Source organism: Scyliorhinus torazame, chromosome 22 (genome assembly GCF_047496885.1).
Source record: "Scyliorhinus torazame isolate Kashiwa2021f chromosome 22, sScyTor2.1, whole genome shotgun sequence".
In the NCBI taxonomy this organism is placed as follows: domain Eukaryota; kingdom Metazoa; phylum Chordata; class Chondrichthyes; order Carcharhiniformes; family Scyliorhinidae; genus Scyliorhinus; species Scyliorhinus torazame.
In genome coordinates this window covers 38,334,491-38,386,747 of record NC_092728.1, presented here as the reverse complement: position 1 = coordinate 38,386,747, position 52,257 = coordinate 38,334,491, and the positions used below count along the sequence as shown (strand labels likewise).

Here is a 52,257-nt window from a genome sequence, read left to right as displayed (position 1 = left end):
GTCCTGTCTGAATGTGAACGAGGTGAAAAATGTCTACCTGACATTAGGTCACAAAGAAAGAGGAACAAATAAATTCTCAGCACCTGTTATAGAATTGGTGAGTAAGATTCCTGTGGGGATTGAAATGCATTTATTTAATAAATATTTTAGTTTGCAAGTTTAATAGGAATTCCAAACATGATTAAGGCAGCTATCAGTTTTTCCGAAAGTCATTCCAATTAATTTTACTAATGAATGAGTCCGGGAGTCGAATATCAGCAACTTTATTTGAAAATAAGATTTATCTTCTGACCAATCGTACGGACACATCAATCATAGAAAATGTGAAAATCCAGTGTTCAAAATAACTTACATGAGGTTAGCCCAACAAAGTGAAGGATGCCCTGAGCTTAATCTCCAATATCTTAAATTCAGGCTGCACCATCCTTACACTGGTGCACTCTCACCTTTTCATCACATTATATGATATAACTACAGCACGTGTTATTCTCTTTGTTTGAAACATGGCTCAGATATTATCTGGTTTGTACTTTTGATTGTAGGTTGCATCCTTTAACTCTCCATGATTGCTCTGGTCAGCACTTTGCTGTGATATTTCTGTGTCCAGAAAAACATCACTTAAAGTAATTTGATACAATTCTCATTTACTGATGATCTACTGTCCACAGGAAACAATTCCCATGGGGGTGGTCTTGTCTGTGACCCTACACAGTGGTCGGGAGGTCGTACCCCCAGACCCTACAATCTCAGTGGTAGGGGCAGCCCGGTGGCACAGTGGTTGGTACTGCTGCCTCAGCGGCAGGGACCCAGGTTTGATTTCGACCTCAGGTGACTGCCTGTGTGGAGTTTTCACATTCTTCCCTTGTCGGTGTGGGTTTCCTCTGGGTGCTCCAGTTTCCTCCCACAGTCTAAAGAGGTGCAGATTAGGTGGATTGGCCACGCTAAATTACCCCTTAGTATCCAGGGATGCCAGGGTTAGGTAGGGTTACGGGATTAGGGCGGGGGTAAGAGAGCCTAACTGGGGTGTTCTTTCAGAGGGTCGGTGCAGACTCGATAGGCCGAATGGTCTCCTTATGCACTGTGGGGATTCTATGATAGGGAAGTCCTACCGCCTGATCCTACAGTCATGGTGGAAAAGAGGTCATAACCCCTGACCGTACAGTCATAGTGGAAAAGAGATCAGAACTACTGACCGGCACGGTGGCGCAGTGGTTAGCACTGCTGCCTCACAGCACCGAGGTCCCGGGTTCGATCCCGGCCCCGGTTAACTGTTCGTGTGGAGTTTTCACATTCTCCCAGTGTCTGCGTGGGTCTCACCCCCACAACCCAAAGATGTGCAAGGTAGGTGAATTGGCCACGCAATTTAGCGTGGCCAATTCCCTTAATTGGAAAAAAAAAGAATTGGATACTCTAAATTTATTTTTTAAAAACCCTGACCCGACAGTCACAGTAGAAAAGAGGTCATACGCCTTGACCCTATAGTTACTGGTCAGGAGGTCATACCCCCTGACCCTACAGTCAGAGGGTTAGAGAGGTCATACCCCATTTGGAATAGTGTGTTGTCTTGGACCTTGCAGCTCAGGAAGGTTTTGGAGCAGGCACAGTCCATATTCAACAAAATGATACCAGGACTCATGGGCAGGTTGCACTGATTTGGAGTTTAAAGGTGATCTAATGGGCATGCTTAAGCAGATTAAAATATTTAGTAGGTTAGACATTGATAAACTACTTTTCCAGTGAGGGCATGAGGAGATATGATCTTAAAATTAGAGCTAAGTAGTTTTGAATCATAGAAGCAGAGAGAGGCCATTTTGCCCACCATGTCCATGCTAGCTCTCTCTGCTAGTACCGTTTACTTTGTCCCATTTCCCCACATTTCCCCGTAGCCCTACGAACTGTTTCTCGTCACATGATCCAATTCTGTTTTGCAATCTACAATTGAATCTGTCTCCTCCAAACTCTCTGGCAGTGCATTCCAGATCGTAACCAGTCCGTGTTAAATAGTTTTTTTCTCAGGTCACTGTTGATTCTGCTGCCAATTACGTTAAAACTGTGCCCCTCTGGTTCTCAATCCTTCCACTGTAATTGCTTTCGTCATTGAACTTTCCAGGTTTTTGGGGGATGGGGGGATTTGCTAGGGCCTTTGTGTATTTTGAACCTTGACTAGTTAATGTATCAAAATACGAGTCAACACCTTCGGGAAGGGACAAATAGAACAGGACCGAAAGAGAGATGAAAACTGGTGCAGCACAGGGAACAGTTTCTGCTCTTGCCGTTGCTTGAATAAACTGAAATACAACAGACTCGACACAGCGTTTAATCCATGGCATCTCCATATTGAGTTTTCTTCCCTCCAGTATCAGTGTTTCCCGCCGAGTCCACCTTCTCATTCTTTGTATCTGCAAACAGAATAGAATTACAGAACTATACAGCAATGGTTCACAACCTTCTCAGTAACACGGCACACTCAATTCCACGGCACACCCACATTTTATCAGCTGAATCGATTGCCCCACAATGTAGAAGCAACCCGACAATAGCCAATCACAGACAAGGAAAAGACACAGCACGCGCCACAATCCGGAACAAACTCATCCTGTGTTTAGTTTAAATCAGCAATCGGACTGAACTTCAGTTTAATTCAAAGCCATTATATTCAGTGCAACAATAGACTCAGATCTACAGCACAGAAAAGGCCCTTCAGCCCATCGCATCTGCACCGACCAAAAACAACAACATTTTAATCCCACTTTCCAGCACTTGGCCCATAACCTTGTAAGCCCTGGGATCACAAGTGCACATCTAAATACTTAAATGTTATGAGGGTCTCTGTCTCCAACACCCTTTCAGGCAGCGAGTTCCAGACTCCGATCACCCTCTGGGTAAAGTTATTGCTCAAATCCCCTCTAAACCTCCTGCCCCTTACCTTAAATCTATGCCTCGTGGTCATTGACTCCTCCACCAAGGGGAGTTTCTTCCTGTCTACTCTATCTATGCCCCTCATGTTATACATCTCAATCATGTCCCCCTCAGTCTCATGTGCTCCAAGGAAAACAATCCAAGTCGATCCAATCTCTCTTCATAACCAAAACCCTCCAGCCCAGACAATATCCTGGTAAATCTCCACTGCACCCTTTCCAATGCTATCATATCCCTCCGATAGTGTGGATTTCAAAACTGCACATAGAGTCCTAGCTGTGACCTAACCAATGTTTCATACAGTTTCAGCATAACCTCCCTGCTCTTAAACTCTGTGCCTCGGCGAATAAAGGCAAATATATCCAAAAATAAGGAAAAAAGTGGCCCGCGGGTGAGGGTGCTTAATTGGGCAAGGGCCAATTACATCCAAATTAGACAGGAACGAGGGAATGTGGATTGGGAGCGGCTATTTGAGGACAAATCCACTTTTGACACGTGGGAGGCTTTTAAAGACCAGTTAATCGTCAGTTGGTAGTACAGTGGTTAGCACTGTTGCTTTACAGCGCCAGGGACTCAGGTTTGATTCCCGCCTTGGGTCACTGTCTGTGCGGAATCAGCACATTCTCCCCGTGTCTGCGTGGGTTTCCTCCGGGTGCTCCGGTTTCCTCCCACAAGTCCCGAAAGACGTGCTGTTAGGTGAATTGGACATTCTGAATTCTCCCTCGGTGTATCCGAACAGGCACTGGTATGTGGCAACTAGGGGCTTTACACAGTAACTTCATTGCTTGCTTGTGACAATAAAAATTATTCATAGATATTCATGTTCATATTAGTAAATAATAATAATATAGTCCAATGCTGTGCAGGTTAGGTGGATTGGCCATGCTAAATTGCCCTTAGTGTCCAAAAAGGTTAGGTGGGATTACTGGGTTACAGGGATAGGGTGCAGGTATGGGCTTAAGTAGGTTGCTCTTTCCAAGGGCCAGTGCAGACTCGATGGGCCGAATGGCCTCCTTCGGCACTGTAAATTCTATGATTGAAGTGTAAGAGGCATGTCCCCGCAAAAATTTAGGATAGAAAAGGCAGGATTCGGGAACCATGGATGACAAGGAAAATTGTAAGCTTAGTCAAAGGAAGCTTACGGTAGGTATAGGCATCTAAAAACTGACGAAGCCCTTGAGGAGTACAGTGAAGTATGAAGAAACTTAAACATGGAATCCCAAGGATTTGCATATATTAGGAGCAAGATGGTAGCAAGAGAAAGAGTAGGCCCACTTAAGGACAAAGGAGGGAAGTGATGCGTGGAACCGCAGGAAGTGGGAAAAATCCTTAATGAGTACTTCAGAACATAGAACAGTACAGCACAGTACAGGCCCTTCATAGATACATACATAGAAGATAGGAGCATGAGGAAGCCTTTTAGCCCTTCGAGCCTGCTCCGCCATTCATCACGATCATGGCTGGTCACCCAACTCAATAGCCTAATCCTGCTTTCTCCCCATAGCCTTTGTCAGCATGGATTTAGTAAGGGGAGGTCGTGCCTGACAAACCTGTTAGAGTTCTTTGAAGAGATAACAAATAGGTTAGACCAAGGAGAGCCAATGGATGTTATCTATCTTGACTTCCAAAAGGCCTTTGATAAGGTGCCTCACGGGAGACTGCTGAGTAAAATAAGGGTCCATGGTATTCGAGGCAAGGTACTAACATGGATTGACGATTCGCTGTCAGGCAGAAGGCAGAGAGTTGGGATAAAAGGTTCTTTTTCGGAATGGCAACCAGTGGCGAGTGGTGTCCCGCAGGATTCAGTGTTGGGGCCACAGCTGTTCTCTTTATATATTAACGATCTAGATGACGGGACTGGGGGCATTCTGGCTAAGTTTGCCGATGATACAAAGATAGGTGGAGGGGCAGGTAGTATGGAGGAGGTGGGGAGGCTGCAGAAAGATTTAGACAGTTTAGGAGAGTGGTCCAAGAAATGGCTGATGAAATTCAACGTGGGCAAGTGCGAGGTCTTGCACTTTGGAAAAAAGAATAGAGGCATGGACTATTTTCTAAACGGTGACAAAATTCATAATGCTGAAGTGCAAAGGGACTTGGGAGTCCTAGTCCAGGATTCTCTAAAGGTAAACTTGCAGGTTGAGTCCGTAATTAAGAAAGCAAATGCAACGCTGTCATTTATCTCAAGAGGCTTGGAATATAAAAGCAGGGATGTACTTCTGAAGCTTTATAAAGTATTAGTTAGGCCCCATTTAGAATACTGCGAGCAATTTTGGGCCCCATACCTCAGGAAGGACATACTGGCACTGGAGCGGGTCCAGCGGAGATTCACACGGATGATCCCAGGAATGGTAGGCCTAACATACGATGAACGTCTGAGGATCCTGGGATTATATTCATTGGAGTTTAGGAGGTTGAGGGGAGATCTAATAGAAACTTACAAGATAATGAATGGCTTAGATAGGGTGGACGTAGGGAAGTTGTTTCCATTAGCAGAGGAGACTAGGACCCGTGGGCACAGCCTTAGAATAAAAGGGAGTCACTTTAGAACAGAGATGAGGAGAAATTTCTTCAGCCAGAGAGTGGTGGGTCTGTGGAATTCATTGCCACAGAGCGCGGTGGAGGCCGGGACGTTGAGTGTCTTTAAGACAGTTGATAAATTCTTGATTTCTCGAGGAATTAAGGGCTATGGAGAGAGAGCGGGTAAATGGAGTTGAAATCAGCCATGATTGAATGGTGGAGTGGACTCGATGGGCCGAATGGCCTTACTTCCGCTCCTATGTCTTATGGTCTTAAAGAGACATTGATGGGATGCAGAGCTGGGCTGAAAAATGGCAGATGGAGTTTAACTCTGATAAATGCGAGGTGATTCATTTTGGTAGAAAAAATTTGAATGCAGATTACAGGGTCAACGGCAGGGTTCTGAGGAATGCGGAGGAACAGAGAGATCCACATGTCCACAGATCTCTGAAGGTTGCCACTCAAGTGGATAGAGCCGTGAAGAAGGCCTATAGTGTGTTAGCGTTTATTAACAGGGGGCTTGAGTTTAAGAGCTGTAGGGTTATGCTGCAACTGTACAGGACCCTGGTGAGACCACATTTGGAGTATTGTGTGCAGTTCTGGTCACCTCATTATAGGAAGGATGTGGAAGCATTGGAAAGGGTGCAAAGGAGATTTACCAGGATGCTGCCTGGATTGGAGGGTAGGTCTTATGAGGAAAGGTTGAGGGAGCTAGGGCTTTTCTCATTGTAGCGAAGGAGGATGAAAGGTGACTTAATAGAGGTTTCTCAGATGATGAGGGGGATAGATAGAGTGGACGTTCAGAGACTATTTCCTCGGGTGGATGTAGCTGTTACAAGGGGGCATAACTATAAGGTTCAGGGTGGGAGATAGAGGAGGGATGTCCGAGGTAGGTTCTTTACTCAGAGAGTGGTTAGGGTGTGGAATGGACTGCCTGCTGTGAGAGTGGAGTCAGGCACTTTAGGAACTTTCAAGCGGGTACTGGATAGGTACATGGAGCACACCAGAATGACAGGGAGTGGGATAGCTTGATCTTGGTTTCGGACAAGGTTCGGCACAACATCGAGGGCCGAAGGGCCTGTTCTGTGCTGTACTGTTCTATGTTCTAAGTGTCTCCTTATCTCTGTCCGAAATGGTTTACCCTGAATCCTCAGACTGTGACCCCTGGTTCTGGACACACCCATCATTGGTAACATCTTCCCTGCATCTACCGTCTAGTCCTGTTAGAATTTTATAAGTCTCGATGAGATCCCCCCTCATTCTTCTCAACTCCAGCGAGAACAATCCAACCGAGTCAATCTCTCCTCAAATGACAGTCCCGCTATCCCTGGAATCAGTCTGGTAAACCTTCGCTGCACTCCCTCGAGAGCAAGGACATCCTTCCTCAGAGAAGGAGACCAAAACTGCACACAATTCTCCAAGTGTGGCCTCATCAAGGCCCTGTACAATTGCAGAAACACATCCCTGCTTCTATACTCGAAACCTCTCGCAATGAAGGCCAACATGCCATTAGATTTCTTTACCGCCTGCTGCACCTGCATGCTTACCTTAAACGAATGGTGCACAAGGACACCCAGGTCCCACTGCACACTCCCCTCTCCCAATTTACAACCATTCAGGTAGTAATCTGCCTTCCTGTTTTTGCTTCCAAAATGAATAACCTCACACTTATCCAAATTATACTGCATCTGCCATTGGTTTGCCCACTCGCCCAACCTGTCTGGATCTTGCTGTAGGATCCCTGCATCCTCGTCACAATTCACCCTCCCACCTAATTTGGTATCATCTGCAAGCTTTGAGATGTTACATTTTGTTCCAACATCCAAATCATTAATATATATTGTGAATAGCTGGGGTCCCAGCACCAATCCCTGTGGTACCCCACTGGTACTGCCAATTTGAAAAGCACTCATTAATCCCTACTCTTTGTTTCCTCTCTGCCAACCAGTTTTCCATCCATCTCAATACATTTCCCCCAATCCCATGCGCTTTAATTTTGCACAATAATCTCTTATGCGGGACTTTGTCAAACGCCTTCTGAAAGTCTAAATATACCACATCAACTGGCTCCCCCTTGTCTACTGTATTGGTTACCTCTTCAAAGAATTCCAACAGATTTGTCAAGCATGATTTTCCTTTCATAAATCCATGCTGATTCTGACTGATCCTGCCACTGCTTTCTAAATGTTCCACTATAAAGTCCTTGATAATGGATTCAAGCATTTTCCCCACTAGGCTTACTAGTCTATTAGGCTTACTGGTCTATAATTCCCTGCTTTCTCTCTACCTCCCTTTTTGAATATCGGAGTGACGTGAGCTGCCCTCCAATCTGCAGGGACAGTTCCAGAGTCTATAGAATCCCAGAAGATGACCACCAATGCATCCACTATTTCCAGAGCCACCTCCTTAAGCATTCTGGGATGCAGATTCTCAGGCCCTGGGGATTTATCCACCTTCAATCCCATCAGTTTTCCCAGCACCATTTCTCTACTAATGTTGATCTCCCTCAGTTCTTCCCTCTCACTAAACCTTTAATTCTCCAACATTTCTGGGATCTGATTTGTGTCCTCATTTGTGAAGACAGAACCAAAGTATGTATTCAATTGCTCAGCAATTTCTTTGTCCCTTATTATGCATTCCCCTGTTTCTGTCTGCAGTGGGCCTACATTTCTCTTTACCAATCTCTTTCTCTTCACATATCTGTAGAAACTCTTAGTGTCAGTCTTTATGTTCCCTGCATGCTTCCTTTCGTACTGTACTTTCCCCTATTATTTTTCTTGGCCAATCTGTATGCTTCTTCCTTGGATCGGATACTATTTCTACTTTCCTTTGTAAGCCATGGATTGGCACTCTTACCCCCTTTGCTTTTGTGCCAGACAGGAATGAACAGTTGCTGTAGTTCCCCCATGCGCTCCTTGAATATTTGCCATTGTCTATCCACTGTCATCCCTTTAAGTAACTCTCCCCAATCTATCAAGACCAACTCACGCCTCATATCCTCATAGTTTCCTTTATTAAGATTCAGCACCCTAGTTTCCGAATCAACTACTTCACTCTCCATCTTGATAAAAAAATTCTATCATGTTATGGTCGCTCATCCCCAAGGGGTCTCGAACAGCCAGATTGGCAATAATTCCCCTCTCATTGCACAGTACCCAGTCTAAGATGGCCTGCTCTCTAGTTGGTTCCTCCACATATTGGTCAAGAAAACCATCCCGTATACACTCCAGGAATTCCTCCTCTACGGCATTGTGGCTAATTTGATTTGCCCAATCTATGTGAAGATTAAAATTACCCATGATCATCGATATTCCCTTATTATATACATCATTAATTTCTTGTTTAATGCCATTTCCAACCTCACCAGTGCAGTTTGGGGGTCTATATATGACACCCAATAATGTTTTTTGTCCCTTGGTATTTCTCAACTCTACCCATACAGATTCCACATTGTCAGAGCTAATATCCTTTCTCACTCTTGTGTTAATTTCCTCTTTAACCAGCAGTGCCACGCCACCACCTTTTCTTTTATGCCTGTCCTTCCTAAATACTGAGAACCCTGGCACATTCAGTTCCCATCCCTGTTCACCCTGAAGCCATGTCTCCGTAATCCCAATTATACCATACCCATTTTTATCTATAAAACATGGAACATAGAGCATTACAGCGCAGTACAGGCCCTTCGGCCCTCGATGTTGCGCCGACCTGTGAAACCACTCTAAAGCCCATCTACACTATTCCCATATACACTATCTGCTCGATTAGTTCATCCACTTTATTGCAAATACTCCGTGCATTAAGGCACAGAGCCTTTAAGTTTGTCTTTTTCACAATGCTTATTTTGCTCCCAATGTTTTTCTCTACTGCCCTGTTTGAATTTTGTCCTCTGACTCCTTGCGTAGGTTCCCATCCCCTGGCATATTAGTTTAAACCGTACCCAACCGCTCTAGCAAATAGCCCCCCTAGGACATCAGTTCCAGTCCTGCCCAGGTGTAATCCATCCAGTTTGTACAGGTCCCACCTCCCCCAGAACCAGTCCCAATGCCCAGGAATCTGAAACTCTCCGCCTGACACCATCTCTTAAGCCACGTATTCATCCTATATATCCTGACATTTCTACTCTGACAGCACGTGGCACCGGTAGTAATCCTGAGATCACTACCTTCGAGGTCCGATTTCTTAACTTCCTTCCTAGCTCCCTTATTCTGCTTTTAGGACCTCATCCCTTTTTTTACCTATGTCGTTTGTACTGATGTGTACCACGACCACTGGCTGTTCACCCTCCCCATCCAGAATAACCTGTACCCGCTCCGAGACATCCTTGACCCTAGCACCAGGGAGGCAACAAAAAATCCTGGAGTGTCGTTTGCGGCCACAGAAACGCCTGTCTATTCCCCTTACAATTGAATCCCCTATAACTATTGCACTGTCACACTTATCACCCCTCCCCTCTGCAGCAGAACCAACCGTGGTGCCACGAGTTTGGCTGTTGCTGTTTTCCCCTGAGAGGCCATTCCCCTCAACAGTATCCAAAACGGTATATCTGTTCTGCAGGGGAATGGCCACAGGAGATTCTTGCACTACCTGCCTCGCTCTCTTGCTCCGACTGGTGGTCACCCATTTCCTTCCTGCCTGCGGAGTCTGAGCCTGCGGTGTGACCACCTCTCCATGTGTGCTATCCACAATACTCTCCGACTCGCGGATGCTCCACAGTGTCTCCAGCCACCGCTCCAGCTCTGAAACTCGAGCTTCCAGGAGCTGTAACTGGAGACACTTCCTGCACACATGCTGATCCTGGGGACTGGAACTGTCCCCAGCCTGCCACATGGAGCAAGAGGAGCAGACCTGGAGCTGTCCTGCCATGAATTATTCCTTTAAATTAAACCTTTGAAATTAAACTTTAGAAAGATGTTTTTGTGTCAGATTGAATCCAATCCCCGTGTATTATTTAAGTAGATTTTTTTTAAAAAACTGAGTATTTATCCGTCTTGATCTGACAACAAATTAAAAAGTTATTTAACTGAAATATTAATTTAAATCAACCCAAAATAGTTATTTAAGTCAAATTAAAAAATGTAAAAATAGTAATTCAAATCAACTTAAAAATGATAATCTAAATCAAATCAAAACTAGTACTTAAATCAGTAACTCCCGATATTCAAACTTAACCCAGCCTGACTTTCAGCCAATCAGGCTACAGTCTCCTGTGACGTCACTTTACCGTTTTATTTTCAATTTTGAAACAAACAAACAGCTGTCTCACCCGATAGCAGTGTCCCCACCGCTGTCTCTCCGCACTCTACTGAAGTCTCGCCCTCTCTCCGTGCTCTTTACTGAAGTCTCGCCCTCTCTCTCTCTGCACTCTTTACTGAAGTCTCACCCTCTCTCTCTGCGCGCTTTACTGAAGTCTCACCCTCTCTCTCTGCGCTCTCTACTGAAGTCTCGCCCTCTCACTCTCTACGCTCTTTACTGAAGTCTCACCCTCTCTCTCTGCGCACTTTACTGAAGTCTCACCCTCTCTCTCTCTGCGCTCTTTACTGAAGTCTCACCCTCTCTCTCTGCGCACTTTACTGAAGTCTCACCCTCTCTCTCCGCACTCTTTACTGAAGTCTCACCCTCTCTCTCTGCGCACTTTACTGAAGTCTCACCCTCTCTCTCCGCGCTCTTTACTGAAGTCTCGCCCTCTCTAGCTCCACGCTCTTTACTGAAGCCTCGCCCCACTCTTTCTCCACGCTCTTTATTGAAATCTCGCCCTCTCTCTCTCCAAGCTCTTTAATTTCCCACGATGTTGTGCCGACCATTTATCCTAATCTAAGATCAACCTAACCTACGCCCCTTCAATTTACTGCTGTACATGTGACTGTCTAAGAGTCGCTTAAATGTCCCGAATGACTCTGACTCCACCACCTCTGCTGGCAGTGCATTCCCCACACCCACGACTCTCGGTGTAAAGAACCTATCTCTGACATCACCCCATATCTTCCTCCAAAAACCTTTAAATTATGTCCCCTCGTAACAGCCATTTCCATCCTGGGGAAAAGTCTCTGGCTATCCACTTTATCCATGCCTCTCATCGCCTTGTACATCTCTATCAAGTCACCTATCTTCCTTCTTAGCTCTAGTGAGAAAAGCCCTAGCTCCTTCAACCTTTCTTCATAAGACATGCCCTCCAGTCCAGGCAGCATTCTGGTAAATCTCTGTACCCTCTCCAAAGCATCCACATCCTTCCTATGATAGAACAAAGAACAAAGAAATGTACAGCACAGGAACAGGCCCTTCGGCCCTCCAAGCCTGTGCCGACCATGCTGCCCGACTAAACTACAATCTTCTACACTTCCTGGGTCCGTATCCTTCTATTCCCATCCTATTCATATATTTGTCAAGATGCCCCTTAAATGTCCCTATCGTCCCTGCTTCCACTACCTCCTCCGGTAGCGAGTTCCAGGCACCCACTACCCTCTGCGTAAAAAACTTGCCTCGTACATCTACTCTAAACCTTGCCCCTCTCACCTTAAACCTATGCCCCTAGTAATTGACCCCTCTACCCTGGGGAAAAGCCTCTGACTATCCACTCTGTCTATGCCCCTCATAATTTTGTATACCTCTATCAGGTCGCCCCTCAACCTCCTTCGTTCCAGTGAGAACAAACCGAGTTTATTCAATCGCTCCTCATAGCTTATGCCCTCCATACCAGGCAACATGCTGGTAAATCTCTTCTGCACTCTCTCTAAAGCCTCCACATCCTTCTGGTAGTGTGGCGACCAGAATTGAACACTATACTCCAAGTGTGGCCTAACTAAGGTTCTATACAGCTGCAACATGACTTGCCAATTCTTATACTCAATGCCCCGGCCAATGAAGGCAAGCATGCCGTATGCCTTCTTGACTACCTTCTCCACCTGTGTTGCCCCTTTCAATGACCTGTGGACCTGTACTCCTAGATCTCTTTGACTTTCAATACTCTTGAGGGTTCTACCATTCACTGTATATTCCCTACCTGCATTAGACCTTCCAAAATGCATTACCTCACATTTGTCCGGATTAATCTCCATCTGCCATCTCTCCGCCCAAGTCTCCAGACAATCTAAATCCTGCTGTATCCTCAGACAGTCCTCATCGCTATCCGCAATTCCACCAACCTTTGTGTCGTCTGCAAACTTACTAATCAGACCAGTTACATTTTCCTCCAAATCATTTATATATACTACAAAGAGCAAAGGTCCCAGCACTGATCCCTGTGGAACACCACTGGTCACAGCCCTCCAATTAGAAAAGCATCCCTCCATTGCTACTCTCTGCCTTCTATGGCCTAGCCAGTTCTGTATCCACCTTGCCAGCTCACCCCTGATCCCGTGTGACTTCACCTTTTGTACTAGTTTACCATGAGGGACCTTGTCAAAGGCCTTACTGAAGTCCATATAGACAACATCTACTGCCCTACCTGCATCAATCATCTTAGTGACCTCCTCGAAAAACTCTATCATGTTAGTGAGACACGACCTCCCCTTCACAAAACCGTGCTGCCTCTCACTAATACGTCCATTTGCTTCCAAATGGGAGTAGATCCTGTCTCGAAGAATTCTCTCCAGTAATTTCCCTACCACTGAAGTAAGGCTCACCGGCCTGTAGTTCCCGGGATTATCCTTGCTACCCTTCTTAAACAGAGGAACAACATTGGCTATTCTCCAGTCCTCCGGGACATCCCCTGAAGACAGCGAGGATCCAAAGATTTCTGTCAAGGCCTCAGCAATTTCCTCTCCAGCCTCCTTCAGTATTCTGGGGCAGATCCCATCAGGCCCTGGGGACTTATCTACCTTAATATTTTTTAAGACACCCAACACCTCGTCTTTTTGGATCACAATGTGACCCAGGCTATCTACACCCCCTTCTCCAGACTCAACATCTACCAATTCCTTCTCTTTGGTGAATACTGATGCAAAGTATTCATTTAGTACCTCGCCCATTTCCTCTGGCTCCACACATAGATTCCCTTGCCTATCCTTCAGTGGGCCAACCCTTTCCCTGGCTACCCTCTTGCTTTTTATGTACGTATGATGAGGCAACCAGAACCTGCTGTAACCTGCAACAATCCTCAACACTATCTACAATTCCACCAACCTTTGTGTCATCGGCAAACATACTAACCCACCTTTCCACTTCCTCATCCAAGACATTTATAAAAACCACAAAAAGCAGAGGCCCCAGAACAGATCCCTGCGGGACACCACTGGTCATCGACCTCCAGGCAGAATACTTTCCATCCACTACCACTCGCGGTCTTCTTTCGGCCAGCCAATTCTGTATCCAGACAGCAGATTTCCCTGTATCCCATGCCCCCTAACTTTCTGAATGAGTCTACCATGGGCACCTTATCAAATGACTTACTGAAATCCATATACACCACATCCATTGCCCAACCTTGATCAATGAAGCAGCACGGTAGCACAGTGGTTAGCATAGTTGCTTCACAGCTGCAGGGTCCCAGGTTCGATTCCCAGCTTGGGTCACTGTCTGTGCAGAGTCCGCACGTTCTACCCGTGTCTGCGTGGGTTTCCTCCGGGTGCTCCGGTTTCCTCCCACAGTCTAAAGATGTGCGGGTTAGGTGGATTAGCCATGCTAAATTGCCCTTAGTGTCCAAAAAGGTTAAGTGGGGTTATTGGGATAGGGTGGAGGCATGGGCTTGAGTAGGGTGCTCTTTCCAAGAGCCGGTGCAGACTCGATGGGCTGAATCGCCTCCTTCTGCACTGTAAATTCTATGAGAGAACGTGTCTCATCACATCCTCAAAGAATTCAATGAGGCTTGTGAGGCATGACCTGCCCTTCACAAAGCATGCTGACCTTTAATCAAAGTATTGTTTTCTAAATAATCATAAATCCTTTGTATCAGGGAGAAGAACATGACGGATGTTGATGTCTGGAATAGGTGTGTGAATGCTCTTGAAAACGTCAATATATCAAAGAAGTGTTGAGTATCCTAAATTGCATCAAGGTAGACAAGTCCCTGGGGCCCGATGAGATCTATCCCAGGTTACTGTGGGAGGCAAGGGAAGAAATAGCTGGGACCTTAACAGGTATCTTCACATCCTCTTTGACCACAGGCGAGGTTCCAGGGGACTGGAGAATAGCCAATGTTGTTCCCTTGTTTAAGAAAGGAAGCAGGGATAATCCAGCAAATTATAAGCCGGTGAGCCTGACATCAGTGGTGGAGAAGCTTTTGGAAAAGATATTGAGGGACAGGTTTTGGCGAAAAATGGACGAGTTAGTGACAGGCAGCATGGTTTTGTCTGGGGAAGGTAAAGTCTCACCAACTTCATTGTTTTTTTGAAGAGGTGACAAAGAAAACTGATGTGGGAAGGGATGTGGATGTAGTTTATATGGACTTTAATAAGGCGTTTGACAAGGTCCCACTTGGCAGACTGGTACAAAAACTAAAATCACATGGGATTCGGGGTGGGTTGGCTGGATGGACCCAGAACTAGCTTGATTATAGAAGACAGAGAGTAGAGGTGGAAGGTGTTTTTCAGAATGGAAATCTGTAGCTAGTGGTGTTCCGCAAGAAGCAGTGCTGGGATCTATGTTATTTGTAGTATAACTGATCTGGAGGAAAATGTGGGTGGTCTGATCTGAGAGATAAGTTTGTGGATGGCACAAAGATTGGCAGAGTTACTGATAGTGCCGAAGACAGTCAGAGGGTACAACAGGATATAGACAGATTGGCGACTTGGGCACAGAAAAGGCAGATGGAGTTTAATTCGGACAAATGTGATGTGATGCATTTTGGAGGATCAAATCTAGCTATAAATTATACGGTAAATGGCAGAACCCTTAGGAACATTAATATACAGAGGCATCTGGGTGTGCAGGTCCACAGCTCCCCAAAAGTGGCAAAACAGGCGAAGGTGATTAAGTAGGCATATAGCATGCTTGCCTTCATCAAACGGGGAATTAAGTACAGGAGTTGGGAAATCATGTTGCAGCTATATAAAACATTGGTTGGGCCGCATTTGGAGTTTTGCATTCAGTTATCAGAAGGACGTGGAAGATTTGGAGAAAGTGCAAATAAGGTTCAGCAGGATGTTGCCTGATGTTGGCTATGAGGACAGGTTGAATAAACTAGGATTATTTTAACTGGAAATTCGGAGGCCGAGGGAAGACCTGATAGAGGTCTGCAAAATTGAGAGGCACAGACAGGGTGGATAGTCAGAGGCTTTTTCCAAGGATGGAAATGTCAATTACAAGGGGGCACAGGTTCAAGGTGAGAGGGGAAGGTTTTAGGGAGATTTGCGGGGTACGTTTTTCACCCAGAGAGTGGGGGGTGCCTGGAACGTGCTGCCAGAGGATGTGGTGGAACAGGCGCATTATCAATATTTAACAGGCATCTGGATGGATACATGAATAGGGAGGAAAGAGAGATACGGACCGAGTAAGGGCAGAAGGTTTTTTTTAGTTAGGGCATCATGATCGGCACAGGCTTGGTGGGCCGAAGGGCCTGTTCCTGTGCTGTACTTTTCTTTGTTCTTTAATATTCACTAGCACGTGGCACCAAAGTAATCCAGAGATTACTACCTTCTGGGTCCTGTTTATTAATCTACTTCCTTGCTCCGTAAACTCTGCTTGCAGGACCTCATCCCTTTTTCTTGTACCAATGTGTACCACAATATCTGCCTGTTTGTCCTCCCCTTCAGTATGCCTTGCAGCTGTTCAGCGACATCCCTTACCATGGCACCAGGGAGGCAACATACCATCTTGCAGTCTCTTTTATGGCCACAGAAACACCTGTCTGTTCCCCTTACAATTGAATTCCCTACCCTTCTTCTACAGCAGACCCAGGTGCCCTGAAGTTGGTTGTCACCGGTTTTCCCAACACACTCATCTCCCCCAACAGTATCCAAAATGGTACATCTGTTAGAAAAGGGGATTGGCCACAGGGGACACCTGTCTTCCTCTACTCTGCCTGGTCATCACTCATGCCCTTTCTGCTTGTTAAATCCTCATCTGCGGTGTAACCACCTCACTGAACGTACTATCCACGACACAGTTTATTCAACCTCTCCTCTTGGCAACACCCTCGACCATGCAACACGCTGGTGAACCTTCTTTGCACTCTGTCCAAAGCTTCCACGTCCTTCTGATAATGTGGTGACCAGAACTGCACACATTTCGGAGCTGGAGCTTGAGGGTGGATTCGTTGTGGAGCATCTAGTAGCTGCAGTTGGATACACTTTCTACACACGTAGTCACCGGGGACAACTGAAGATTCCATGATTTGCCACATAGCACAGAAGGAGCCTATCACGGTGCAAGCTCGCCTGCCACAACTGCCCTTAAGCCCCTTATTTACTCCCTTTTTAACAAATATTGAATACTATTTAATTACCTCCATTACAATAACTTTACTTCCCGACCCGACATTGATTACTTGTATCCCATTATATTTTTTTTAAGAAAATATTTTATTGAGGCATTTATAATTTTAACACGTTCCACAACAACATTCAACAGAGACAGAGCTCACAACAAAATAACCATCATCCCCGCCCCAAACACAAACTCCAACCAACATGCCTTATAAAAACACACTTCCCAGCCCTCCTGCCATTGGTTTTCCTACCCTTATTCGTCACTTCTTATATCACATGATTATAATCACCCTGATTTTCATTTATTTGTGTTGTTTCTCAGTTAATCCATGCCTTCAATAATAGGTATTAGACATGGTGTCACAGTGGGCGGTGGCACACGGTGGTACTGCTGCCTCACAGCGCCAGGGACCCAGGTTCAATTCCGGTCCTGGGTGACTATATGGAGCTTGTACGCTCTTTCCGTATCTGCGTGGGTTTCCACCGGGTGCTCCGGTTTCCTCCACAGTCCAAAGATGTGCAGGTTAGGTGGATTGGCCATGATAAATTGCCCCTTGATGCGCAGGTTAGGTAATGGGATAGGGTGAGGAAGTGGACCTGGGTAGAGTTCTCTTTTGCGGGGTCAGTGCCGACTCGATGGGCCGAATGGCCTCTTTCTGCACTGTAGGGATTCTATGGTTCAAGATATACCAATCAACGCCCCCGGAACAAGAACAAGTTGAAAACTTTGATAGGATGTCTCTTTTTCAGCAATAGTAAGGTTCTGCACGACTAAACAATTATTAATATTCCTATTTAACTAGTCTGATTCTCCGGAGTCAGAATGCTCACCCCCACCCTGTTTGGAAACGTGGGATTTCTATCTTTCAGCAATTCCCTTCAACACCAGCCACCCACACCCAACACTAACTGTATTCCAGAGGCTGTTCCCTTGGGACAACCCCAAGCTCCCACCCAAGCTCCTATTCCCGCCTAAGTGTTTCAGTTTCAAGCAGGAGAGGGCCCTGTCAAATGCTGTTGAGACCCGGGAGTTAATACAGCGTGGAGTGGCGGAGAACTGGAGCATTTATTAATTGAACAAGTTCACATCCTGTTTAACTCAACTTCCACACGTTAGTGAAATTTCCCAAAAGAACTGAATTATTCCGAATTGAACCTTAAAGCCAGAAAAGAGAATCCAGTCTGCTTTTCAATGAGGAATAAGGTCTAGGTCTTCCCATGAAAACTCTTCAGGCAGTTTTTTTTACTGACCTGCTTTTTCCCCAACTCATGTTGAATGCTGCAACTCCTGGGAAGGGATTAATTTTTTAAAAGCCTACTGCAGATCGGGGAGTCCAAAACTAGAGGGCATAGGTTTGAGGGGAGAGATACAAAAGGGACGAGAGGGGGCAGTTTTTCAGACAGAGGGTGTGAGTGTCTGGAATGAGTAGAGGCGGGTATAATTTAAAAAAAAAAAATTGAGTGTATCCAATTCATTTTTGCAATTAAGGGGCAATTTAGTGTGGCCAATCCACCTACCTTGCACATCTTTTGGGTTTGTAGCCATCTGGGATGGCCACTTACAACTAGGGACAGAGAAACTCGCAAAGCCTAGTGGGTAAAATGGACAATGCGAGATTCAGGCAGGCTCAGAGCCTGAAAATGTATATTTACAACCAAGGAGTCCAGACGATATCAAAACTCCGAACAATTAGCATTTTGATGGGCCGATTGGCATTGGATGGTCCATCTTCACCAGAACAAAGGACTGGTACTCAAGCAACCGGGACAGTCACAGGCATTTCGGCGCTACTCCCCGTTCAGGGGACGCGTCAACAACGGGGTCAGTGACCGCTTGGGACACGCCCAGCCATCCAGATCCCCGCCCATTTATTGGTTAGGAATCGAACGGAGTGATCAGGGATCACCCAATTAGAGGGGTCCAAACTGAAGGACCGCCCAAAAGGGCGCAAAAACCCCCAAGTATAAGAAGAGTTCGCCATATTTTCATAGAATTTACAGTGCAGAAGGAGGCCATTTGGCCCATCGAGTCTGCACCGGGTCTTGGAAAGAGCACCCCACCCAAGGTCAACACCTCCACCCTATCCCCATAACCCAGTAATCCCACCCAACACTAAACGCAATTTTGGACACTAAGGGCAATTTAGCATGGCCAAATCCACCTAACCTGCACATCTTTGGACTGTGGGAGGAAACCGGAACACCCGGAGGAAACCCACGCACACACGGAGAACATGCAGACTCCACACAGACAGTGACCAAGCTGGGAATTGAACCTGGGACCCTGGAGCTGTGAAGCAATTGTGCTATACACAATGCTACCGTGCTGCCATATGTTCATCCTCTCTTGGACCTGGTGCCCGGTCACGACCATCTCCAAGTGCAGCTACACCAGAAGCAAGTCCAAGTTCAACGCTCGCTACAAGACGGATGAGCCCAGCTGAGCAGCAGTTACTCCTTCGAACTCGATAGATCCAGAATCGAACAGCGGCCACTGTTTCTCTGACCTAAGCCGGGTGCCCGAAGTTAAGTACAGCTTGTCTTAGTCGATAGGTGTAGTTAACTAGTAGTGTTTGTGTTGCATGACTAATTGTGTGTAAATAAAGTACCCTTGACCTTGAACGAACTAACTGGTGTTTGGCTGAAAGCAGTTATCACTCTGAATTCACCAAATGATCAAGAGATATTATTTAGATGGCAGAGAGAACATTACACCTTCTTTAGCTGGCTGCAGCTCCAACACTGAAACAAAACCAAAAAACACAGACACACCCAAGCTTTTCTCAAAGCAAAACTAAAAGCTGACAGACAGTCCAGCTCCAACCCACATTCTGACACCACTGCAGTAAACACCCATTTCTGAACGACCCATTTCTTAAAGGTACTCTCACATGACACATCAAACACTCCCAGGACAGATACAGGACGGGATTAGATGCAGAGTAAAGCTCCCTCTACACTGTCCCCATCAAACACTCCCAGGACAGGTACAGCACGGGGTTAGATACAGAGTAAAGCTCCCTCTACACTGTCCCATCAAACACTCCCAGGACAGGTACAGCACGGGGTTAGATACAGAGTAAAGCTCCCTTTACACTGTCCCCATCAAGCACTCCCAGGACAGGTACAGCACGGGGTTATATACAGAGTAAAGCTCCCTCTACACTGTCCCATCAAACACTCCCAGGACAGGTACAGCACGGGGTTAGATACAGAGTAAAGCTCCCTCTACACTGTCCCATCAAACACTCCCAGGACAGGTACAGCACGGGGTTAGATACAGAGTAAAGCTCCCTCTACACTGTCCCCATCAAACACTCCCAGGACTGGTACAGCACGGGGTTAGATATAGAGTAAAGCTCCCTCTACTCTGTCCCCATCAAACACTCCCAGGCAGATACAGCACAGGGTTAAATAAGAATTAAGCTTTAGCAGCTCTGCCTCAATAATTTGCCACAAACAAAATCTCAAAACACCATCCTTTACTGTAACAGTAGTATTTATCAATTTTTGACAACTTCCATTCTGTAATCAGGTCGACAAAGTCAATGCATCAACTCGTACACAGATTAGGAATGTTATTCATGTGGGCTTTGCTGCAGCTCCAACACTAAAACAACATTAACTAATTACTCTATGCCGGAGAATTGAATGGACGCTATTCTGACATAGTAAATTCCAACGGTTTTGCATTCTGGAAATCTCTTGTGCAAATCCTTATCAAGTGCACTTTCATAGCCCACATGAATAACATTCCTAATCTATCGAATGTGAAATCAAAAACATTCCATCAGATTAGTCAGACATACCGGCCCTTCTTCCCACATCAACACTGACTCTCTGATTAGCTGATACTTCTCCTAATGTTTCCATAAGCTTTGCCAAAACTAATGACATTAAACTGGAAGTCTGTCGTTGCTCGGTTTCTCTCTCCCTTGTCCCCCAAGGTATTGCTCAAGTCTCTTTCAGATTCCCTTTTGGTGAAAACCCCTTTTCTTTTCAAATTCAGCAACCAATTGAATTGCTCTGCTCCTCCTCGCTGCGGGTATATTGCAGAACTTTGCCAATGTTTCACTTTCAAAGACTGAGCACATTTTCATTCACCCACTATCTTTCTCGGTAGCCTCACCTTTATCAGGGTTGTGTGGCATTGCTCCAGTCTCAAGGTAAACCCACAGGTTTGAGCACTTCCGTGTCTCCATACGTGTCACTGCATAACTCATCAAAGATCCTGTCACTGTATCAGAAGGAGCAGACATTTGTTAAATGCTAAATAATATCTCAATGAATAAAGCCCAGACTAGAGATGAAGGAATTGGGTATCACCAACTCAGCAGGGTAACTACGATTGGAGGAAATAATTGGCACTTTAAACTGACAAACGTCAGTCACCTCTAGGTTAAAGTCAATCCTTGTTAATCAAACTTGAGGCAGACTCCAGAATCTTTCCCATCTGCTAATTGGGAAATAATTGCCTGGGTCAGACTCTAAAGTATTAGCTTTAGTGATTTCTGTTCTGATTGGTTGGATGGTCGATACACAACACCTGTGCTTTGTATTCTAACTGTTCACTGTCTGTGCGGAGTCTGCACGTGGGTTTCCTCCAGGCGCACCGGTTTCCTCCCACAAGTCCCGAAAGACGTGCTGTTAGGTTATTTGAACATTCTGAATTCTCCCTCTGTGTACACGAACAGGCGTCGGAATGTGGCGACGAGGGGATTTTCACAGTAACTTCATTACAGTGTTAATATATGCCTATTTGTGACAATAATAAAGATTATTGTTAAATGCCAGCCATTATTCAATGCCTTTGTTCCCAAGTCAATGCCTTCAGATACAACATACATCGAAGTTAAGTCTCAGTGCAGTACCGAGGGAAATCCTGCCTTTCAGATAGAAATTGCCACCCTGAAGATCAGCAGTGTTCTCCTGGTCAACATCGCCCCCTTAAAAAAAATTCCTAAAGAACAAATATTTGGTAATTTATTGAATTGCTGTTTGTGGGCCTTTCTAACTACTTGTCGCACTTTTCCAAAGAACAGGTAAAGTAGATGTTCGAACGTAATGCATTGGCTCGGAAATGACTTTGGAAATCCTGGACTTTGTGATTTCTGTTATTTAAATGTTTTGCCTGTTATTAAAGGGATTGAAAGCCGTCACAAACTCTGAAAATTGTAGCTCTATGAATGGAGAATAGACACTGCACCTTGCAAAGCGCTAGGGAAAGGAATTATGATAGGAAATCCCAGGCAAAGTTCTTGCTCACCCTCATGTCTTGAAGACACCAACCATTGCTGGGATATGGGTGTTTGTTACCCACCCAATCTTCAAACAAACACATTTGCCCCTGTCTGGCTTCACTAAGTTTCTGACAGACAATCTTCAGTCCATGTACCTTTCATCCACAAGTGTTCCTTATCATAGAAAAAGCACGGGCAGCACGGTAGCCTTGTGGATAGCACAATTGCTTCACAGCTCCAGGGTCTCAGGTTCGATTCTGGCTTGGGTCACTGTCTGTGCGGAGTCTGCACATCCTCCCCCTGTGTGCGTGGGTTTCCTCCGGGTGCTCCGGTTTCCCCCCACAGTCCAAAGATGTGCAGGTTAGGTGGATCGGCCATGCTAAATTACCCTTAGTGTCCAAAATTGCCCTTAGTGTTGGGTGGGGTTACTGGGTTATGGTGATAGGGTGGAGGTGTTGACCTTGGGTAGGGTGCTCTTTCCAAGAGCCGGTGCAGACTCGATGGGCCGAATGGCCTCCTCCTGCACTGTAAATTCTATGATAATCTATGAAAAAGACCTCCATTTCGGCTATTGAGTTGGATGATTAGCCATGATCGTAATAAATGATGGAGCAGGCTCAAAGGGCCAAAAGGCCTCCACCTGTTCCTATCTTCTATGTATGTACCTATGTATTTCTGAGACTAAGTGTTGACGCCAATGGAGAATCCGTGGACAGAAAAACCAGCGCCGCACCGGGACCGATTCCGTTACCGTTGAGGGGCTAGCACCGGTGCTGTGTGGAACACACTCGATTCCACTGAAAAATGGTGCGTGATTCGCCGGGTCTGTGATCGACACTCGGGAGGCTGACAAGCTGCAGACGCACATACACATTACACTCCTTACACACACTTATCCCAGCCAAAAAGAAAGCACTGGTTGCGCTGGAATGCACCCATACAGCTGATGGGTTGTCTGGGGGCAGAGGGCACCCAGGGGGAGTTCCCTGAGAGGTCACCTATGTGACCCGTGGCACCAGGTTCAAAGTGGGCTGTTAGCGGTGTGCATGGTTGCCTTGCCAGCCGCGGCAATGGTGCTCCGTGTCCGACCATCCTAACCCCACAGACCACCTTCTGGCCACCCCCCACTACTCCCCCCAGCCTTGGTAGAAGCCCCATGGCCAGCGGATCAACCGCCTGCACACTATGGCAATGTTGGACACTTTCCGTACCCACTCTCTCTCACTCAGCAGCCACCACGCCGGTCGGGAACTCGGCCAATCGGAGGTGTAGAATTGAGGAGGTCCTGGAGAGTAGCGGGTCAGGCCCACTAATGATATGCAAATGGTGCCTACTGTATGTGCAGTGAAACGCACTGACGCCGTTTTCGAGGTTGTTGAGGGACATTTTGTGATACTGGACTATGATATAAATTATAGGTGGCTCTGTAACTACATTTGTGCTCCTATATTACTTTTGAATAGTTCTGATGAGACAAAAGGTACTCATTGGCTTAGATGCCTGTTTAGAAGAGGCAATTTGAAGAAATAGATAGTGTATACACAATGCTTGTTAATATCAGAAAGGAACAAAATGGCTGTTAGCTATTAAAGCAATACTAAAGACATAAAATGGCCGAACTAGCCATTTTCCTGAATAATAAGTTACAAACTGTGTAAACTACCTCATGAGAACCAAGCGTGGGTACTTATAGGGAGTATCTCAACAGCTGCTGAGCTTCACAGAACAAGGAATGCAGTGTATCCATAATAGATCAAGGTCCCCTGCTGTAGACAGGACATATCCTTGTGTTAGTTTTGAATGACTTCTGTATGAAGTTAGGGGCGGGTAAGACAACACCCATTTTAACCATATATGTGATAACTGGGATGCTAAAAAAATTGATTGATCGCATGTAATGAATTGTGACGTGAATATTGTTGATTGTATGTAAATGAGAATACAACTAATTCCGCCCTTTGAATCTGTATATTAACCCGTGTGAGCCTTAGCTCAAGTGAGAAAGAATACTGTCAGAAAGGCTGCGGAGCCTCAGGCCTTTCTCCCAGAATTCTGATCTAATATACTGTTTCTTTACTCATCCTCAGGCCTTCGTGTGAATATTTTCACCTCTAACAAGGTGATGGAGAATCGCGATTTGGGATCAAATCGGTGCCTGCCGCGATTTTGGCATCGAAAGCTATTATCTGCCAAATTGTATTTCCCGATTTCCCCGTCGGCTAACAGAGAATCCTTGCATTTTGACAGTGATTTTCACAAACTCTCGACGTCCCAAAGTGCCTTACTTTCAGTCAATATGTTTGAACTGTAGTTGCTATTATATTGTAGGAAATGCAGCAGCTAATTTGTGTACACCAAGATTCCACATGTCAATGAGATATCGACCAGATAATCAGTTTTCATGATTTTGGTTGAGTAACAAATGTTGACCAGGACACCCTCGGAACACCCCTCTCTTCTTCAAACAGTGCCACTGCATAATATATCCAATTGAAAAAGCAGATGGGGTTTAAATTCACATCTGAACGATGGTGCCTCTGACAGCACAGAACTTGCTCAGTTTTGCAGTAAAAGGAACTTTAACTTCCATTCTCGGCAAGAACCAGTCTAGTTCCTTCTTGAAACTGTGAAGGTTCATTTGGCATTATATAGGATTAGTCATGTGGGCATGACAAGAAGAAGATTCAGGAATTGGCAGTGTTACATAATGGAGCAAGAGGTACTAATCAATTTACAAACTTGTGCAGTAGAACAATAAAAAATGTACTGACCTACCGACAGTAACACATTCCACTGCAATGGGAAAGGAATCTTTTTATTCAGCAGCCTCTGCATCATAAATGCAGCACTGGTACCTGGAGAGTTTAAAAAAAAGAAAATTGCAAAACCATTAAATAGGACCTCAAAGGGGTTACACCTTCAACTATTGAAACTCAACAGATTACCTAATACAAGGGAGCCAACCCCCTTCATAAATGCATGTGACTGGCAAGCAGCATACTCTGGGAGACCCTGCAGGGTAAAGAGAGGAAATTACGGAACCAGTAAACATTCCGATTACAGAACCCCACGCCCCAAAACTCGGGTGAGATCCACACAGTCAAGGGGAGAATGTGCAAACTCCACACGGACAGTGACCCGGGGCCGGGATCGAATTCGGGGGGATTTAACCGCATTTCGGGGGGGATTTAACCGTATTCCCGAGGGGATTTAACCAGGTTTTGGGGGATTTAATCAGGTTGCGGAGAGATTTAACCGGATTATGGGGGGATTTAACCGGGTTACGGGGCGGTTTAACCGGATTATGGGTGGATTTAACCGGGTTACGGGGGAGTGGGAGAATTTAACCGAGCTTTGATGGGGAGATTTAACCAGATTTAAAGGAGGGTTTACCGAGTCCGGGGGGGGGGGGCATTTGCGAAGTTTGGTTTTTTTTTCCCCGAGTTTGGGAGGTGGGGATCTGCTGAATTTGGGGGTGGGGGGGGTTGGGGGTTTGCCGAGTTTGGGGGGGGGGGGGGGGAAGATTTGCCGAGTTTGGGGGGTGGGGTATGCCGAATGTTGGGGGGGGGGGTATGCCGAATGTTGGGGGCTGGGATTTTGCAGAGTTTGGAGGGTGCGGATTTGCCGGATTTGGAGAGAGTGGGGATTTCCCGCGTTTGTGGCGGGGGTGGGGATTTGCAGGGCTTGGGCGGGAATTTGCCGAGGTCGGGGCGGGAATTTGCCGAGGCCGGGGCGGGAATTTGCAGAGGCCGGGGCGGGAATTTGCCGAGGCCGGGGCGGGAATTTGCCGAGGCCGGGGCGGGAATTTGCCGAGGCCGGGGCGGGAATTTGCAGAGGCCGGGGCGGGAATTTGCCGAGGCCGGGGCGGGAATTTGCCGAGGCCGGGGCGGGAATTTGCCGAGGTCGGGGCGGGAATTTGCCGAGGTCGGGGCGGGAATTTGCCGAGGTCGGGGCGGGAATTTGCCGAGGTCGGGGCGGGAATTTGCCGAGGTCGGGGCGGGAATTTGCCGAGGTCGGGGCGGGAATTTGCCGAGGTCGGGGCGGGAATTTGCCGAGGTCGGGTCGCCGATTTGCCGAGGTCGGGGAGGGGATTTGCCGAGGCTGGGGAGGGGATTTGTCGAGGTTGGGGCGGGGATTTGCCGAGGTTGGGGAGGGGATTTGTCAAGGTTGGGGCGGGGATTTGCCGAGGCTGGGGAGGGGATTTGTCGAGGTTGGGGCGGGGATTTGCCGAGGTTGGGGAGGGGATTTGTCGAGGTTGGGGCGGGGATTTGCCGAAGCTGGGGAGGGGATTTGTCGAGGTTGGGGCGGGGATTTGCCGAGGTTGGGGCGGGGGGAGATGTACCGGGTTTGGGAGGTTGGGGATGTACCGGGGTTGGGGATGTACTGGACTTGGGGGGGATTTACTGCGTTTGGGAGGGGATTACTGGGTCCTGGGAGTTATCGGGGTTTGGGGGTGTTGCCGGGGGTTTGGGAGGCTTACCGGGTGTTTGGGGGGGGGTGCTTGGGCGGGGCGGAGCGGGCTTGGGCGGGGCGGGCCGGGCTTGGGCGGGGCGGACCGGGCTTGGGCGGGGCGGACCGGGCTTGGGCGGGCACAGCTTACCGGGGACCGGGCACAGCTTACCGGGGACCGGGCACAGCTTACCGGGGACCGGGCACAGCTTACCGGGGACCGGGCACAGCTTACCGGGGACCGGGCACAGCTTACCGGGGACCGGGCACAGCTTACCGGGGACCGGGCACAGCTTACCGGGGACCGGGCACAGCTTACCGGGGTTTTGTGAGGGGCTTACCAACTATGGGGGTGTTCCAGAGTGTTTGGGTGGTTACTGGGTGTCGGGGGAGTGGGGGTTACCGGGTGTACGGGGGGGCTTATGGGTTGTTTGGGGCGGGTTACCGTGGTTGGAAGGGTTATGCAGTTTTGGGGGGTGAACGGGGTTTGGGGGGGTTACCGGGGTTTGGGGGGTTTACCAAGGTTTGGGGGAGGTTACCGGGGTTTGAGGGAGGTTACCGGGGTTTGAGGGAGGTTACCGGGGTGTTTGGGGGGGTAAATGGGTGTTTGGAGGGAGACTTATAGGTGTTTGGGGCGGGTTACCGTGGTTGGAAGGGTTACGCAGTTTTGGGGGGTAAATGGGGTTTGGGGGGGTTACCAGGGTTCGGGGGGTTTACCGGGGTTTGGGGTGGGTTACCGGGGTTTGGGGGAGGTTACCGGGGTTTGAGGGAGGTTACTGGGTGTTTGGGGGGGTAAATGGGTGTTTGGGGGGAGACTTACAGGTGTTTGGGGCAGGTTACCGTGGTTGGAAGGGTTACGCAGTTTTGGGGGGTGAATGGGGTTTGGGGGGGTTACCGGGGTTCGGGGGTTCACCAGGGTTTGGGGGAGGTTACCGGGGTTTGGGGGAGGTTACCGGGGTTTGAGGGGGGTTACCGGGGTTTGAGGGGGGTTACCGGGGTTTGAGGGGGGTTACCGGGGTTTGGGGGAGGTTACCGGGGTTTGAGGGGGGTTACCGGGGTTTGAGGGGGGTTACCGGGGTTTGAGGGGGGTTACCGGGGTTTGGGGGTTTACTGGGGTTTGTGGGGGGCGGGGTTTACCCGTGTTTGTGGGGGTGGGGGTTACCGGGATTCGGTGTGTTACCCAGGGTTTGGGAGGGTGGTTACCGGGTGTTTGGGGGGTTAACGGGATTTGTGGGGGTGGTTACCGGGTGTTTGTGGGGGTTTACCGGGTGTTTGGGGGTTACGGTTTCCTCTAGGTGCTCCGGTTTCCTCCCACAGTCCAAAGATGTGCAGGTTAGGTGGATTGGCCATGATAAATTGCCCTTTGTGTCCAAAATTGCCCTGTGTGTCCAAAATTGTTAGGTGGGGTTACTGGGTTATGGGGATAGGATGGAGGTGTTCTTTCCAAGAGCCGGTGCAGAATCGATGGGCCGAATGGCCTCCTTCTGCACTGTAAATTCTATGAAATTCTATGAAATTACCGGGGTTTGGGCGGGCCTTACCGGTGTTTGGGGGGGTGGGTTACGGGGTGTTTGGGGGGGTGGGTTACGGGGTGTTTTGGGGGGGGTTACGGGGTGTTTGGGGGGGTTACGGGGTGTTTGGTGGGGTTATGGTGTGTTTGGGGGGGTTACGGGATGTTTGGGGGGGTGGGTTACGGGGTGTTTGGGGGGGTGGGTTACGGGGTGTTTGGGGGGTGGGTTAAGGGGTGGTTGCGGGGGTTATGGGGTGTTTGGTGGAGTTACGGGATGTTTGGGGGAGGGACTTACCGAGTGTTTGTGGGAGGGTCACAGGTGTTTGGGGGGGTTACGGAAGTGTTTTGGGGGAGGTCTCCCAAGTTGGGGTTACCGGGATTTGGGGGTGGTGGTTACCGGGTGTTTGGGGGAGGTTACCGGTGTTGGGGGGGTTACCAGGGTTTGGGGGCGATACCGGGGTTTGGGGGGGTTATCAGGGTTTGGGGCGTGTTAACTGGTGTTTGGGGGTGGGGGGGTTACTGGGTATTTGGGGGGGGTTACGGGGTGTTTGGGGGGGTTACGGGGTGATTGGGGGGGGTGGGTTACGGGGTGATTGGGGGGGTGGGTTACGGGGTGTTTGGGGGGGTGGGTTACGGGGTGTTTGGGGGGTGGGTTACGGCGTGTTTGGGGGGTTACGGCGTGTTTGGGGGGTTACGGCGTGTTTGGGGGGTTACGGCGTGTTTGGGGGGTTACGGCGTGTTTGGGGGGTTACGGCGTGTTTGGGGGGTTACGGCGTGTTTGGGGGGTTACGGCGTGTTTGGGGGGTTACGGCGTGTTTGGGGGGTTACGGCGTGTTTGGGGGGTTACGGCGTGTTTGGGGGGTTACGGCGTGTTTGGGGGGTTACGGCGTGTTTGGGGGGTTACGGCGTGTTTGGGGGGGTTACGCGTGTTTGGGGGGGTTACGGCGTGTTTGGGGGGTTACGGCGTGTTTGGGGGGTTACGGCGTGTTTGGGGGGGTTACGGCGTGTTTGGGGGGTTACGGCGTGTTTGGGGGGTTACGGCGTGTTTGGGGGGTTACGGCGTGTTTGGGGGGTTACGGCGTGTTTGGGGGGTTACGGCGTGTTTGGGGGGTTACGGCGTGTTTGGGGGGTTACGGCGTGTTTGGGGGGGTTACGGCGTGTTTGGGGGGGGTTACGGGGTGTTACGGGGCATTGGGGGGGCTTACGGGGCGTTGGGGGGGTTACGGGGTGTTGGGGGGTTACGGGGTGTTGGGGGGGTTACAGGGTGTTGGGGGAGGTTACGGGGTGTTGGGGGAGGTTACGGGGTGTTGGGGGGGTTACGGGGTGTTGGGGGGGTTACGGGGTGTTGGGGGGTTACAGGGTGTTGGGGGGGGTTACGGGGTGTTTGGGAAGGGGTTACGGGGTGTTTGGGGAGGGGTTACGGGGTGTTTGGGGAGGGGGGTTACCAGGTGTTGGGGGAGGGGGGGTTACAGTGTGTGTGGGGAGGGGGGTTACCGGGGTTTTGGGGGGGAGGGGTTACGGGGCGTTGGGGGAGGGTTAGCAGGGGTTTTGGGGGGTTACCGCGGTTTGGGTTGTTTACCGGGTGTTTGGGTGAGGGGGTTAACCGGAGTTTGGGGGAGGGTTACCAGGTGTTTTGAGGGTTACCGTGGTTTGGGGGTTTTACCGGGTGTTTGGGTGGGGGGGGGTTAACAGGTGTTCGGGGCGGATTACTGGGTGTTTTGGGGGGGGGGGTGTTACAGGATGTTTGGGGGGTGGCGTGTTACTGGGTGTTTGGGGGGGTGGTTACCGAGTGTTTGGGGGGGGGGGGGTGGTTGACGGGTGTTTGGGGTTGTGGTTACTGGGTGTTGGAGGGGGGGTTACCGGGTGTTGGGGGGGTGACCGGGCGTTTGGGAGAGGGTTACTGGGTGTTTGGGCAGGGCTTACTGGGCTTTGGGCGGAGTTACGGAATGTTAGGGGGAGGGTTACTGGCTGGCTGGGCGGGGCTTACCGGGGTTTGGGCGGGGCTTACTGGGGTTTGGGCGGGGCCTACCGGGTGTTTTGCTGGTTTACTGGATGATTGGGGGAGGGGCTTACCGGGTGTTTGTGGGGGGTTACGGAAGTGTTTTGGGGGAGGTCTCCCAAGTTGGGGTTACTGTGATTTTGGGGGGAGGGGTGGTTACCGGGTGTTTGGGGGAGGTTACCGGTGTTGGGGGGTTTACCAGGGTTTGGGGGAGCTAGCGGGGTTTGGGGGGGGGGGTTATCAGGGTTTGGGGCGTGTTATCTTGTTTTTGGGGAGCTACTGGGTATTTGGGGGATTACAGGCTGTTGGGGAGGTTACCGGGTGTTTGGGGGGTTACAGGGTGTTGGGGGCGGGGTTACTGGGTGTTGGGGGCATTACTGGGTGTTTGGGGGTTACGTGGTGCTTGGGGGGCGGGTTACGGGGTTTTATGGGGGGTTACGGGCGTTTGGGGGGGTTACCGGGTGTTTGGGGGCGGTTACCGGGTGTTTGGGGATGGGGGCGGGGTTACCGGGTGTTTGTGGGGGTGGGCTGGGGTTACCGTGTGTTTGGGTGGGGGTTATACTGTATTTTTGGAGTGGGGCGGGTTACCGGGTGTTCGGAGGGGCGAGTTATCGGGTGTTTGGAGAAGCGGCTTACCGGGTGGTGTTACCGGGGTTTGGGGGGGAAGCGTTACCGGTTGTTTGTGGGGGATGACCGGGTGTTTGAGGAGGTACAGAGTGTTTGAGGGGGTACGGGGTGTTTGGGGGGTTACCGGGTGATTGGGGTGTTACCGGGTGATTGGGGGGTTACCGGGTGATTGGGGGGTTACCGGGTGATTGGGGGGTTACCGGGTGATTGCGGGGTTACCGGAGTTTGGGCGGGCCTTACTGCGGTTTGGGCGGGCCTACCGGTGTTTGGGCGGGCCTGACCGGTGTTTGGGCGGGCCTGACCGGTGTTTGGGCGGGCCTGACCGGTGTTTGGGCAGGCCTACCAGTGTTTGGGCAGGCCTACCAGTGTTTGGGCAGGCCTACCGGTGTTTGGGCAGGCCTACCAGTGTTTGGGCAGGCCTACCGGTGTTTGGGCTGGCTTTACCGGTGTTTGGGCGGGCCTACCGGTGTTTGGGCAGGCCTACCGGTGTTTGGGCAGGCCTACCGGTGTTTGGGCGGGCCTACCGGTGTTTGGGCGGGCCTACCGGTGTTTGGGCGGGCCTACCGGTGTTTGGGCAGGCCTACCGGTGTTTGGGCGGGTGTTTTTCTGGGGGGGGGGGGGGCGACCAGGTGTTTTTTTGGGGGGCGGATTACCAGGTGTTGGGGATGGGTACACCGGGTGTTGAGGGGTGTTACCGGGTATTGGGGGGTTACTGGGTGTTTGGGGGGGGTTTTGGGGGGGGGGTTACCGGGTGTTTGTGGGTGGGTTACCGGGTGTTGGGGATTACTGGGTGTTGGGGGGTTACCGGGTGTTTGGGGGGTGTTATCAAGTGTTTTTTTGGGGAAGTTTACCGGGTGTTGGGGGGGGTTTACCGGGTGTTGGGGGCTGGGTTACCAGGCGTTTGGGGGGGGGGGTTACCGGATGTTTGGGGGGTTTACCGGGTGTTGGGGGGTGGGTTACCGTGTGTTTTGGGGGGGTTTGGCGGGGGTTAACGGGTGTTGGGTTACCGGGTGTTTAGGGGGGGGTTGGGTTACCGGGTGTCTGGAGGGGGGTGGGGGAAAGAGTGTTTACCTGGTGTTTGGGGAGGGTTACCGGGTGTATTTTTTGGGGGGATTACCGGATTAGTTTCGGAGGGGGGGGGGACCGGATGTTTGGGGGGGTTGTTTTTTTTTTGGGGGGGGGGGTTACCGGGTGTTTGGGTGTTGGGGTGTTATCAGGTGTTTGGGGGGGGTTGTTTTTTTGGGGGGGGGTTACCGGGTTTTGGGTTACCGGGTGTTTGGGGTTGTTTTTTTGGGGGGGTTACCAGATATTGGGGGTTGGTTACCAGGTGTTTTGGGGGGGGGGTGTTACCGGGTGTTTTTGGGGGGGGTGCTTCTTTTGGGGGGAGGTTCCCGGGTGTTTGGGGAGGGGGGGTGTTACTGGGTGTTTTGGGGGGTTGTTTCTTTTGGGGGGGTTCCCGGGTGTTTGGGGGGGGATCCTGGGTGTTTGGGGGGTTCCCGTGTGTTTGGGGGGGGTGGGTTCCCGGGTGTTTGGGGGGGTGGGTTACCGTGTGTTTGGGGGGGGGTGTTACTGGGTGTTTGGTGGGGTTGTTTTTTGGGGGGCGGTTGCCGGATGTTGGGGGTGGGTTCACGGGTGTTTGGGGGGGGGTTCCCGGGTGTTGGGGCGGGGGGTTCCCGGGTGTTGGGGGGGGTTCCCGGGTGTTTGGGGGGTCCCGGGTGTTGTTACCGGGTGTTTGGGGGGGGGGGTTGCTTTTTTGGGGGGGGGGGTTACCTGGTGTTGGGGGGGGTTACCTTGTGTTGGGGGAGGTTTACCGGGTGTTGGGGGGGGGGGTTTACCGGGTGTCTGGGGGGGGGGGGGTTAGCGGGTGTTTGGAGGGGGTGTTACTGTGTGTTTGGGGGGGTTGTTTCTTTTGGGGGGGTTCCCGGGTGTTTGGGGGGGGGGTTCCCGGGTGTTTGGGGGGGGTTCCCGGGAGTTTGGGGGGGGTTCCCGGGTGTTTGGGGGGGGGGTTCCCGGGAGTTTGGGGGGGGGGGTTCCCGGGTGTTTGTGGGGGGGGGGTTTCCCGGGTGTTTGTGGGGGGGGGGTTCCCGGGTGTTTGGGGGGGGGGGTTCCCGGGCGTTTGGGGGGGGGTTCCCGGGTGTTTGGGGGGGGGTTCCTGGGTGTTTGGGGGGGGGGTTCCTGGGTGTTTGGGGGGGGAGGGCTCCCAGGTGGGCTCTCAGGTGTTGGGGGGGTTTACCGGGTGTTTTTTTTGGGGGGGGGGGTTTACCGGGTGTCGGGGTGGGGTTTTTTTTGGGGGGGGGGTTACCGGGTGTTGGGGTGGGGGTTGTTTTTTTGGGGGGGGTTTACCGGGTGTTCGGGGGGCGGGGTTACCGGGCGTTGGGGGGGGGTTTACCGGGTGTTTGGGGGGGGTGGCGGGTTACCGGGTGTTTGGGGGGGGTGGCGGGTTACCGGGTGTTTGGGGGGGGTGGCGGGTTACCGGGTGTTTGGGGGGGGTGGCGGGTTACCGGGTGGTGGGGGGGGGGCGGGCGGGTTACCGGGTGGTGGGTGGTGGGGGGGCGGGCGGGTTACCGGGTGGTGGGTGGTGGGGGGGCGGGCGGGTTACCGGGTGGTGGGGGGGCGGGCGGGTTACCGGGTGGTGGGGGGGCGGGCGGGTTACCGGGTGGTGGGGGGGCGGGCGGGTTACCGGGTGGTGGGGGGGCGGGCGGGTTACCGGGTGGTGGGGGGGCGGGCGGGTTACCGGGTGGTGGGGGGGCGGGCGGGTTACCGGGTGGTGGGGGGGCGGGCGGGTTACCGGGTGGTGGGGGGGCGGGCGGGTTACCGGGTGGTGGGTGGTGGGGGGGCGGGCGGGTTACCGGGTGGTGGGTGGTGGGGGGGCGGGCGGGTTACCGGGTGGTGGGTGGTGGGGGGGCGGGCGGGTTACCGGGTGGTGGGTGGTGGGGGGGCGGGCGGGTTACCGGGTGGTGGGTGGTGGGGGGGCGGGCGGGTTACCGGGTGGTGGGTGGTGGGGGGGCGGGCGGGCGGGTTACCGGGTGGTGGGTGGGCGGGCGGGTTACCGGGTGGTGGGGGGGCGGGCGGGTTACCGGGTGGTGGGGGGGCGGGCGGGTTACCGGGTGGTGGGGGGGCGGGCGAGTTACCGGGTGGTGGGGGGGCGGGCGGGTTACCGGGTGGTGGGGGGGCGGGCGGGTTACCGGGTGGTGGGGGGGCGGGCGAGTTACCGGGTGGTGGGGGGGGGGGGCGAGTTACCGGGTGGTGGGGGTGGGGGGGGAGGCGGGTTACCGGGTGTTTGGGGGGGGCGGGTTACCGGGTGGTGGGGGGGGGGGGGCGGGTTACCGGGTGGTGGGGGGGGGGGGGGGGGCGGGTTACCGGGTGGTGGGGGGGGGGGGCGGGTTACCGGGTGGTGGGGGGGGGGGCGGGTTACCGGGTGGTGGGGGGGGGGGGCGGGTTACCGGGTGGTGGGGGGGGGGGGCGGGTTACCGGGTGGTGGGGGGGGGGGGCGGGTTACCGGGTGGTGGGGGGGGGGCGGGTTACCGGGTGGTGGGGGGGCGGGCGGGTTACCGGGTGGTGGGGGGGCGGGCGAGTTACCGGGTGGTGGGGGGGCGGGCGGGTTACCGGGTGGTGGGGGGGCGGGCGGGTTACCGGGTGGTGGGGGGGCGGGCGAGTTACCGGGTGGTGGGGGGGGGGGGGCGAGTGTCCGGGTGGTGGGGGGGGGCGGGTTACCGGGTGGTGGGGGGGGGGGGGGCGGGTTACCGGGTGGTGGGGGGGGGGGGGCGGGTTACCGGGTGGTGGGGGGGGGGGGGCGGGTTACCGGGTGGTGGGGGTGGGGGGGGAGGCGGGTTACCGGGTGTTTGGGGGGGGCGGGTTACCGGGTGGTGGGGGGGGGGGCGGGTTACCGGGTGGTGGGGGGGGGGCGGGTTACCGGGTGGTGGGTGGGGGGGGGGGGGTTACCGGGTGGTGGGGGGGGGGCGGGTTACCGGGTGGTGGGTGGGGGGGGGGGGGTTACCGGGTGGTGGGGGGGGGGCGGGTTACCGGGTGTTTGGGGGGGGGCGGGTTACCGGGTGTTTGGGGGGGGGCGGGTTACCGGGTGGTGGGGGGGGGTTACCGGGTGGGCGGGTTACCGGGTGTTTGGGGGGGGGGGGGGTACCGGGTGGGCGGGTTACCGGGTGTTTGGGGGGGGGGGGGGTACCGGGTGGGCGGGTTACCGGGTGTTGTGGGGGGGGGGGGGCGGGTTACCGGGTGGTGGGGGGGGTACCGGGTGGGCGGGTTACCGGGTGTTTGGGGGGGGGGGGTACCGGGTGGGCGGGTTACCGGGTGTTTGGGGGGGGGGGGGGGGGGGGGGTACCGGGTGGGCGGGTTACCGGGTGTTTCGCCGCCACCGATTCCTCCACTCGGCTCAGCCCCAGATTGACCATCTCGGTACCGGGAAAGCGCGGCCTGGAATTCGCTAAACTGGAGGCGGCTGAAGAAAACCCGGACTGGAGTCCGGGGCGGGAGCGGAGCGGGGATTGGGAATGTTGTTGAGGGGGAGGGTCAGACTTTGCGCACGGCACATGTGCTGCTGCTCGATGTCAAGGCCCTTGGCGTGCCCGGGTGGGCCTTTTCCGGCTGTGCCCGGCCCGGCTTGGCCCGGCCCTGCCCGGCTTGGCCCGGCCTGAATACCGGACCAGGTACATTGTCGCGTTGCAGCCCTTTTGATTTTCCTTAGCATCCGTGAATGGATTCTCAGGATTTCAGAGTTCTCCATTGTCACTGCTCAGGGTGAAGATGATTGAGCTTCGGGCAATATCCTGCAGCAATGTCCCAGGGCTGATCTTTCTAACTTAACCATGAATATATTCATTGACGCAGCCTCTACTGCTCTCTGTGGAAGAGAATTCCAAAGATTAATGACCCTCTGAGAAAATGAATTCTCCTCACCTCCACCTTAAATGGAAAATCCCTAATTTTGAAACTGTGTTCCTGGTTCTTGATTCCCCGCAGAGGAAACATCCTCTCAATATCTACCCTGTCAGTCTTCCACAGAATCGTATATGTTTGAATCAGATCATCTCTCATTCTGCTAAACCCCAATGTGTATTCGCCCAATCTTTCCTCATAAGGCAGCCACTTCCTCCCATGAATGAACCTGGTGAACTGTGTCTGTTTCCAATGAAAGTATATCCTGTGGTGATGCGCCTGTAAGCAATATCATAGATGGCTGGTGGTGCAACCTCCAACCAGCAGGTGTAAACAGTGGTCATGTGACAAGGCCCTCCAATAAAAGTGGGGGCACATCTGGCATCAAGAGGCATACAAGTGAACAGTTGTGCTACGTGTAGCTCCAGAGGAGTACAAAAAAACTCCATGATAACTTGCTCTGTAACGGATCGCAATCTTACCACTTGTGATTCAATAAAGATCCTGGTTTGGACAAGTCAAGTTGTTTGGTAGATTCCTTGCTAGACACCGAACACCAAACACAACATACCCTCCTCAGTCAGGACCCAAACTGAACACAAATTTCTCGGTACAGTCCAACCAATGCCCTAGACAGTTCTATTTCATACTCCCACGTTTGTACTTTCTCTAGTGCAATCACATCCTTGTAGTAATGCGTGCCTTCAACTGTACACGTCTAACGTCACCCTTGCCAGGAAGAGAAGCATAACGTTTATTTAAAGGAGGGAGGAGTAATTGTGCACTCTCCTGCACCTCCTGTTGACACTTATAGATGCCTCAATGAGGATCCCTCTCCAGCGTATTGGCTGGGAAATGGCTGACTAAGCATACAAAGTGGCAAAGATTAGTGGGAGACTAGAGGACTGGGAAATCTTTAGGGGGCAACAGAAAGCTACTAAAAAAACTATAAAGAAGAGTAAGATAGATTATGAGAGTAAACATGCTCAGAATATAAAAACAGATAGTAAACGTTTCTACAAATATATAAAACAAAAAAAGAGTGGCTAAGGTAAATATTGGTCCTTTAGAGGATGAGAAGGGAGATTTTATAATGGGAGATGAGGAAATGGCTGAGGAACTGAACGGGTTTTTTGGGTCGGTCTTCACAGTGGAAGACACAAATAACATGCCAGTGACTGACAGAAATTAGCCTATGACAGATGAGGACCTTGAGATGATTGTTATCACTAAGGAGGTAGTGATGGGCAAGCTAATGGGGCTAAAGGTAGACAAGTCTCCTTGCCCTGATGGAATGCATCCCAGAGTGCTGAAAGAGATGGCTAGAGAAATTGCAAATGCACTAGTGATAATTTACCAAAATTCACTAGACTGGGGTGGTCCCGGCGGACTGGAAATTAGCAAACGTGACACCACTGTTTAAAAAAGGAGGTAGGCAGAAAGCGGGTAATTATAGACCAGTGAGCTTAACTTCGGTAGTAGGGAAGATGCTGGAATTTATCATCAAGGAAGAAATAGCGAGGCATCTGGATGGAAATTATCCCATTGGGCAGATGCAGCATGGGTTCATAAAGGGCAGGTCGTGCCTAACTAATTTAGTGGAATTTTTTGAGGACATTACCAGTGCGGTAGATAATGGGGAGCCAATGGATGTGGTATATCTGGATTTCCAGAAAGCCTTTGACAAGGTGCCACACAAAAGGTTGCTGCATACGATAAAGATGCATGGCATTAAGGGGAAAGTAGTAGCATGGATAGAGGATAGGTTAATTAATAGAAAGCTAAGAGTGGGGATTAATGGGTGTTTCTCTGGTTGGCACTCAGTAGCTAGTGGTGTCCCTCAAGGATCAGTGTTGGGCCCACAATTGTTCACAATTTACATAGATGATTTGGAGTTGGGGACCAAGGGCAATGTGTCCAAGTTTACAGACGACACTAAGATGAGTGGTAGAGCAAAAAGTGCAGAGGATACTGGAAGTCTGCAGATACTGGAAGGTTAAGTGAATGAGCTAGGGTCTGGCAGATGGAATACAATGTGAGGTTATCCAGTTTGGTAGGAATAACAGCAAAAGGGATTATTATTTAAATGATAAAATATTAAAACATGCTGCTGTGCAGAGAGACCTGGGTGTGCTAGTGCATGAGTCGCAAAAGGTTGGTTTACAGGTGAAACAGGTGATTAAGAAGGCAAATGGAATTTTGTCCTTCATTGCTAGAGGGATAGAGTTTAAGACTAGGGAGGTTATGCTGCAATTGTATGAGGTGTTAGTGAGGCCACACCTGGAGTATTGTGTTCAGTTTTGGTCTCCTTACCTGGGAAAGAACGTACTGGCGCTGGAAGGTGTGCAGAGGAGATTCATTTGGTTAATCCCAGAGCTGAAGGGGTTGGATTCCGAGGAGAGGTTGAGTAGACTGGGACTGTTCTCGTTAGAATTTAGAAGGATGAGGGAGGATCTTATAGAAAGATACAAAATTATGAAGGGAATAGATAGGATAGATGCGGGCAGGTTGTTTCCACTGGCGGGTGAAAGCTGAACTAGGGGGCATAGCCTCAAAATAAGGGGAGGTAGATTTAGGATTGAGTTTAGGAGGAACTTCTTCACCCAAAGGGTTGTGAATCAATGGAATTCCTTGCCCAGTGAAGCAGTTGAGGCTCCTTCATTAAATGTTTTTAAGATAAAGATAGATAGTTTTTTGAAGAATAAAGGGATTAAGGGTTATGGTGTTCAGGCCGGAGAGTGGAGCTGAGTCCACAGAAGATCAGCCATGATCTCATTGAATGGTGGAGCAGGCTCGAGGGGCCAGATGGCCTACTCCTGCTCCTAGTTCTTATGTTCTTATGATTGAGGATATAAAATGAAGTTATGGGGAGAAATATCAAAAGATGGGGGTACAGGAGAGCCTATGATGGCTTTTAGTATTCTGCTCCTTAATAAATAGCAATCCTGTGACTACAAAAACAGAAATTACTGGAAATAAACAACATGCTGCATCAGTAAGAACCAGGTAAAGTTTAGATGTAAACATTTGATCAGGGCATGTGATCATAAATGGATTAAGATTCTCCCCATTATAACTACTGTGCTGTTGGGGAAAGTAAGGTGGGGATCTTCCAGCAAAACCTCATGACGATACACAAAGCAATGAACAATCACTTCATTGTTTTTACACAGACACATATTATTTTTCCTGATTTGTTTTGTATCAAACAGAATAAATTGTGGTTTGTAACAGCCCAAAACTGCTGGGAGCCTAAAGCAAGAAGCATCTCACACATTGGACATGTGATGAGGCCTTCATCCTTCTGAAATATTCATCGTAACACAGTATTCATCGGAAGCACTGTTGCTTCACAGCATCAAGGTCCCGGGTTCGATTCCCACTTGGGTCGTTGCCTGTGCGGAGTCTGCACGTTCTCCCTGTGTCTGCATGGGTTTCCTCCAGGTGCTCCGATTTCCTCCTCAAAGTCCTGAAAGACGTGCTTGTGAGGTGAATTGGACATTCTGAATTCTCCCTCTGTGTACCCAAACAGGCGCCGGAATGTGGCGACTAGGGGCTTTTCACAGTAACTTCACTGCAGTGTTAATGTAAGTGTACTTGTGACAATAATAAAGATTATATCAAAGATTATTATCAGGTGGAATTTTTGTGATTCAGTTCTGAACAGATAAGGGGACAAAATTAAAGGATATGATTCTAAAGGGATGCTGGAGAACAGGGAGCTGGAGATATCTGCGGAGAGACCATCTTCAGCTACTTCATCAATGACCTCCCTTCCAGCATAAGGTCAGAAGAGGGGATGTTTGTGGAAGGCTGCACAATGTTCAGCACCATTCGTAACTCCTCAGATAATAAAGCAGTCCATGTCCAAACACAGCAAGACCTGGACAATATCCAGGCTTGGGTTGACAAGTGGCAAGTTATATTCACGCCACCCAAGTGCCAGGCAATGACCATCTCCTACAAGAGAAGATCTAACCAACACCCCTTGACATTCACTGACATTACCATTGCTGAATCCCCCAGAATCAACATCCTGGGGGTTACAATTGATCAGAAACTGAACTGGACTAGCTAATTTAATACTGTGGTTACCAGGGCAGGTCAAAGACTAGAATCATAGAATCATAGAATTTACAGTGCAGAAGGAGGCCATTCGGCCCATCGAGTCTGCACTGGCTCTTTAAAAGAGCACCCGACCCAAGCCCACATCTCCACCCTATCCCCATAATCCTGTTACCCCATTCAACACTCAGGGCAATTTTGAACACTGAAGGGCAATTTAGCATGGCCAATCCACCTAACCTGCACATCTTTGGACTGTGGGAGGAAACCGGAGCACCCGGAAGAAACCCACGCACACACGGGGAGACGCACAGACAGTGACTAGGAATAACTCACCTTCTGACATCCCAAAACCTGTCCACCATCTACAAGGCACAAGTCAGGAGTGTAATGGAATGCTCTCCACTTGCCTGGATTAGTGCAGCTCCAACAACTCTCAAGAAGCTCAACACCAGAGGGCAGCATGGTGGCACAGTGGGCAGCACTGCTGCCTCATGCCATTGAGTACCCGGGTTCGATCCCGGCCCTGGGTCACTATCCGTGTGGAGCTTGCTCGTTCTCCCCGTGTCTGCGTGGGTCTCTCCCCCACAACCCAAAGATGTGCAGGGTAGAGGGTAGGTGAATTGTCCCTTAACTGGAAAAATGTAAAAGAAAAGCTTGACAACGTCCAGGAGCAGCCCGCTTGATTGCTCCCCCTTCCACAAACATTCAAACCCTTCATCACCAACAAACAGTGGCACCCCACATCACATCACATTTATAGGATGCACTGCAGTAACTCACCAAGGTTCCTTAGACAGCACCTTCTAAACCCACGACCACTACTATCAAGAAAGAAAAGAGCAGCAGATACCTGTGAAGCCCACCACCTGGAGGTTCCACTCCAAGTTATTCACCGCCCTGACTTGGAAATACATTGTCGTTCCTTCACTGTCGCTGGGGCACAATTTTGGAACACCTCCCTTACAGCAAAGTAGGTGTACCTCAAGAAGGCAGCTCACCACACCTTCTGAAGGGCAAGTTTGAATGGGCAATAAATGCTGACCTAAGCAGCGACGGCCACATCCCATAAATTAATGTAAAAAATGATTGAAGGATAGGTTGAGAATGTGGTTTTAAAATAACATGTGTATTTTGCAATTGATAAATAGAGGAATTGTGAATAAGAGAAACCAGTTCTGATAAAGATTTATAAAATACGTTCCTGTGGCGGCTATGAAGGAGTAGGTTGCACATTTGGTGGCTCCCGCTTGGGTCGGACCTTTGGACCTTTCCCCCCGATTTTTTACCGGACTTGATTTGGATAATTGATGGTAGAGGCAATTGTTGACTGGATTCCCACATCGGTGCATGGCGAGCGGACTAGAAGTGCTCGCAAAGGAAGAAACAGACGAACAGAGAGGCTTGGGCTGACGCTGCAGCGGGGGAAAGCATGGCGGATGACTGGAGTCCTGGCTTGTCGACCCAGCGGTCAACGGAGCAGCTGATGCAATTAACCAGGAGGGCTTCACCAAGCAGAAGCAGGAATGCTTGGACCCGATTAAAGAATTAATTGTGCGGCTAGAGCTCAGATTGAATGCTCAAAATCGGGCGATCCAGAAGGTAGAGAAGGCGCTGGCTGAGCAGGAGGAACATCAAACTGCGGTGGAGTTGGAGGTGGGGATCCTGAGAGACCAACAGAAAGGCTCCTGGAGAAGGTGGAGGACCTGACTTCCGGGTGCGGCTATGCAGAGCTAGGTCGCATATTCGGCAGCTCCCGCTTGGAACGGACTTTTGGGCTCTTTTACAGGGTCCCCATGGCATTTGTTTGACATTTCCCGGTGTGGGAAGAAGACTGCAGCATTCCCCTGACAGTGTCCCCCAGGAATGTTATGTCTTTTGGCTACCAGACCCGGCAGAAACAGTAAAAAGATTTGGCTGCAACAGAATAAACAGGGCCTCTTCCAGCATACAGGCGGGGGAAGGGCAAGCTTAAAGCTGCAATCTGACTTGACTCTATCAAAGGTGAATTCTAGCAGCAGAGGGAACAACTGTGAACAGATCTACCAAGGCCATTGAAGAAGCAGGGATGAGGCTTCCGGTTGCGGCCATGGAGGAGTAGGTCGCGCATTCGGCAGCTCCCGTCTGGAACGGACTCCCAGACCTTTTTCAGGAGTTTCCATAGACTTTTTGGGGCAGACTGGTGAAGCAAACACTGCCAAAAGGATTCCCTCTCGACTTCCGGTTGCGGCTATGCGGAGCTAAGCCGCACGATTCGGCAGCTCCCGCTACCACGGACTTTCGGGCTCGTTAGAAGAGCACCAACGGAACTTTTTTTTTTTTTTTGACGGAGCCGGTGGGGAAGGGAAGAGTGAGGTCCCCCTCCAACTTCTATGAAACGGATCAGAAGTGTAACGGCCAAAGGAGCGGCACTGGAGCGACGGGAGAAGCGAGGGGAAGAAAACAAAATGGCGGCGGCCAGGGACAAAGGGGAGCTGCAGGAGTTCATCAAGCGCTGCTTCGAGGAGCAGCGCGAGGAGATGCGCAAGGCGATGTTGGCGCCTATGCTTTCGGCAATTGAAGGACTCGGGATCACCCAGAAGGCCCACGAAGCTAAGATCCAGGAGGTACAGAAAAGAGTCAGTCAGAACGAGGATGAGCTCATGGGCCTGGCAGTGAGAGTGGAGCAGAACGAGGCGCTACACAAGAGGTGGGCGGGAAGACTCGAAGACCTGGAGAACAGGGCGAGGAGAAAGAATCTGCGAATCCTGGGTCTCCCTGAGGGAGAGGAGGGGGCTGATGCCGGGGCATATGCGAGCACGATGCTCGAGGCGATGATGGGCAGGAAGGCCCCTTCGAGGCCGCTGGAGTTGGACGGGGCACATCGGGTGCTGGCGAAGAAGCCCCAGGCAAATGAGCCGCCAAGGGCGATGGTGGTGAGGTTCCACCGATTCACGGACAGAGAGTGGGTCCTGAGATGGGCCAAGAAGGAGCGGAGCAGTAAGTGGGACAATGCAGAGATCCGACTAGAGCACGGAGGTTGCAAAGCTGAGAGCAGGTTTCAACCGGGCCAAAGCGGCGTTGTACCGGAAAGAAGTGAAATTCGGAATGCTGCAGCCAGCGCGACTGTGGGTCACATACAAGGGCCAACACTATTACTTTGAAACGCCTGAAGAGGCGTGGACCTTTGTACAAGCTGAAAAGTTGGACTCTAACTGAGGGTTTGTGAGGGTGGGGGGGACGTTTTGGGGTTTGATGTGTGATGGTTGTTGTATATAGGGGGTCAATCATGCGCAGGAAATGTTACATGGGCTGGGACAGAGGCTGCGCCAGAGGGGGCGGAGCGGGCTTTGGAAAGGTGGGAAGGGGAACGAATGAATGCATATGGATTGGGAGACTCCCACGTGGGGAGGTCAATGGGACGGCGGGGGAAGCCGGGGTCAGCAGGCGTCAGCTGACTTACGGGAGTGACATGGGGGAGCAAAAAAGCTAGACAGGGGTCTAGCAGGGGGGAAGGGGAGGGGGAGAAGGGGGGGGGGGAAAAGGGTTGCTGCTGCACTGGCCGAAAGGGAATGGGACACAGAAGAGGTGGTCGGGACTGGGGTCCCCCCTCTGGGGGACTGGAGGGTGAGGGAGGCGTGGACACGGGACTGGCCCAGAAAAGGAGAAGGCTAGTCGGCGGGGTGTGGGGGTGGGGGGTGAGAGCCCCTCCAATCCGGCTGATAACGTGGAATGTGAGGGGCCTGAATGGGCCGGTGAAGAGGGCTCGAGTGTTCGCGCACTTAAATGGACTGAAGGCGGATGTGGCCATGCTCCAAGAGACACATCTGAAGGTGGCGGACCAGGTCAGGTTAAGAAAGGGATGGGTAGGACAGATATTCCACTCGGGACTGGACGCGAAGAATAGAGGGGTGGCAATATTGGTGGGAAAGCGGGTGTCATTTGAGGCCAAGACTATTGTAGCGGACAATGGTGGGCGATATGTAATGGTGAGCGGTAGGCTGCAAGGGACGTGGGTGGTGTTGGTAAACGTATACGCCCCGAACTGGGAAGATACAGGATTCATGAAGCGCATGTTGGGGCGCATTCCGGACCTGGAGATAGGAGGCCTGATAATGGGAGGTGACTTCAATACAGTGTTGGATCCAGCACTGGACCGCTCCAAATCAAGGACTGGAAAGAGGCCGGCGGCGGCCAAGGTACTTAGGGGGTTTATGGATCAGATGGGGGGAGTGGACCCATGGCGGTTTGCAAGGCCGCAGGCCAAGGAATTTTCTTTCTTCTCCCATGTACACAAAGCCTACTCCCTGATAGATTTCTTTGTTCTGGGTAGGGCGCTCATCCCGAGGGTGGAGGGGACGGAGTATTCGGCTATAGCCGTTTCGGACCATGCCCCGCACTCGGTGGAACTGGAGCTGGGAGAGGAGAGCGACCAACGTCCGTTGTGGCGGCTGGATGTGGGACTGCTGGCGGACGAGGTGGTGTGTGGGAAGGTGAGGGGGTGTATCGAAAGGTACTTGGAGGCCAACGACAACAGGGAGGTGCGGGTGGGGGTGGTATGGGAGGCGTTGAAGGCGGTGATCAGGGGAGAGCTAATTTCCATTAGGGCTCATAGGGAGAAGACAGAGGGTATGGAAAGGGAGAGGTTAGTGGGGGAGATTTCGAGAGTGGACAGGAGATACGCAGAGGCCCCGGAGGAAAGATTACTTGGGGAAAGATGACGGCTCCAGAGGGAGTTTGACCTGTTGACCACAGGGAAGGCGGAGGCACAGTGGAGGAAAGCGCAGGGGGCGACCTACGAGTATGGGGAAAAGGCTAGTCGGATGCTGGCACACCAGCTCCGTAAGAGGATGGCAGCAAGGGAAATAGGGGGAGTCAAAGTTGGAAGGGGAGCCATGGTTCGAAGTGCGACGAAAATAAACGAGGTATTCAAGGCCTTTTATGAAGAGCTGTACAGATCCCAGCCCCCAGCGGGGGAAGAGGGGATGAGACGATTCCTAGATCAGCTGAGATTCCCGAGGGTGGAGGAGCAAGAGGTGGCTGGTTTGGGGGCACCAATTGGGTTGGAGGAGCTGAGCAAGGGTTTGGGGAGCATGCAGGCGGGGAAGGCCCCGGTACCGGACGGATTCCCGGTGGAGTTCTACAGGAAGTACGCAGAACTGTTGGCCCCGCTACTGGTGAGGACCTTTAATGAGACAAGAGAGGAGGGGACCCTGCCCCCGACAATGTCGGAAGCGACAATTTGTTTGATCCTAAAGAGGGACAAGGACCCACTGCAATGTGGATCGTACAGGCCGATCTCGCTCCTCAATGTGGATGCAAAGTTGCTGGCAAAAGTGCCGGCTACGAGGATCGAGGACTGTGTCCCGGGGGTAATCCACGAGGACTAGACGGGATTTGTAAAGGGCAGGCAACTAAACACCAATGTGCGGCGGCTCTTAAAAGTGATAATGATGCCATCGGTGGAGGGAGAGGCGGAGATAATGGCAGCTATGGACGCGGAGAAGGCCTTTGACCGAGTAGAATGGGAGTACCTTTGGGAGGTGCTGCGTAGGTTTGGGTTCGGGGTAGGGTTTATCAATTGGGTTAAGCTCCTTTACAGAACCCCGATGGCGAGTGTAGTGACGAACCGGCGGAGGTCGGAGTACTTTCGACTGTACCGAGGGACGAGGCAGGGGTGCCCCCTGTCCCCCCTGTTGTTCGCATTGGCGACCGAACCATTGGCCATGTCATTGAGGGAGTCTAATAAATGGAAGGGGGTGGTCCGAGGGGGAGAAGAGCATCGGGTGTCGCTGTATGCGGATGACCTGTTGCCGTACGTGGCGGATCCAATGGAGGGGATGGTGGAGGTCATGCAGACTCTAAGGGAGTTTGGGGCGTTTTCGGGCTATAAGCTCAATGTAGGGAGCTCTTTGTATTACAGGCGGGGGACCAAGAAAGAGGGATAGGGGACCTACCGCTGAGGAGGGCAGAGGGGAGCTTTCGGTATCTGGGGATCCAGATAGCCAGGAGTTGGGGGACCCTACATAAACTGAATCTGACGAGGTTGGTGGAGCAAATGGAAGAGAATTTCAAAAGATGGGACATGTTACCGCTCTCGCTGGCGGGTAGAGTGCAGTCGGTCAAAATGGTGGTCCTTCCGAGGTTTCTGTTGGTGTTTCAGTGCCTTCCCATCGTGATCACTAAGGCCTTTTTTAAGAGCGTAGGCAGGAGTATTATGGGGTTTGTATGGCCGAATAAGACCCCGAGAGTAAGGAGAGGGTTCCTGGAACGCAGTAGGGACCTAGGAGGGTTGGCGCTGCCAAACCTGGGGAGCTACTACTGGGCAGCAAATGTGGCGATGATCCGCAAGTGGGTTATGGAGGGAGAGGGAGCGGCATGGAAGAGGATGGAGATGGCGTCCTGTAAAGGAACGAGCCTGGGGGCGTTGGTGACGGCACCGCTGCCGCTCTCGCCAACAAAGTATACCACGAGCCCGGTGGTGGCAGCAACACTAAAGATCTGGGGCCAGTGGAGAAGACACAGGGGTGCAATGGGAGCATCGGTGTGATCCCCGATCAGGGGTAACCATCGGTTTGTCCCGGGGAAGATGGACAGGGGGTTCCAGAGCTGGCATCGGGCGGGGATTGGAAGAATGGGGGACCTGTTCATCGACGGGACGTTTGCGAGCCTAGGGGCACTGGAGGAGAAGTTCGAGTTACCCCCGGGAAATGCCTTTAGATATATGCAGGTGAGGGCTTTTGTGAGGCGACAGGTGAGGGAATTCCCGTTGCTCCCGGCACAAGAAGTTCAAGATAGGGTGATCTTGGGTGTATGGGTCGGGGAGGGCAAGGTGTCGGAAATACACCAGGAGTTGAAAGAAGAGGGGGAAGCGCTGGTAGAAGAGTTGAAGGGTAAATGGGAGGAGGAGCTCGGGGAGGAGGTCGAGGAAGGTCTGTGGCCTGATGCCCTAGGTAGGGTTAATTCCTCCTCCTCGTATGCCAGGCTCAGCCTGATACAATTTAAGGTGGTCCACAGAGTGCACTTGACGGGGGCGAGGTTGAGTAGGTTCTTTGGGGTAGAGGACAGATGTGGAAGGTGCTCAGGGAGCCCGGCGAACCATGTCCATATGTTTTGGTCATGCCCGGCACTGGAGGGGTTCTGGAGAGGAGTGGCGGGAGCAATATCGCAGGTGGTGAAAGTCCGGGTCAAGCCAAGCTGGGTGCTAGCAATATTTGGAGTAGTGGACGAACCGGGAGTGCAGGAGGCGAAAGAGGCTGGCATTCTGGCCTTTGCGTCCCTAGTCGCCCAGCAAAGGATCTTGTTAATGTGGAAGGAGGCGAAGCCCCCCAGCGTGGAGGCCTGGATAAATGATATGGCTGGGTTCATAAAGTTGGAGAGGATAAAGTTTGCCTTGAGAGGGTCTGCGCAGGGGTTCTACAGGCGGTGGCAACTGTTCCTAGACTATCTCGCGGAGCGTTAGAGGAAGGTCGGTCAGCAGCAGCAGCAACCTTGGGGGGGGGGGGGGGGGGGGGGGGGGGGGGGAGGGAGAGGGGACGTCCTGGGAGGGGGCGGGAAGGGGGGGGGAGAGGGGGGACTGCCTGGGAGGGTGGATGAGCAAGAGTTAACATGAAGGGTTGGGGAAACTGGCACGTACGGGTGAGGGCCACTGTACAAAGCTGTGTAAATATATAATTTTGCCATGTATATATCTTGCTCTGCGCGATTTCTCGTTTTTGTTTTGTTACGGGGGGGGGGGGGGGGGTATTGTTTGTAAGGGAGAAAAATTGTGTTAAAAAACTTTAATAAATATATTTTTTTTAAAAAGAGAAGGTGGAGGACCTAGAGAATAGATCCCGCCGGCAGAACCTGAGAATCTTCGGTCTCCCAGAGGGGTCCGAAGAAGCGGTTGCTGGGGCATATATAGAGGGCGTGGTCGAGGGATGGGACGTTCTCCCGACCCTTGGAGGTGGACAGGGCCCACCATGCGCTCGCAAGGAATCTGCAAGGGGGGACACCCCGAGAGCAATGGTGGTGAGATTACACAGGTACTTGGACAAGGAGCGTATTTTGCAGTGGGCCAGGCTGACACGGAGTTGTAAATGGGAGAACAGTATCCTGAGGATCTATCAGGACCCGAGTGCAGAGGTGGCCAGGAGAAGAGCGGGGTTCAATCAGAAAAAGTTGACCCTTTTTAAGAAAAAGGTGAAGTTTGGACTGCTGTATCCGGCCCGTCTCTGGGTCACGTACGAGGACCAACATTTTTATTTTGAGTCGTCTGAGGATGCGATGGACTTCGTGAAAAGGAAAGGACTGGTGGTGGACTGAGAACTTTGAACATTGCTGCGATGGTCACGTTAAAAAAGTTTCTTGTTTTTCGTTTTTCAGACATTATTTGTAATGTCTTCTGTATTGATTTGGGGCCAGTTGCAGAGCTGAGTGAGTTAAAGTTTATATTTGCACTGATGGGGGATTGAGGTGTGTTTGTTAGATGCTGGATCTTCTGTTTGATTTTTTCTTTGTTTATCGTTCTTTTTTCTGGGGCAATTGTGTTGGGACTGGTTTTTCGTTTTAGTGTGTGTGTATGAGCGGGGGTGAGGGAACAATAAGTGGGAGAATGTCTGGCGCTATGGGCGGGGGTCACCAAGCTAGCTGGGTGGGCTAGCTCACGGAAGCGCAGTGGGGGGTGAGCAGATGTTATGCTTTTCGAAGGGGTCGGTTTACATTGTGCTCTTACTGGGGGGGAGGGGGGGAAGATGTTCTGCTGACAAGGGAGGGACTGTTGCTGAGGGACAGAAAGGAGGTCGGAGGTCGCCTGGGGGCGGGCTGGAGACATACCCAAAAATGGTGATGGCTGATCGGCGAGGGGGGGGCAATAAGCCCCCCAACTAGGCTGATCACCTGGAATGTAAGAGGACTAAATGGGGCAGTTAAGAGAGCACGCGAGTTCGTGCATCTGAGGGGACGGAAGGCAGACGTGGTAATGCTACAGGAGACGCGAGTAGCTGATCAGATCAGATTAAGGAAGGGATGGTTCGGGACTTCCGGTTGCGGCTATGCCTGGGTAGAACATAGAACATAGAACATTACAGCGCAGTACAGGCCCTTCGGCCCTTGATGTTGCGCCGACCTGTGAAACCACTCTGAAGCCCATCTACACTATTCCCTTATCGTCCATATGTCTATCCAATGACCATTTGAATGCCCTTAGTGTTGGCGAGTCCACTCCTGTTGCAGGCAGGGCATTCCACGCCCTTACTACTCTCTGAGTAAAGAACCTACCTCTGACATCTGTCTTATATCTATCTCCCTTCAATTTAAAGTATTGTCCCCTCATGCTAGACATCACCATCAGAGGAAAAAGGCTCTCACTGTCCACCCTATCCAATCCTCTGATCCTCAATTAAGTCACCTCTTAACCTTCTTCTCTCTAACGAAAACAGCCTCAAGTCCCTCAGACTTTCCTCATAAGATCTTCCCTCCATACCAGGCAACATTCTGGTAAATCTCCTCTGCACCCTTTCCAATGCTTCCACATTCTTCCTATAATGCGGCGACCAGAATTGCACACAATACTCCAAATGCGGCCGCACCAGAGTTTTGTACAGCTGCAACATGACCTCATGGCTCCGAAACTCAATCCCTCTACCAATAAAAGTTAACACACCGTACGCCTTCTTAACAACCCTCTCAACCTAGGTGGCAACTTTCAGGGATCTATGTACATGGACATCAAGATCTGTCTGCTCATCCAGACTGCCAAGAATCTTACCATTAGCCCAGTACTCTGTCTTCCTGTTATCCCTACCAAAATGAAGCACCTCACACTTTTCTGCATTAAACTCCATTTGCCACCTCTCAGCCCAGTGCTGCAGCTTATCTATGTCCCTCTGTAACTTGTAACATCCTTCCGCACTGTCCACAACTCCACCGACTTCAGTGTCATCTGCAAATTTACTCACCCATCCTTCTACAGGTCATTTATAAAAATGACAAACAGCAGTGGCCCCCAAACAGATCCTTGTGGTACACCACTAGTAACTGGACTCCAGTCTGAACATTTCCCATCAACCACCACCCTTTGTCTTTTTCCAGCTAGCCAATTTCTGATCCAAACTGCAAATTACCCTGAATCCAATGCCTCCGTATTTTCTGCAGTAGCCTATCGTGGGGAACCTTATCAAACGCTTTACTGAAATCCATATACACCACATCAACTGCTTTACCTTCATCCACCTGTTTGGTCACCTTCTCAAAGAACTCAATAAGGATTGTGAGGCATGACCTACCCTTCACAAAACCGTGTTGACTATCTCTAATCAAATTATTCCTTTCCAGATTATTATACATCCTATCTCTTATAAACCTTTCCAAGATTTTGCCCACAACAGAAGTAAAGCTCACTGGTCTATAGTTACCAGGATTGTATCTACTCCCCTTCTTGAACAAGGGGACAACATTTGCTATTCTCCAGTCTTCTGGCAATATTCCTGTAGACAAAGATGACTTAAAGATCAAAGCCAAAGGTTCAGCAATCCCAGAGAATCCTAGGATAAATCCCATCCGGCCCAGGGGACTTAACTATTTTCACACTTTCCAGAATTAGAACATAGAACAATGCAGCGCAGTACAGGCCCTTCGGCCCACGATGTTGCACCGAAACAAAAGCCATCTAACCTACACTATGCCATTATCATCCATATGTTTATCCAATAAACTTTTAAATGCCCTCAATGTTGGCGAGTTCACTACTGTAGCAGGTAGGGCATTCCACGGCCTCACTACTCTTTGCGTAAAGAACCTACCTCTGACCTCTGTCCTATATCTATTACCCCTCAGTTTAAAGTTATGTCCCCTCGTGCCAGCCATTTCCATCCGCGGGAGAAGGCTCTCACTGTCCACCCTATCCAACCCCCTAATCATTTTGTATGCCTCTATTAAGTCTCCTCTTAACCTTCTTCTCTCCAACGAAAACAACCTCAAGTCCATCAGCCTTTCCTCATAAGATTTTCCCTCCATACCAGGCAACATCCTGGTAAATCTCCTCTGCACCCGCTCCAAAGCCTCCACGTCCTTCCTATAATGCGGTGACCAGAACTGTACGCAATACTCCAAATGCGGCCGTACCAGAGTTCTGTACAGCTGCAACATGACCTCCTGACTCCGGAACTCAATCCCTCTACCAATAAAGGCCAACACTCCATAGGCCTTCTTCACCACCCTATCAACCTGGGTGGCAACTTTCAGGGATCTATGTACTTGGACACCTAGATCCCTCTGCTCATCCACACTTTCAAGAACTTTTCCATTAGCCAAATATTCCACATTCCTGTTATTCCTTCCAAAGTGAATCACCTCACACTTCTCTACATTAAACTCCATTTGCCACCTCTCAGCCCAGCTCTGCAGCTTATCTATATCCCTCTGTAACCCGCTACTTCCTTCCACACTAGCGACAACACCACCGACTTTAGTATCGTCTGCAAATTTACTCACCCACCCTTCTGCGCCTTCCTCTAGGTCATTGATAAAAATGACAAACAGCAACGGCCCCAGAACAGATCCTTGTGGTACTCCACTTGTGACTGAACTCCATTCTGAACATTTCCCATCAACCACCACCCTCTGTCTTCTTTCAGCTAGCCAATTTCTGATCCACATCTCTAAATCACCCTCAATCCCCAGCCTCCGTATTTTCTGCAATAGCCTACCATGGGGAACCTTATCAAACGCTTTGCTGAAATCCATATACACCACATCAACTGCTCTACCCTCGTCTACCTGTTCAGTCACCTTCTCAAAGAACTCGATAAGGTTTGTGAGGCATGACCTACCCTTCACAAAGCCATGCTGACTATCCCTGATCATATTATTCCTATCTAGATGAGTATAAATCTTGTCTCTTATAATCCCCTCCAAGACTTTACCCACTACAGACGTGAGGCTCACCGGTCTATAGTTGCCGGGGTTGTCTCTGCTCCCCTTTTTGAACAAAGGGACCACATTTGCTATCCTCCAGTCCTCTGGCACTATTCCTGTAGCCAATGATGACATAAAAATCAAAGCCAATGGTCCAGCAATCTCTTCCCTGGCCTCCCAGAGAATCCTAGGATAAATCCCATCAGGTCTCGGGGACTTATCTATTTTCAGCCTGTCCAGAATTGCCAACACCTCTTCCCTACGTACCTCAATGCCATCTAATCTATTTACCTGGAGCTCAGCATTCTCCTCCACAACATTATCTTTTTCCTGAGTGAATACTGACGAAAAATATTCATTTAGTATCTCGCCTATCTCTTCAGACTCTACACACAACTTCCCATCCCTGTCCTTGACTGGTCCTACTCTTTCCCTAGTCATTCGCTTATTCCTGACATACCTATAGAAAGCTTTTGGGTTTTCCTTGATCCTTCCTGCCAAATACTTCTCATGTCCCCTCCTTGCTCGTCTTAGCTCTCTCTTTAGATCCTTCCTCGCTACCTTGTAACTATCCATCGCCCCAACTGAAACTTCACACCTCATCTTCACATAGGCCTCCTTCTTCCTCTTAACAAGAGATTCCACTTCTTTGGTAAACCACGGTTCCCTCGCTCGGCACCTTCCTCCCTGCCTGACCGGTACATACTTATCAAGAACACGCAGTAGCTGATCCTTGAACAAGCTCCACTTATCCAGTGTGTCCAACACTTGCAGCCTACTTCTCCACCTTATCCCCCCCAAGTC

General features: G+C 50.9%; 1 protein-coding gene across 1 annotated transcript; it reads right to left on the bottom strand.

Annotated features, from left to right (window-relative positions):
- Positions 1-247: 247 nt before the first annotated feature.
- On the bottom strand, positions 248-35,115 carry tmem141 (transmembrane protein 141). Its single transcript, XM_072488072.1, has 5 exons — positions 34,974-35,115; positions 24,982-25,048; positions 24,808-24,891; positions 20,926-21,033; positions 248-2,399 (listed from the first exon to the last, which is right to left on the bottom strand). The coding sequence occupies exons 1-5, from the start codon at positions 35,025-35,027 to the stop codon at positions 2,317-2,319; spliced, it is 396 nt and encodes a 131-aa protein (XP_072344173.1). The 5' UTR covers positions 35,028-35,115; the 3' UTR covers positions 248-2,316.
- Between the last annotated feature and the right edge of the window lie 17,142 nt (positions 35,116-52,257).

Coding starts and splice junctions, on each gene's coding strand:
- tmem141 (XM_072488072.1), bottom strand. CDS start 35,027: ATGGTCAATCTGGGGCTGAGCCGAGTGGAGGAATCGGTGGCGGCGAAA. Junction 24,892..24,981: donor GGTTGGCTCCCTTGTATTAG/GTAATCTGTTGA, acceptor TAAACTCTCCAG/GTACCAGTGCTGCATTTATG. Junction 2,400..20,925: donor GCCACACAACCCTGATAAAG/GTGAGGCTACCG, acceptor TTCTGTTTGCAG/ATACAAAGAATGAGAAGGTG.